Here is a 72,089-nt window from a genome sequence, read left to right on the forward strand (position 1 = left end):
AAACACATAAAGTTGTCAGGCACCCAATGCGGTTTCTATCAAGATCGAGAACTGGAGGGCTGCCAATTGTTTCTTGTGATCAGCCAAGCTGAAGGTTGGGTCCATTTGCAGATAATATGCACAGAAAATGACTGCACAAAGAGACCATTCCCAAATAATTAAAGCAAGAGAAGAGCGATTATAGAGGCACAATCACACTCATCATTGTTATCTAGGGATTAATGGAAGGAAATAAATATAAAAGACAAAAAAATATTGTACATAGACCAGAGTCTGTAAATATGTATATGTATAGACCAACATAGTATGCAACACTCTATATTATAAGATATTATACAGTACACATCATTTTCATCAGCCCAAGTAGAGCTTACAATTTAAAGCCCCTATTACATGCACACACACTATGCATATTTTTTCAGATTGTGGGAGGAAGCTGGAGCACTTGGAGGAAACAATACAAATACTGGGAACATGCAAAGCAAAACCAACAGTATATATATAAGCATTAACCTCGCCAGTAGTATAACTCACCAAATGGAGTGGGTAACACAAGTTCTCCTGCCTCAGGCCCTCAGCTCAAATGAAAATGAAAAATCTTTATTTGTATAAACTAATCATGCCTGACGCGTTTCGTGTCCTCGACACGAAACGCGTCAGGCATGATTAGTTTATACAAATAAAGATTTTTCATTTTAATTTGATACTAGTCTGAACCATGTGTGACCTTTGGGTGCCTTGCTCCAACATTTTGCTTTCTACATACGGTTTGTCCGCTCCCTTGAGCTTTGAACATGCAAAGAAGCTGGGGATCCTACCCTTTTTAGCGTCCATCCAGGACAATATTTGGTTTATCTAACCTGTCTGCTCAGTTCGACCTTGTGCAACAAATAGGGATGCACCGAATCCACTATTTGGCCGAACCCCCGAATTCTTTGCGAAAGATTTGGCTTAATACCGAACCGAATCCGAACCCTAATTTGCATAGGCACATTTTGGGTGGGAAAGGGAAACCATTTTTTACTTCCTTGTTTTCTGAAAAAAAAGTCACGCATTTTCCCCCATGCCCCTAATTTGCATATGCAAATTCAGATTCGGTCGACCAGGCAGAAGGATTCGGTGCATCCATAGCAACAAACTTATGCAACAAGGTACATGTATGTCTGGATCTGCATGCATCCAGACCCAGTGTTAGTCTAGAAGTTGTCCTCTGGATGTAGCCTAGGGCCCCACATCTCAATCTGCCTCTGCCTGGTCACAAGAATGGAGAGAGCCTTAACCATTAGGCAAGGAGAATAAGGGATTGTGTGTTTATTTCATGATGATAGGGGTAAAAGGTTTTTGGAGGTGGCTAGAAACAGACAATTGCTTAGCCTAAATGGTCAAAGCATCTCTTACCTCTTTCTGATTTCCCCTACATGTTTCTATCAGATCAGCTGGCTGAGAAAATGGCCTCCTGCCAATCTCATACTTATAACTATTGTCATTCAAACTGCCAAACGATATGTCTCTAATAAGAGGAGTGACTCCGAATCCAGCAACTCCAGAGGGAGGTTTATAGATCAACAATGTGGGCAGTAACCCATAGTAATAATCAGTGAATAGCTTTTTTTCAGCCAAGTTGTAGGTAGAACAATGAAAAGTTTTCATTGGGATGAAAACACAAATTTGATTGGTTGCCATGGGTTACTGCCAAGATGCAATTGTTAAATGAGTCCCAGTATGCCCAATATAGGGTTTTGTGAACTTTGCTATTTACAAGACCACAGCTATTTTAAATGGCTGGTTTTAAATGCAATAACATATAATTACTTTCAGCTTTTCTACTCCTGTTACACATCAACATTTTTAGAAAGAACTACTGACTTATTGTAAAACTAATCCAGTCCCTCACTTCACTATGTTAAGCTTTAAAAAAATGTGTGTGCCAGAAATACAGTGACGTATGGGGCGGCACAATGTAAACTTAATATATAACTGCATTTAAGGTCTTCAAAGCAAGACACCAAATAGCACTTTCTTCTCATCTCAATTAAAGCAGCATATTGTTGAGATGCTCCTCTGCTCCTGGCCACGGCAATGATCTACCAAGTCATACCCTATTATGATTAAACTATGCCCACAATTCACTCCCCCATTACATATCTTGGGGCTTCGTCTGCCACAAGGCCCCTGAATACAGTGTGGGCCTGGTCAAGCACAACATATTTGCTATCACTCCTGAATTTAGATAATGAAACATGTTGTCTTCCACATCTCCATATGCTTCTTTAACTAAGGAGGAAAGAAAGTGTGTCCCCAGGGCTGGTCTGGGCTGGGATTCACAATAGGCCCTGGCTTTCCAAGTACACAGAGGCCCAAGCAGCCCCCCCACCAGCCCAATAAATAGTGACTATGGCAACTTTCAGCAGCCCCTCTGGCATTTGCCAGAACCCACAGATTGCCTGTCCGGGCCTGCTCCAGTGTCTTGCTTTGAAGGCAGCATGGTGGTTCAGTGGGTAGCACTTCTGCCATGCAGCACTTGGATCCCGAGTTTAATTTTGTCCAGGGCACAATCTGCAGAAAGTTTGTATATTGTCCCTATGTCTATGAGGGTTTCCTCCAGGTTCTCTGGTTTCCTCCCACTCTCCAAAAACATACAGACAACTTTGTTGGCTCCTGATGAAATTGGTCATAGTGTCTATGAATGTAATATGGACTTAAGATTGTAAGCTCCACTGGGGTGGGGACCGATGTGAATGATGAACAATCTCAGTAGAGTATAGGGCAAATGTTTTGGCACTTTATAAATAACCAATAACAATAAAGGGCTTTGTATGCTATAAAGGCTGAGATGGGGCTTACACACTGCAGAGGGCCCTTGCCCACTAATGCAGCGACCCAAAGGAATACAGTTACAATTCCTTTTCATTTTTTCTTTCATGTGGCCCTGGACTGCGGCCATGTGAACATTGACTGCCTCTTGTTTTTTCCCCACCTGCTTAAAATGTTGGTCCTTCCCCTACCTGCTTTAAACCAAAAGAACCAAAGGTGGGACCCATCTAGCAACTGTAAAATGTAAATTAAAGTATACCTTTATTACATGCACACATTTCTCTAAATCCCATATAAATGTGAATTGCCTCCACTGGCAGTTTCTCCCTAGACTTCAGTAGATCAGTGCAGGCTTATAGTGACCATTGTGGGTGGCTTTTCTCTAACTTTCCATGGAAAATGTCAACGCTGAGGCCAGCCTTGTGGTAGCTATGAATGAAATGTATATATATATGCACAGCAGCAAAGATCTGGTTGTGCAGTAGCTATGGTTTCTCTAGTTTTTGCAGTGAATACATCTTTTCAGCTTGTGTTTAGAGGTGTTACCTGTTAATCATATAACTGCTAGGCACACCCTATTAATTAATAACAGGCTTCCCTTGTTAATATCAGGGTCTCTGCCATAGAGATCCTTTCTGCAGTCCAATAGCCCTTTATACGCAGGTCACAGGCTTTCTTTTGTTACTGTAGGTGAGGCAACATGTAAATAAACTAATCACTTAAAACATAGTAACATAATAATGCATTTGATAAAGGTGCATAAATAACAGTTGACACATCATATTCTCCCATGTAATTTGTATTTAGTTCTTTGTTTACACTTGGGATAGAGATGTGCTTATTTCTGACGTGTATAAATTCCTTTACTTAAATGTCTTCTGCTACAGACTTCTTCTGTTGAAGCAAATGAGTGATCTATAATGTCCTTGTATTCTTTGTATTTACATGTTTATGTCATTGATGTGATGTATGGAAGGAAAAGAACCATAAAGAATGTCAGAATATATGTAGGGGGCCTAGGGTTTTCCTGATAACGGATTTTTTTCCATGGTTTGGATCTTCATACCTTAAATTAGATAATCATGTAAACATTAAAATAAATGAATAGGCTGGATTTGCTTCCAAGAAGGATTATTATGTCTGGATCGAGTACAAAGTACTGTTTTATTATTACAGAGAAAAAGGAAATACTTTTTTAATTGGAGTATTTGAATAAAATGGAGTATATAGAATAATGGATCCCATACTTGTTCTATGGCTTCTTTATTAGGGCAGAGACACACGCTGCTATTTCGGGAGATTAGTTGCCCAGTGACAAATCGCTTCTTCTTCGGGCGACTGATCTCCTAGAACTGTCTTCCCGCCGACTAGAATGTAAATTGCCAGCGGGATGGTACTCGGAATGCTTCATTTTCGGAATCGATCCAAGTGCCATCCCACCAGCGATTTACATTCTAGCAAGTGGGAAGGCAGTTTGGGGAGATTAGTCATCTGAAGAAGAGGAGATTTGTCGCTGGGAGACTAGTCTCTGCCCTTAAAGCTAAAAACAGCTTAATGAGACTTATTATCAAATGCAATCAAACATGCGGTGGTGGTAAAATGGACACAATTGTTATAAAAATAAAGTGATGTGCACAATGGAGTAACTTAAAAGTGCCATCCCCCACAAAAAATGTATCGCTATATTTGTGCATTGCAGATTCAAATGCATTTTCTGAAATACCCAGGGGAATATATGCTATAAACAGCTGGAACAGTTTAAGTGGGGTGGCATCAGGTCTAAAGACAGAAACACCCCTTGGGTCCCTTTACTGTACTGAGGTTTTGGGAAAAATGATGCAGGTATTTAGACCTTTGGTGGGGCCAAAGTTAATAAGGTTACAGATGTTGGTTCTAAAATGTACTCAACTACTGTTCCTAGAGTATCCAAGACAGTGAATAAGTATTCACCCTTCAATGTCCCCCCCATCAAACTGGTCACTGGATAAAGCATCCCATAGTTTGAGAAGTACTGCAAGACATTCAGTAAACATCTGAAAAAAAGTAACAGCCAATGTCTCTAATGCTACCGATGAGCCCTTAGCTGGTGTCCTTTGGATAAAGAAGCATTTAAGGGGATCTAAACCCTGGTTTCCCTTTTTAAATAGCAGGGCCACCAACATGTCCCTTCAGATCTTGTGTTCCTTGGCACTGATCACCAGCAGGAACAATCCAGAACCAGATTGGCTTCCAGTGCTCCTGATTGCTGACCTGACATGATTATTTTGAGATTCCCTAAAAACACCCACTTAACTAATGTTCTTGTACAGTAATGTCATGTTTCTGGCTTTTGTGCTGTGTACTTTGAAAACACTAAAAGTCAATGTGTCTGCTGCTGTGATGCTTTCAATTAATTCCCATTTGTATAAAGTATTTGCATTTTTTTGCTCAGTTGTTCCTGTGCCAGGAAAAGTAGACGCATGCTTCCATTTATTGTCTGTAATAAATGTTTATCATCTGATGCAAGAACAAGGAGTGCTTGGATTGACCAAATAATGTTGAGCTCTGTTTAAAAGCATGTGTTATGTAGTCATCAGACAATATGATCCGAAATTCCAACTCCCTTAAAAGAAGAAAACATAAAAGAAAATGGACTCATGACATCTTCTGATCAGATGATTTTCCATCTTAGGGAACTTCTCAGCTGAAGCTCATGGCAACATGCACAATAAGGGTTTTAAATGTCACAGTCAGTGGAAATGAATCTGAAGGTTTTTCAGAAAGGGAATTCTGTGTACAAGATGGAATTCCAACAAATAAGCATTGGTATTATTATTATTATTAACATGTATTTATATAGCGCCAACATATTGCGTAGCACTTTGGTAGTCACTCCATTCCATCTCAATCCTGTCAAGGTCATGTAGAAGTCAATGGCAGATGTCCCTGAAGTTGTTTCTTGACATTGTAATCTTTATTGTATAATAAGAAAAATTTCTGGGTTTCATCCAATAATCCAAAAGAGTTGAGTTTTTTTTAAATCAAGTTTTATGAGCATCAATCGTACAATATCAACTGACACTCGGTGTTGTCATGATGTTTTGTTACTCCGATTTTTTCGAGAAAAATTATTATTAATTAAATGAGTTAAAATCATGGAAGGAAGTTTGGTCAGATTTGTTTGTCAAAAAAAAAAGAGATTAATTTGAGTTTTAGTTAATGTGCCCCATAGTCTCCCTATATATATATATATATATATATATATATATAGGGAGACTATGGGGCACATTAACTAAAACTCAAATTAATCTCATTTTTTAATCTCATTCAGGTCTTTGTAAGGGAAAAACTGTCCATCAGCTGTGTGTATGTATGACGATGCATGCAAAAGCTGAACACCAATAAAACTAGCTGCACATGCTCGAAGTTTCAAAATGCATCAGTTAATAGTGCTGTTCCAGCAGAATTATGCACTGAAATCTGTTTTTCAAAACAGCAAACTGATTTTTTTATATTTGATTTTGAAATGGGGGTAGACATATTGTCAGTTTTCCAGGAGCCCCCAGTCATGTGACGTGTGCTCTGATCCACTTTAGTCACACAAGATAACAGCTCCCTGGTAGATCTAAGAACAACACTCAATAGTAAAAATACAGGTCCCACTGCGAAACATTCAGTTACACTGAGTAGGAGAAACAACATCCTGTCAGAAAGCAGTTCCATAGTGCAGCACTGGCTCTTTCTGAAAGCACATGACCAGGCAAAATGAGACGGCTGCCTACACGCCAATATTACAACTAAAAAAAAACACTTATTGGTTCACGGATTACATTTTATATGGTAGAGTGAATTAACAGTAAACAGTGTAAACAGTGTAATTTAGAAATAGAACTAGTGATGGGTTTCAAGAATTTTGCAGTAAATTCGCTAATTTTCCCGTGAAATGGCACAGATTCGCCAATCACTAGTGGGATCTCCAGAACTATAAGAGCTAACTTAAAAAGGGATGGTTCACTCTGAGGAGCACATTTTACTGTTCCTGTGGGAGGCTAATTGCTACCCCTGAAAGAATGCCCACTGATGCCAGGTTCTCACCTTATGGCAGGAATGTTCCTTTCTGAGTCTCAATTCCCACCTGAATCAAGGTACACAGTTAATTGTCACTTATTAGTCTGAAGAGTTATCAAGTAGGCTTCAGAAACCCTCAACAACTTTTTTTAAATTCAACGTTAATATGGTATCAGCCTTGAAAGATTTACGTCAATGCATTTAGCTCATGGGTATGCATGGAATGCGATGGGAAATCCACTTTGGCAATGCTTTTCAAATGATAACTGCGTTTAAATATGAGATATTTCATCACTTGTAGTCACAAAGGTCAACAGTTGTGATAGTTGCAGTCTGTGTTTTGGTTATGACACAATGAGCAAGATTCAATTCAATGAGAAAAAAAATCAGCTAATTAAATTCCAGATTTTCCTATAGAACTGATAGAGTGATACAATTGATTCTAGCCCAATTTTTACAACTGTAGAAATCGGGGAGGTTCACTACATTTCAGCAAATAAAGAGTTTAGATGTTTAGAGGTTAGATGGAGAGGAGAATATAGGAAAAAAATTGTTTCAGGCCACAATGGTGTTCTGAATGCACCCTGGATCAATAATGTCCAAGTGGTGGTGGTTATCAAGTGCAGGGCATAGTGCAGAGTGCAAAAACAGCCACAATCCACAATGTTTTTCTACACTTTGCACCCTGCACTCTTTCCCTTTAAGAAAATTGCTGGGGAGCTCTGAATTCCAAAACGAACTGCAGAGACCTGCATTTCTCAGATCCATACATTGCTGCCAAGTGGAAGCACATATGCGACCCACCTCCTACCCATAGCCGGAATTAGGCATCTTTTGCACTGCTGAGTGATCTTTGCACCATGCACCAGATTTTTTTTCCAGATCAAGGTACAGAAATCAGAGTAGGGGTCCAGGGCCTGTCGAGTAGCCATATATAATATTAAAAATACTTCTAATAAAAAGCTTAATATATATATATATATTTATACACAACTACCTGTACTAAAATACTCAGAAAGCCCATAACTTACCTGATTAGAAAAAAAAATGTAATGTGGACGTGTAATGTGGAGCTTTTGTTCTGAAAACTCTGCTCAGTATCATGCACCAAAGAACATCCCACCTGATGCCTAAGTATGGAACAAGAGGAGCATATACTGTATCATCTCAGCCTCCGTATCGACTGTGCCTGTACCTGCTCGCAGCAGGAAATCTTGTAGAAATAGAAGCAGTGTATTTGTTGTAGCAAATCTATTCTGCAATGTGTATGCCTTTGGGCACTATGGTATCTTCTCAACAAGTACAAAGTGGAGATACACACAACAGATGCCAACGGCAGAATCCCAAGCTGTGCTGTTATGGCAACTTTATTAACATAATGGGAGGACTGCAGAAAAGCAATTCATTTTAGAAGAGAAAGCAAAACAAAAATCTATGGGGAGCCTGAGATCCTGCTGTCCTTCCCCGTGTAGCTGTCCCCAACCTGTCTTTTCTACATTTCTCTCTCATGCAGATTATCTGTAATATTTTTGAAAGAATAATGTAGGTTTTGGAGGGTTAAGCAAAAAATAAGCAAAATAAGGCTGTAGACCCATTGCTAGGATAAACCAACATGTTTACATTTTGTACAAATTGAAATTATTACTGTAAAACAGGTTCTGCTTCAATAATCTTTCCTTAGCTTCTAGTTGGCAGAATTAGAAATTGGAAATTAGGGCTGACTGGTCTATATACATGTATGGCATTCAGTATCCAGGATGCTTGGAATCTGTGTCTTTCTGGATCAGGGATCTTTCTGTGAACAACATGCCTGGCCGTTCGTGTACAGCTATTGTTGTATACCTGCCAACAAATTGTAAGACCAATCATTAAACACATATTTCAACATTTTATTAATATAAAATCGGCATCTTATCGGCCCTTGTGTAGGGCCAACCGACCGGCTTCCCCGATCGATATCTGGCCAAAAGTTTGCCAGATGTCGATTGGGCAGGGTAAAAAATTCCATCAGATCGCGGGTGCATCTGTTCGTTGATGTGGTCCGCAATCCAACTGTCCATATAGCCCCTATTCTGATCCGATCATTCGGCCCTAGGGCCCATGATTGTATCAGTCCGATATCGCCCACATTGAGTGCATATTGGATAGAGATCCGCTTGTTGAGACATCACCAAACAAGTGGATCTCCCTGTGTAGGGCCATCTTAAGAGGTCCATTTACTAACAATCTAATTTTTTCACGAATCTCTTGAAATTTGTATTTTCTAAATTTTTTTTTAAAAGCTCTAAAAATTCAAGATGTATTAATTGTAAAAACCACTAACACAAAACTTGGCCAGGTAAAAGTTGTCCAGATCCTATTAAAGTTAACATGAGCTGTGCTGATCCTTTTTGACCACTTTAAATGAATTACAATTTTTAGAGGTTTTCAGATTTTTTTTTCTTTCAGAATTTTAAAACTAAAAAACTAAAATTGTTAGAGATTTTCAAGGTATTCATATTTAGGTATTCATATTTTTAAGTGCATTGTTCAGTGTCATTTTCCATTCATACTTTTTTTATTCTGATTTTTTTAATAAACATCATGACATTCGTAATTTTAGCCTTTGTGAGTTTAGTCGTGATTTCAAAAACCTCTAAATCCACTAAAAGGCAACCTTTGATAAATAGGCCTCCATTATTTTGGAGATATAATCATTTTTAGGAAAGAAATGGTGGACAGATAGGCCTAATGTTGCCACCTGGCCAGTAAAATTCTAATTACTGGCAATGACTGGGCTTTACAAATTTACCATCAGTGTAGTCTGCCCTACCCCAAACCTTTCTCTCCACTCTCCTTAAAAGATGCAAATATAGTATTCAGAGCAAGCTCACCGAATTTCTTTGTTGGCTTCTTCCACAGGTATTCTGTGTGTAATACCCAATAGTTCAATGCATTCAGTAGTTGTGGAACAAATCCAGGGCAGCAACTTGTCTGCAAAGTTCTTTATTGGGATAATGAGTTACACAACATGTTTCGGGCCCACGCCCTTTATCAAGTGTGTAACACTTGATAAAGGGCGTGGGCCCGAAACATGTTGTGTAACTCATTATCCCAATAAAGAACTTTGCAGACAAGTTGCTGCCCTGGATTTGTTCCACAACTACTGAATGCATCTCCACTCTCCTTGAAGAGGACCTGTCACCCAGACACAAAAATCTGTATAATAAAAGTAATTTTCAATTTAACATGAAATCCAATTTCTATTTTTTATTAAAGCATTCATAGCTGTTGTAAGCTCATTTTGAAATCTCAACTGTCAATCAAATATTGTCTGCCCCTCCTCTATGCCTTAGGCATAGAGGTGGGGCAGACAATTACTTTCACTTTCCATTCAGCACTTCCTGGATGTCACTGCTCTCCCCACATTCCCCCATTCTCGTAACCATTTAATTGTGTAGCCACATGGGACATAATTGTTCAGTGAGTTTGCAATTGATCCTTAGCATGCAGGTCAGATTTAAAACTACAAAATCACTAAACTCTGGTTGGGCTTTTTTGGGACAAAACTTGAATTTTTAATTTATTTATTTTTTTTACTCAAATTTTCGTGATTTATTAAAGCCCAATGCAGTAAAAAGCCAGAATCAGAATTCTGCCATCTCAGACCTGCCTAGTTTTCATATTTTGAAGTTTCTGTAGTCTGCGCTGATATTATCCTGAAAATCTGAACTTTTTGCACAAAAATCCAAAAAAACTGGCTTTTTGGGGAAAACTCAAAAAAAACTAGCAATTTGGGAAAAAAATTGTATGATTCGGGTTTTTGCTCGAATTTATTCATTTTTTTCCCAAACTGATTGCATCTAAATTTTTTAATAATAAATAAAAATGACATCACAACTTTAAGCTTCTTAGTAGATATGTATTCTCTCCACATCAAATTGGGATTTATTTCCAGAATACAAAGCATACAGTACATCATACATAGGAAATTATCATTTCAAATCAAACCTTCATCAACAACAACTACATTGTAAACATCTTGATTGATTAAACTGTCATGGGGCAAAGGAAGTGATTAGTGCATGTGTAACCTCAGGGAAAACTTGAGCATTTCATCATATAAAGCATTAGGTATATGTCACTAACACATGATCAGCCAATGTCAGCTGGCCATCACACATACAGACCGAGAGAAGAAGTGCATCGATTGTTTCAAAAGACGCTTAAAGCCGCATACGTTATGGGGAGAAATTAACTTGAAACAAATTCTTGTGCCACAAAATAAATTATATAAGAATTAAGAATAAGCACATTATATGATCAGATACTGATGTGATTTTCATGATCGGAGTAGAACTGCTTATACCAATAAGATTTTGGAGAAGGGACTATGGCTGTTTTGATTTGTCTGTATTTTTTTTTTGTTTCTATTGGGAATTTAAAAAAATAAATGTTATAGGTTCCTTTGACAGCCAATTTACCTAAGCAGTACATTTTTGTAGACCAAGGTCAGTTCTTTGGAGATGGCCTATTTTGCCTCATCAGAAAAGGACCACATGGTCTGATACTGTCTTTGCCCAACTAGATTGTCTAGCCAGCCCAATGTGGGCCATCAATTTGGCCCAATACATAGGCTAATGGATGGACAGTGGCTAAGCCAGCAGGCAATATCAGGCCATGTATAGCAGCTTTAGACTGCCTGGATGGCAGGAAAGAGATATTGTGGGTTAATTACAAATAAGTTACGACATAAGCCTCTGTAAAAGCTAAGGGAAATCCTATAGAAGTAATGCAATACTGTATTATTGCATTACTATTTAGATTAAAGCTAATGAACTACATTGCATATTCTCAATTTTCAGCCAGTAGAAAAGTGCCCAGACCCAGCCAAGCAGCCTGTCATTTGTTTTAATGGAAACCATCTGTCACTGTTGATGACAGACTGATGTTAGACAAAGAACAGCTACGTTTTAGGTCTGAAATTCACCACAAGATGTTTCCTTTAAATCCAAGGACAGGCTGCAGGCCACCTGTGGCATGTTTTTTTCCCTGGAAATATATATATATATATATATATATATATATATATATATATATATATATATATATATATATATATATATATACAGGTGTATATATATATATATATATATATATATATATATATATATATATATTAACATGGGAATCCATACATCGCAAACCCACTGCTGAAGCCCCACCCCTGTTGTTAATCAGCACATAAAGGAATTGCTCCCATCTGTGCTTTGCACTTTTTTTTTAGTGCAAAATAAATTGAAGTACATTTTTGTGGCTCTTTTTCTTGTGGGTTCTTCACAGAAACATTTTTTGCTGAGACATTTTGCACACAGTTTTGCAAAAAAAATCATTTTTGCCATAAATCCATACCTGATGAAATATTCAACTCATCACTAAATTACAATTATTTGCTTACACTTGATTCTATAGGAGATGGCCTTCCAATAATTTGGTGCTTTAAGGATAATGGGTTTGTAGATAAGGGATCCTGTAATATAGGTGAAATGATTGAAAGAAAACAAATTAAAATAATTAGCTTGGCATTAAGGAAATTCAAACCACAACTAGACATAGTCTAGTTTAAAACTAGATCTGACCTGAACTTTTGCTGACATTTTAATTTAATGTAATTTATTATGGACTCTCTTAAACTAGAAATCATTGTTACATTTTGAGCTGGATGTAGTCGTGAAATTTCAACTAAAATGATAAATGTTATTATATAGGGTTAATAAGCTAATAAAAAAGAACTTCTTTGACACGTTAGATCGTGATGAATAAAAGCTTCTTGATTTGTTGGCATGTAATAGTAATATGTCAGCTTTGATTTTGATTAAGTCACTACTACTGACGCATTTCGTGCCCCATCACCCTCTTTCAGAGGGGCATGAAACGCTTCAGTCAAAGCTTACATGTTACTATTATATGCCAACAAATAAAGAAGCTTTTATTCATCACAATCTAACGTGTCAAAGAAGTCCGTATTTGTGATATTGTGAGGAGGCTCCTTTGCCAGGGAGCAGGATGTCGGACGCGTGATCATCGGGAGCCAATCGGAAAGCTCCACACTGATGAGAATTCTTTTTTTCTAATAAAAAAAGAAGTTATGCATATTTATAAAAATTGTTTTGGTTTAGTATGGGAGTAGGAGTGAAGATTTGGTCAAATTCGGCATTGCTGCAAATTTGTGGCACCAGTAATTTGGTGCTTTAAGGATAATGGGGTTATGGATAAGGGATCCTATAATATAGGTGAAATGATTGAAAGAAAACAAATTAAAATAATTTACTTGGCATTAAGGAAATTCAAAGCACAACTAGACATAGTCTAGTTTAAAATTAGACTGACCTGAACTTTTGCTGACAATTAAGGGGCAGATTTATCAAGGGTCGAAGTGAATTAGAGGGAATTTTTGAAGTAAAAAAATTTGAAATTCTAAGTAATTCTTTGGATACTTCGACTATCAAATAGGATACTACGACTTCGAATTTACTTCGAATTCGATTCGAAGTAAAATAGTTTGAATATTTGACCATTCAATAATCAAAGTACTGTCTCTTTAAAAAAAACTTTGACTTCAATACTTTGCCAAATTAAACCTGCCGAAGTGCAATTTTAGCCTATGGGGACCTTCTTCAGCATTTTTCTAAGTTTTTTGAAGTCAAAGTAAAATCGTTCGATCACACAATAAAATTATTTGATTAGTTAGATTCGAAGGATTTGATCGTTCGATCAGAGGATTTGACTTCCACCACAGAATACACAAATTCGATGAAAAAAGTTTGAATTCGATATTCGAATTTGATGTATTTTAATTCGATGGTCGAATTTCGAAGTATTTTTAACTTCGATATTCGACCCTTGATAAATTTGCCCCTAAATGTAATTTATTATGGACTCTCTTAAACTAGAAATCATTGTTACGGTATATACCCGTGTATAAGCCGAGTTTTTCAGCATCCAAAATGTGCTGAAAAAGTCTACCTCGGCTTATACTCGGGTCAGCGGTACCCGACCCGAGTAGCTGAGATTGCAGTCACTTTTAATCATTCCTATACCAACAGTACACTTGGGGAGAGACTGCAATATCCCACAATGCCCTCTGTTGGTTATATGAAAGAATAACAGTGCGCCCTCTGTTGGTTGTATGAAAGAATAACAGTGATTGCAATATCACACAGCACCCTCTGTTGGTTGTATGAAAGAATAACAGTGACTGCAATATCACAGCGCCCTCTGTTGGTTATATGAAAGATTAACAGTGACTGCAATATCACACAGCGCCATCTGTTGGTTGTATGAAAGAATAACAGTGACTGCAATATCACAGCGCCCTCTGTTGGTTATATGAAAGATTAACAGTGACTGCAATATCACACAGCGCCATCTGTTGGTTGTATGAAAGAATAACAGTGACTGCAATATCACAGCGCCCTCTTTTGGTTATATGAAAGATTAACCGTGACTGCAATATCACACAGCACCCTCTGTTGGTTATATGAAAGAATAACAGTGACTGCAATATCACACAGCGCCCTCTGTTGGTTATACGAAAGATTAACAGTGATGGCAATATCACACAGCACCCTCTGCACATGGTAGTGGGACAGTGGGACAATGCACACAGTAATCCGTTTGGCAATTCTCTGTCCGGTTGATCGCTGGGGGGGTCGCTTTGGCAGAATGTGCGCTACTGGGAGACAGGGCTGTAGTTGTGTCTAGGCTTATACTAGAGTCAATAAGTTTTCCCAGTTTTCGTAGGTAAAATTAGGTACCTCGGCTTATACTCGGGTCGGCTTATACTCGAGTATATACGGTACATTTTGAGCTGGACGTAGTCATGAAATTTCAACTAAAACGATAAATGTTATTATATAGGGTTAATAAGCTAATAAAAAAAGAAGGACTACTTTGACCCGTTAGATCATGATGAATAAAAGCTCCACACTGGTGAGAGATTTGTTTTTTAATAAAAAAATAAGTTATTCATATTTGTCAAAATTTTTAGGTTAAGTATGGGAGTAGGAGTGAAGATTTGGTCAGATTTGGAATTGCCGCAGTTTTGTGGCATAATAAATCCCAGAAAAAAATGAAGAAGACACGGTTTGGTAAATGCCACCTTGTGTGTCTAATAATGAGTGACAATGAGTTAATTATGTTGAAGTTGTGAAAGAGCTATTGATATAATGGCATTTTAATAACATTTTACTATATCAATAACAACAGCAACATCCCATGGATTTGGAGATTATCTTTGAAGCTTTATAGAAACATGACATTGATGGGAACCTTCAAAATGCATGGCCTAAGTGTTACTACTTCAACACCCTTCAACACCATCAGTAGGATCCAAAAGGATTTTAACAATGCTACAACAGGCGTTGTAGCTAACATATACATACATCCACCTTTGGTAGGGTACTGAGCACAAAAAGGGATCCATAATAAAGCAGATCTATTTGTTTGCCTTTTGAATGTTTGCAACATTCTCCAACACTGTTCCCAGGAGGTCAGTTGATCAAGAGTGAAGAATGGATGAGATATGGAAAACTCTACGATGAGGATGAAAAGAGTCATCTTTATGTAGATAGGTGATTGTGTGGAACAGATGATCCAACTGGTTAATATCTGCTCACAGATCCTGTGTTTCCACTCAGAAATGATAGAAAGGAAAAGAAAGGGAAAGCAAATACTTGTGTAAGATTTCCTGTCACTGCTTCACACACAGTCTCCTAGATAAGAACAGTAACTATCACATTCAGCTTCCTTTCTGCAATACTTCCACGTCTATTTCTTCACTGGTCACCCAACCTGCTGACAAGGCTGGATACAATTTCTTCCTAAACTGTTAACTCTGCTGAGATATTCCAGACTTTCATTACTCATGTTTTTTATGATAATTTTTTTGAAATCACAACTGTAAGTGGGTTATTTATCAACATTCAAATTAAAATTTTTGGTGAGAATCGAAACTCATATGGACAAAATGTATTAAAGGGGACCCGTCACCCAAGAAAATTATTCAAAATCCTATTTTATCAGATTAGTCAAGGAAAATGAACTTTAATTACGCTGTATAAATTATTTGAATCTTGTTTCCTTCAGTCTGGGATTTCAAAATTATAGCAAGCAGGCAGCAGCCATTTTGTGGACACTGTTATTAAGACAAGCCTTGTATCATCTCAGAATTTTGTTTGTGCACCAGAATGGGGGACCTGATGTCCATCCCCATGCCCTGGCCACACAGTTATATGGTAAAGGGAACTGGGGGAATGTGTGAGAAGCAGTGACATCTAGGAAGTGCTGAATTGAAAGTGAAAGTAATTGTCTGTCCCGCCTCTATGCCATGGGCATAGAGGAGGGGCAGACAATATTTGATTGACAGCTGAGATTTTTAAATGAGCTTACAACAGCTATGAATGCTTAAATAAAAAATAGAAATTGGATTTCATGTTTAATTTGAAAAGGACTTTTATTATACAGATTTTTGTGTCTGGGTGACAGGTCCGCTTCAAGTGTAAGAATTTTGAAAACTCGATTGTAAAACATTGGCACCTAAAAGGGGAACTGTCTATTGCAACTTTAAAGCATTTTTCATTTTTAGTTTTGAATTTTTAACTCATTGAAAATGATAAATAGAGAAACATTTGAGGGATTCAAATTTTTTTCACAATTTTATTATAACAATTTTTTTATATTCTGATTCAATAAGCAAACAGTTGAGTTTGATAAAAAAAATTCAGTTTATTTGAAGTAGAAAAAAAACTAATATTACACAAATTCAAATTTTGATAAACAAGCTTTCCAAACCTTTACGTTTTCAGTGAGTGACAAAAATGATGATTGTTTTTTGTGGCACACACTTGGAAACTGATAGTTTTACAAATGTATCAACTTAAAATTTGGGATAGGGCAATAAATAAGGAGGCAACCAGTAAGCTCAGACAGGAGGACATAGCATATCTGCACTCAACCCATTATCAATATATTTAAGACAGAGACATTTTGTGCATACTGCTACTGAAAAATGCCTTACCCATTAAACAAAACAGGGATTGTTTGTCCATATATTGCAATATATTTAAACTGGCCAACTACATCAAAGTTGAGCATAGGACTAGCCAGATATGGGATGACTTTGAAGTAGTTGGCCAGCTTAAATATATTGCAATATATGGACAAATAATCCCTATGAACAGCAGGGGGAGCCCCCGCCTTACTTCCCAGCCATGCAGAACTCAAGCAGCTTTGTTTATGACGATCCCTAAGCAGCTCAGACCACACTGAGCATGTGCACAGTCTTAGTCTTGCAAAGATGTTTAACAGAGTTACAAGATGGTGACCCCCTGTAGCCAACTTTGAAAGCATAAATTATTTGTTTGATTAGGCTTGTGGTGCAGTAAGTTCATGTTTATATTTAGTATACAAAATACAGTATTTCTAGTCTTATTCTATTTTAGACTTTACATGCCATTTAAGGTACTACTAATTTTTACAAATACAGTGGCAGTGAGAAATTTACTTTACCTAAAAAATCTCAAAATGGCAACATTTTGCCAAAATGCGTTAGAGTCAATGGGCAGGTGAATTACATTGCAGTTCAGGAGTTTTTAGCTTTGCAATAGCAAATACATTGCCCTAACGTGTTAGAGAAGTTCCTTTCCATGATGCTGCAACTGTTCTTTATACAAAATAAGGCTCTGACGTTGCCATTTTCCTCCAAACCTGGTTCTGACACAGCTCTTTAGCTACACAGTGGTTTGGTAGATGTGGAAGGCAAGGGGCGCAGCATAATAATGATATCTGCTTTTTTCTGGGTGTTTTTTCCAGGTGCACGGCCTGCATTTTCTTTCAGTGAAACAAAGCACATGATGAAGTTTGGGAGGCCCATTTCACCTTAACTGCTTTTACTTGCCAAAGTTTTGCATGGTTTTTCACTTAATAAATTTAAAATTTTTAGAGATATAGAGAAATAAATCAGAAATCTTTAGAGAAAAAATATGATTCATGAAAAAAAACAAAGAAATCCGAATGTTAGTACAAGTAAGGGACCTGTTATCCAGAATGCTCTGAACTTGGGGTTTTACAGATAATCTTTCCATAATTTAGATCTTCATACCTTGTAAACATAAAATAAATCCAATAGGCTGGTTTTGCTGTTTTTGGGATTAAGTACAAGGTACTTTTTTATTATTACAGAGAAAAAGGAAATCATTTTTAAAATTTTGGGAAAAAAAGAGTCTAACGGAGACGGCCTTTCTTTAATTCAGAATTTTCTGGATAATGGATCCCATACCTTTATATAGGCCACTGAGTATGGATTTGTGAAAAATGTCTGCTGCTACTGGCAAATCGATGAATTTTGCTGCAAAACTTCCCCAAGACTAAAAGGTTCCCTCATACGTAGGTTGGCAATCTGCTGGCATTCGTGTGTGCAATACAGAGTTAGTATATTTCATAGTTACATAGTTAATTAAAAACACAAAAGTTCATCATGTTGAACCCCTCCAAATGACCCTATACAGACCTATCAATCCACCGAGGAATATATCTTCCTTTACTGCCATCACAACATCACCCAGAAGGGATTCCACAGCCTCACTGCTCTCACCCTGAACAACTATTTTGCAGTTATAAAAGAAGTTCTGTTCATCAGGTTCTTCAATGGGTGGCGTTAAAATTTTTACCCAACAGGTGCCTTTCAATGTATATATTCATATTTTTTCCTTCTTGTTCATTTGTCTCTGAAAGGAACATATGGAGCTTTATAAAGCATTTCCCTTATGTGTTACCTTATCCTGCGACAGATCCTATGACTAAATATTGGTAATTGGAGTTAATTAACAATTTACCTTGATCTAACACATTCAAGTAGTGATCTTCCAGGCGTGAATTCGCTGCAAATTTCCACGTTCTCCCGCCGTCTAATAAATTCCCGAAACTGCTGAGAAAATTCGCCGGCAAAAAAATTGACGTGCATCAAAATTATTCGGCTGCTCATTGATTTTAATGCATTTGGACAAAAGAGGCACGCTCATAAAAATTGACGCAATAATTTTGACGCCCGTTGACTTCAATGCAAATTTTTTTCCCATTTTGCGAACTTCAAGGGAAATTCGAGAATTTTTCAGTAAAGCGAAACAGGACAAATTCGCCCATCACTATATTAAAGTTAAAAAAAAAAAAAGTCCTTATCATCTTATTACCTATTGCCATCATTAGCCAAACATTACAATGCATAACCTCACGCTGACTGCTCTGTGAATGGGGAAAGTGTTTTTTGTTTTACTGTGATGTAACAGAGAAATAACAAGCAACTCCACAGTCATTACCACAGGGATATACCACACCCTGTTGTTTTAAATTGCAAAAAAGAGTTAATGTAAAGCAACTGATTTACTGTGTGAAATGACTATAATTATCATCTTTAAATAAATGTTAATTAGCACAAGCCATAAATTATTTTACACTGTCTGTCATCTGCAGAGCTTTCAGCACAGGGAGGAAAAGGATGTCCATGCCAAATGTTGTCTCCCAAAAGAACAAATACATGTATTTAGACCAAATATTGGGTGGCCAGTTCCTTCTGCATTGGAGATGTGGGAAACATGTTTTAGGCGAGGTCAGATTCATTTAAGGAATGTACCAAATTCTCTACTGATCAATCTGGATTAGCCAGCGCACTAAGCACACTAGTCTCAGTTTCTATGGCACTGTATAGATAATGACTTGAACAACATACTTTATCTCATGTTTACTATTGTATTCCTGACAATCTTCTTCCATACTGGAGTTAAAGGGGCTGTTCACCTTTAAATTAAAAAAAATAGAATTTCAAGCTAATTTCTGTGTACTTCGACTAGGGAATAGTCCAAATTCGATTCGAATTTGAAAATAAATTTGAATATCTAAATGTACTGTCTTTTTAAAAATTCAACTTCGACCATTCGCCATCTAAAACCTGCCAAAACAGGTGGACTTTGAAAAATCAAAGGTTTTTTTTGGATTCGTACGATTCAAATTCAAACAAATATGGACTATTCACCCAAAGAAATATTTTTTTAAATTTTTTAATAAATTTCGGTTGGTCTTTTTTTATTCGAATTTAGAGGTGACGGGAGTTTAAAAAAACTCCCATCACCTCGAAATTTGACCCTGCCCCTTAGTGTGATGTATTTTGAGACAATTTGCAATTGTTTTTTTTTTTTTATTCAACAGCTCTCCAGTTTGCAATTTCAGCAATCGGGTTACTATGGTCCAAATTCCCCTAGCAACCATGCATAGATTTAGATAAGAAACTGGAATATGAATAGGAGAGGCCTGAACAGAAAGATGAGTAATAAAAAGTAGCAATAACAATACATTTGTAGCCTTACAGAGCACTTGGTTTTGAGATGGGGTCAGTGACCCCTTTTTGAAAACTGGAAAGAGTCTTAGAATTAGCCATTCTATAACATAGTAAAAGTAAATTTAAAGGTGAACCACCCTTTTAAAAATGTTGCAAGTTAAGTATTTGTGCTAATAACTGTTCCAAAGCAGGCTTGAACCTTGAAAAAGAGAAATGATACTTTATTTCAAGTCTGCTTTCAGGGTCTCTCTTGACGTGTACACCCTACTCTTTAGGGCTTTTGTAAATGAGGCCCTTTGAATTTGAATTGAGTCATACAGATTAGAAAAGTGACTTTTATACAGAAAATGCTGCACAGAAAATGATTTGTACACTGAATTACATATATAGACCACTTTATCTTTTAACATTGTATTTTAAGTTACTGTACATTAATGGATTGCATATGTATTGCCATAGTAACGGCAAGTTTTGAATACAATAACTCTCTTGACATGTTGGAAATGAAAGACTTCAAAATCCGTTGTTCTGTGAAGTTGACCCTCTTTGTTTTGGTAAGAGATTAAAAGGCGAGTTTCCATTGGTTAAAGTCAATTGAATGGAAACTATCATTGTTTTGCAGCATTGTCTTTCAGCATCCATTTCCATTTACTTGTCAAAGTCAGGGGCGGTAACTGACACGTTTGTGGATAGAAAGAGAATATTATGGGATCACTCATTCCACAGACTGGGACATATGAAGGGAAAGTTATTGCAGGGGTTTGTTTTTGGCAAAATAATTGCATTATAGTCTATAAGGGTAAGAGTTAGTGATGGGCGAATTTTTGCTTATTAATGTAGCAGTAGAAATGTGAACATATTAGTGGAATAGTACCCACTTAAAGCAAAAGGAAAGATCTTTTTCTTGGGGGGTGCCAAAAGTTAGGCACCCCCAATTGATCACATATACTTACTTGAAACCCCCGGGCGGTGCACCTATTAGGAGAAAACTTCTTCCAACAAGAACCACGGAGCAATCTTCTGGCTTCTTCTTTTTCTCATGGCCGTCCATGCGCAGTGGAGCAAAAAGCCAAGCTTTAGCAAAAAAATCGTCTATTTCGTTCTACTGCGCAGGCGTCTGCCCCTGGAAATATGAAGAAAGAAGAAGCTGAAAGACAATCGCTCTGTGGTGCTCACTGGAAGAATCCTGGGACGGTGCAGTTTTCTCATAATAGGTGCACCTACCCGGGGTTTCAGGTAAGTACATGCGATCACTCGGGGGTGCCTAACTTTCCTAGTAAAACGACCTTTCCTTCTCCTTTAAAGGGAACACCTTTGTAGCAGATTCACAGTCAAAATAAGTCATAATATATTTCTCTGGAGAACCTTTGCTTCTCAAACAAGTTATCCTTTATTTAATTGCACTACATGTTTCGGATCAAGGTGATCCTTCTTCAGGTGCTTGTGTAATCTTATGAAGATTGGGGAGTTTGGCAACTCCTAACTCTGTTTGATGAACCTAAGACACTGAGAACCGAAGGAAGCATTAACCAACAACTGAATTCAAAAATATATGGTCTGGACATCCTGTTATATAAAAATATATAGGTTTCTATTAACCCAGGACAGCTGCATTTATTTATTAAAGAGGTTCTAGCGTACAAAGTCACTCAGATATTGGTGAAATGGCTAAAATATTTTAAATACGCATTATTTGCAGTTGTTTAGTTCTTATACTATGGGAGGAGGCTTCTGCTTTCACTATCAACTATTTGTCCTTGTTTGACTTGTACCCTTCCACCCTCTGTAGTGCAAAGCGCTTCTCTTTTAATATCATACCCATTTCCTTGTTCCAATGATACGAGGGTTTACAGTATAAAAAGATTTGCACTTTAACGTTCATTATCCAGACAATAAGCAGATGTGCACAAGTACCCGTCTTACTTGTCAACTCAGGTTAATATTTCAAGCTCTTCTTTTATCCGAAGATGCAAAGAGGCAAAAATAATCCCATTATGGTAGAAAAGATATGACATGAATTGCCTGTATAATGCACTATATCTCTGCTATTGTATTCAGCCACTTGCAAAACCATTAATTGAGCCTGAAAAGATATACTTGTCTATGAGTTACACATCCCACGCACGCAAATATTTATGTATCTTTGTTCTCCTGAACTATAGTTGACATTGAACAGACTTCTCAAACAGGCTATTAACCTTACACTAACACTTATTCCTCTGCAGCTTTTAGATCAAGGTTGTAAAACAACAATTTCATTCCTTAAAAAAAAAATGCCATAATAAACTAGTATTCTTCTAAACACTTGACTGGTAGCATCATAGCTCACTGGAACAGGGTCATGGAGCTGATACACAGTTACAAATATTTGACATCTACTCTGTATTGTATGCCATGATATATTTTAGCCAAATTAGTTGTCTTAGCAAAGATAATTATTTACACAGTCCTCACAAGACCTCTGTGGTTTTGGCTTAACTGACTTTGGTTCGACCTGTTCAGTGTCATTAAGAGCTCAGCGGAGAAGTGCTAAGAATTTGTATAAACACCATCTTATGTTCACATTGCAGAAATTCCTCTTCGCCTGTAATATAAGGCAGGGAGTGGAGAGGCTCTTCTAAATTATTTTAAAAATGTATTTATCAATGTATACTCCCAGTGTAGTAGGGTTATGTTTATTATCACTCAAGGTTTTTATACACATACTTTGTGTCTCTTGTGTGGTAGTGCAAAGCTTGTTTCATTCAGTACTGTGTTCTTATCAGGAATATACTTTGAATAAGAAAATATTATAGTGGGTGCAGAATTCTACAGACATGAATAAAAAAAAATGGAATAAGTATAGAAAAATCAAGGAGGTGCAGTTCACAGATGCAAATAACCACCATTTTATTCATGGTTTTATTCCACGGGTAAGGCTATAGTTTAATGGAGATACCAATCTCTATAAGCTTTACCAATAAAATAGCCATGTGACTTTTTAAGGCCTTTTTTTAAAGGTTGAATTTTAGTGATATTAGAAACCATGATTTAACTCTATTTCTCTAAATTCACGAATGCCATGAAAGTTATTAAAGGATCCAGATTAAAAAAGTAGAAACGGAATAAAACGCAGAATGAGCTGAAAAGAAACACGAACCTCCCAAATACCCCCAGAAATTCAAGTTTTTCGGACAATTGTTAGCGACAAAAAAAATATCTGAATACCTCTAAAAGTCTAAATGGTTTAAAAGACAAAGTTGAATAGTATGAGCGCAGCTCCCATTGACTTTTATAGGACTGTGACTACTTGGTGCAGTTTTATATTAGTGTTTTCACAGTTTTTACACTTGACTTTTTACTATTTGTGAAAAAAAAGGAAATCCAAATTTTAGTAAATCAGAGTCTTAATCTACAGGTGTGGGCCCTCACATATATTAGAGGGGATTGCTGAATTATATTCAGTGTCAGACAGGGCCGCCGGGACACCAGGAGAAAATGTAGCCTATGTCAGTCCTGGCGACCCATAGCTTCTCCCCCACCCTTGACCTGGTAGTGGCAAAGCAGGAGGAAGTAAGTGGCGCAGATGCATGTGGGTGTGGCCTAGGTTGGACACCATGTGCCTGGAAGAGGGATCTGGTGGGCCCCGGATGACCAAGTCTGACCCTGTTTATATCTTTCATGTTCAGACATTAAGGGGCCGATTCACCAGGAGTCGAATATCGAGGGTTAATTTACCCATGATATTCGACTGGGAATTAAAATCCTTCGACTTCGAATATCGAAGTCGAAGGATTTTAGCGCAAATAGCGCAAATAGTTCGATAGTTTAGCGCAAATAGTTCGATCGTTCGATCGAAGGAATAATCCTTCGATCGTTGGATTAAATCCTTCGAATCGAACGATTCCAAAGGATTTTAATCCAACGATCGAAGGATTATCCTTCGACCATAAAAATTTAGGAAAGCCTATGGGGACCTTGCATTGACTTTGGTAGCTTTTAGATGGCGAACTAGGGGGTCAAAGTTTTTTCTTAAAGAGACAGTACTTCGACTATCGAATGGTCGAACAGTCGAACAATTTTTAGTTCGAATCCTTCGATTCAAAGTCGTAGTCGTAGTCAAAGGTCGAAGTAGCCCATTCGATGGTCGAAGTACAGTACAGAATCCTTCACTCGAAGTTAGTGAATCGGCCCCCAAGAATAGGTGCCAGTGGTTCTTGAACTTAAGCAGTAAAGACTTTATTAATTTTGACCAAAAACCAACTCGAAAATTTGAATTCAAATTTACTATTTGATCCTTAGTACATCTGCCCTTTAATGTTACACTATGGGGGGGGCATGTGAAAGACCTCTTGCCAGTCACATGCACAACCTTAACCATGGTGCATGACTGTATGAGATGCAGAACTATTGGAATTGACTATGTGGGAGAAATCAGGGTAGTGTTGGACTGGCCCACAGGGATACCAGGAAAACTCTCGGTGGGATGGGGGTGTGGGTAGGCCCTCCTGCTTCTAAACATTTGGCCTACTTCATGGCCATTCCCTATTTTGAAGGCTAAGTTAAAAAAAGAGGCTAAATAGATGGAATAATAGATTATAATATGTAAAGAAAAGAGAATAGGAGGAGAATAGAGGTTGAGTGAGGAGAGGAAGAAAAATAGTACTGTGGGCCCTTGGTCTAAGGTTTTCTGGTTTTGAATCAGGGTATTTAAAATTGAGGTTTCACAATATGTTGTGAGCAGCATAGAAGGTCATTTATTATGTGCAAAAACTTAGTTCAATCTGCCGTGTTTTTTTTTGCACCCTAGACAATGTTAGGGAACGTAGACCAACGCTGCACTCTGTATCTCGTACTAGATTTTAAATCCTGTGTAAGGTGCAGAGTTCAGCCAGGACTGGGAGAGAAGTGCTTTTTGAATGAGCACAAATATGGAATGTACTTGCCCAGCTGAAAGAGCTGAATCGAAAAACAGTGTGTAAAATGTTTAGAATAGCATTAAACAGCGTATTAGTAGCTGAGACACTGTCAAAAAGCAGGTTTGTGACATATACAGGCTGCCAATAGACCTGTCTGTTGTTGTGTTAGAAGAATGAACTTTGTATTTTTTATGTAGTTGTTTTGTGTAAATTGAAAAGTGTCATCTGTTGTGAAAATCCAACTGTGAATAAAACACAGGCACTTACCCGTTTCTTCATAAAATTGTATTGCCTCTTCTGCCACCTGAATGAATCCCCACCGACATTTATCTTTTTTTAAATATACTGATCTTTATTTAAATCTAAAATTAAATAACAAAAGTATAAATATCTTTTTGGTATTTGCTTAACCTTTTGATAAATAAAGGCATTTCAGGTCAGGTTAAGAAAAGGGAGTATTCTGTACTTTTTTTTTTTTGACCTGGAACAGATTCAAAACAATCGTGTTTGTGTTTCTAAGAAGATGCATTCCTACAATATTCTCCTTGTTTTGTGAAGTGCAAAAATGTAGGAGTGGGGTGGGTTTGGTCAATGGCATTAGAAGTAAATAGAACTATCCAGCACATTTATTTATTAAAGGTTGAGTTTCCAGAAAAATTTAAGTTTTTCAAGGGTAGTTTCACTAAATAAACTAAAATTCTTCAGGATAAAACAAACTAAAATTTTTCGAGATCTGTTATGTCCAGAAGCTACTAAATAGTGATGGGCGAATCTGTCCTGTTTCGTTTTGCCAAAAAATTCATGAAACAATGAAAAAAAATCACAAAACGCATTGAAGTCAATGGGCTTCTGAATAATTTTGATGTGTGACAATTTTTATGTGCACGCCAATGTTGACACGCAACAAATTTTTTTGTTGCAGTGAATTTTCCACCGGCAAATTTTTGCTACAGCTTCGCGAAAACATTTGCAGACGGCGGAACATGGAAATTCTTTGCGAATCCATGCCTGGCGAATTTATTCACCCATCACTACTGCTAAAATCCTGAGTCCCGAAAAATACTCCAGTTAAAACCAGTTGATGTCATGTAGAAGTTAATGGCAGTGGTCCCTTTAACCATTTGAATTTGTTATTTGTTTAGTAAATAACCCCCTTAGGGGGTTATTTATCAAAGTCTGAATTTATCTCAATATTTTCTGCTACAAACTCCAATCAAATCCACTAGGGTTTTTTACACTTATTTATTATTACATTATTAAATTTTCCTGAATTATTACATCCGATTTTCACTTTTTTTTCCAGATTTTTCACCCGAAAACTCAGATTTTTTCCCGAAATCTCCAAAAACTTCGGGGTATTGCACGAAACCCAGTGCACATCAAAAAATCATTGGGGCTTCATGCATTTCGACAGGTCTGAGATGCCGGATTTTCTGATTGGACTTTTCCATCCTCTGAGTTTAATAAATTCCGAAAAATTCGTGATTTTTTTAAAGTCCAATTTTATTAAAAAAAATCACAAATTTTTCGTGATTTTTGCATTCTGAGTTTAGTAAATAGTCCCCTTAGAGTTTGATAAATAGGTGCCAAAGGGCTTTTCCTGAAGTCACAATGAATTGCCTAATGTCACAGGGAGTTGACAAGATTTCCTTCATCTCTGGTCTTAGATCTTTGTCTAATATTTAATGTTTCTTTGCTTTTTACGATGGTTATATGGAGAGTGAACCTTTACAGCGAATATGACTAATTTACATCCTTGATAAAAAAAATCCAAATAATTTATGTTTGCTTTTTCCTGGAATAATTTCACTATAGAAACGGGTTGTGTTGATTGTAACACAATGCTCATTAATTATCAGGGTCTGATCCGCCATAGAAAAGAATAGAGTTTAACATCTCAAAACAAAGGGACAAATGACACATTGATTAATGTGTCAATATGTTAAATACTCTTAGGCGTATGTTTACTAAAGTCACAGTGCGATAGACGGCGATAATGACTTCTGTCAGAAAACATGTCAGAGCCGCTTTACTAAAATGGCATTTTTGTCACAACAGATTGGCATTCTATTGCATCCTTATTGATACTTATGAATGTATTATTAGTGAATTAATTAATAATAATATAATGTGAAAACAGTTCATTATTAATTCATTGGCCATCATAGCATTTAATAACAGATGTATAAACTGCTAATTTATGTATACTGTGTGGCCATTAGACTTGGCATCAAAAAAATCCGCAAGATTTTTAGAAGATGATGCAGTTGACTTAAATCGGCACCTAAAAACTCACAGCTTGCAAAAAAATAACACTGAAGTTTGCTGCTAAGCTTAATTACTGCCAGACAAATTTGTCACATAACAATTTAGTAAACGCGGGTGTAGCATTAATTAAAAAAATTAGCAAATTTGATGGGACACAAGTTAAAGGCATTTTTATAAGCTTTAGTAAACAGATGTCAAGTCAGACTTATGGGAATCCTTTAAGTTTTAGCAAATATATTTGTAACGTATGGGAGTCCCAAACCCAGAACCAACTCCAAGGTTCCGGTCCGGCCCGCTCTCCTGCCTGTAGCAGCCGACTTTGGTGGAGCCCTCCGCTACTTAGATGCCACCAGGTCTTAATGAGGGAGAACAAGGCAGCAGACTAGGCAGTAACAGGGACAGACAGGGTCAAACACAGAAGAAACACGTTGGGCAATGACTTGAGTAATTGTCAAATGCCCCTTTCAATTATCAAAATTTGTGCCAAAGTGCGATGACGGCATGACACTTGTCAAACAGGAAGTGTGCGTATAAGGAAACAATGCGCATTGGCACACCAGATTTCAGGACTGCAGGCAACCCCACGAGCAGCACGGCGGGCATTCTCACCGCCTCCTTAGACCACCAGGGACAGGTATATTCTTTACAATATTGCTGCAATATAGCACTCTTAATCACTGGAAGGGTGCTGACGTTTCATACTGAGCACCCAGCCAGCATTCAAAAAATATAAAAAAAATCTATATATATATATAAATTTCAACCACTGACTGTGCAGATGTAATTGCTTTTAACATTCTATTGGGTAAATGTTATTTAAAGCTGGAAAGTTCTGGTCAGCTGCAGCAACAGGTGGCATTTACTGTAGTTAGTTACTGCACCCTGGCAAGCATTGTGCCATTTATTACATATGGGGGTAAGAATTGGATGACTCTGTTGAGCTAATCTTATCTAATTTAAAAAATTGATTTTTAAAGTAATGCTTGGATGATTCAGTGCTTGGCGCTACTGCCTGACTGCACTGGAGTTGGATTAATCCAATCTAATCACTGACTCCAAACAGTTTGTATTTTCTATCGGTGTCTCTATCGGGTTTCGCGCTAAATTGTATGGGAAAAACAGGCTGGTGAACTTTCATAGACAATTTCGGCAATGTCATTATGAAAATATAAGGCAAAGTTGGTGGGAATATATGAACCGAAAATTCACACTAATAAATCTTCCCCTTAGCCACTAATCTGTTAACCCAGATTATCTCTACCTTCTCCATTCCTCAGTTTGGTTTTGGACTTCTCAGCAGGCGCAGTTGTTGGAACAAAAGGCCTCATATTGGTTTATATTGGAATATGCTCCGATTTGTTCTCTCTGCACATTTAAGGTAAGGGTACACGCTAAGATTCGGGGGGATTTAGTCACCTGATGACAAATCACCTATTCTTTGATTTCGATTCTAGCCAGCGGGAAGTTTTTTCTCGCAGATAAGTCACCCGAAGAAGAGGCAATTTGTCGCCGGGGGACTAAATCTTCCCGAATCTTACCATGTGCCCTTACTCTAGGGGGTTATTTACTAAAATGAATTGAACTCATTTAATCATCAATAATTCTTCTAGAAGAAACACATTCATGCGTCAATTCGAATCGCACGTTTGACACTCCAAAAACTTGACTTTATCAAATATCGCCATGAAAACTCAACTTTATTGGATTATCAATTGAAAACCACCGACTTTATTGGATTATCCACACACAATTTTCAATTAAAAAAACAATTTAAAAAAAATGTAAACAATTGCAATTTAAAAGAAACAATAAAAAAACCTCAAACGTTTGCTTATTTATTAAATAATCCCAATATAAATAACTTGTTTGAATACCATTGTGGAAAAAAACTAAAATTTCTGAGTTTACAAGCCCAAAAAAAAATTGAATTTCTGAATTTACAAAAAAAACCTTGCATTTCCTGAAATAAACCTTGAAAAACTCATTAATGAAGCATGTTTTTTAGATGACGAAATTTTACGTTTGAGTTTTGTGCTTAATAAACCAAACATTTGAGTTTTTGTAAATATAATTAAAATTTGTGAGTGTGTAAAAAAATTAGAATTTGAAATTTGATAATTCACCCTTTTAGTATAACTGTATTTCTGCTTTTGAACGGTCATCATCTACTGAGATCCCTGGTTGATTGCAGTAATTTTATGCATTAAAAATGTAGTATTTAGCAGCGCTGTATAATTGAAGACAATTAAAAGTCACGCCAATTGTGGAGGAACTGGGGAATGGGGAGTATAATTCCACTGAGGGGCTAATAAAACTCAGCTTGTGGCTTTTAACCAAATAATTGCTTGTCATTGCCCTTGATTTACCCACATGTTGATATCAATACAATCTAATCTTATCTTGTCAAATCCAGGAACCCAATGTTCCCATAATAAAAAAAACTTTTTTATTATATTTAATATGCCTTTTTAATGAGTGTGTACACTTAATCATAAAGATCACTTTGATCAATGTCATTGCATCAGCAAGCTCGTGCAGGTATGTAAAATTGTAGCATTTTTGCCAAGTAAAGTGTTGCTGCAAAATCCCCCCCCCCCGGAGAACGAAAACACGATCTGTTGCAATGAGGAAAAGCAACTATCATTATCTGCCCATTGCCTTCCAACAGATCCCCCCCTCCCCCGTGTATGTACACCATGTTTAAAGATATTGGCATCATGAGAACCTTTTATTCTATAAAGAACTATTGTGGCATAGTGGAAAGGAGCTGCCCTAACAAGATCGGGCAGTGAATATGTTATTGTATTGGATAGCTAAAAATGACTTAGCTGCAATCTACCATCACCTTCCCATTGACTCCAATGCATTTCAGCAATATTTTGTATATTTTCTGCAGTTTCATTATTTTATTTCTGCAAAGCTAAATGAGTTTTGATGATGACTAGTCCTTTTTTGAATGCAATGATTTTAGATTCCTACCGCACACCTCCAATTCACCAATCCTGCAGTAGTGGTGCGTCCTTCCGTTGACCCGGCCGGGCCACCCAAACAACGTGTATTTTTGAAGAAAACGGATCCGCACACACAGATTGTTGCAGTCGGGGAGTATCCCCTTTTATTTGCCACCAAACATTCAACGTTTCGGGGGGGCACACCCTCCCTTCATCAGGATACCAGGATACGGATCCGTTTTCTTCAAAAATACACGTAGTCCTTTTTTGAAACCATACATAACCCTCAGAAACATAATTTTCCCACTTAAGCCCTACGTTACTTCAATCCCTTGATCTCCCACATTCTAGTTTCTTAACAAACTTTGTGTTCTCCTTTCACCAATTTCCATGAGCCTTCTCCTTTGTGCTTTTTTTTAGTACTGTACTGGATTCTCATTTAGCAGGATCAAACCCACCTTCTACAGCCCTCTCTTCAGGCCTGAGCAATAATAGAGAAGTTGCACAGATAGATGGAGCAAACCTGAGGAACATCCTCTGCCCTTGCCTTTTGAATAGACAATTTTTATGCGTGTGGCTATTCTGATGCACGCCCGCATTTTTTGACGCAGTGGATTTTTCAATGGCAAATTTTCTCCACAGTTTTGTGAATGTATTCGTCAGCAGTAGTGGTCACTACTATGATGTAAATGCATATTTTACTTTGCCTTTAATTTTATATAACATTTCTATGTTTTACTGTAATCAGTGAGTTTGATTTATTTTATTTATTATTTCCTAATGGAGCCACCCACAGGTGTATTCCCGGATCCCATTAGGTGGAGGCATTGCCATAAAGGTAATTCCTAGTAACCTTTCACTTAGCAAAGGGGACTCAGGACCTGAAGTGGTAAGAAATATGTGATGTATAACCTTTGGCACAGGGGGGTGACCAAAAAGGGGTTACAGTAGCTTAGTATATAGAGTATATGAATAAAAAGCTCTTTCCCTTTTTGTGCTTACCGTAGCACAAATCCAGCATGTGGTAGTTTTTCTCATGATAAATAATGGAGTAATCCTTTCAAAATCTCTGCTGCCATTATGCACGAGGATTGACTTTATAAATGGAACTCAGCAGGATGCTTTTTTTTCCTAAGCAGTTTCAAAAGAGATTTTGTTTGTATAATGACTTATTAATATAAAATATTTACAACCCACTAATTGGCCTGATCCCTGATTCTGTTTTCCTTCTAAGCCCAATTAGATGGGTTTTTCTTTGAGTAATTAATAAAATGCTTTCTTTGAAGCCTTGTTTGCACACCACCATAACCTCAAGGTGATCTTTAACCTCAGCCTGAGGTAGGTTCTTTGTTAGTACCATGCTAACATCATCGTTATGGCATAAGATTGTCATTGCTTTTACTAATATATATTTGTACTGTAGATCTGGAGAACCTCAGCTGTGCTCTGGTTGGATGTTTTGAAAAACATTACAGATCTTCTTCAGATGTAAATCCACCTAACAAAGGAATATTTATAATGAATGACATTCTTTCCACCATACAGACAATTAAATCCCTACAGCCTTCATTAATAAATCAATTTGTGCAGCCTCAAAAAAGTGATTTTTTTCCAATGACAACTTTGCTACACAATGACCAGTACAGTAGTGTAGGGTTTGACAAGGTTAGAATTGGTGGCCATCATTCTTTTCTCCCCATTATGCTGTGATCAAATGCCTTGTTTCCCTCTCGGGAAAATAATTGAGACCCTTGGTGCAGCTTCTGCAGCAGAATCAGGATCCTTGCCTCCATTGTTATGGGGTTTTAACAGATGGGGTTTTGTCACAATTAGGTTTGTTTGATTCTAAAATCCAGGGGGACTGAAATATCTGTTGAAAAGGTGAGTGGGTATCTGGGTAGGCCCAGGGTCCTGGTATTGGTGGTCAGTTTTGGATGAGGACTAGGAAAGTAAGGGAGAAAACAGGCTTTTGTTTGCAAATGATACATTTTGTTGCACAAATGGTTGTTATAATAAGTTTGGTTGGTTATACTTGTTAACTATGTTTAAGCAATTTTGTAAATAAATCACTGTTGTCTTCTCTTTCTAAACAAATTCTAATTAGGAGTTATTGTGGGGTGGTATAAAAGGATCTTACCCTGTATAGCTACAAAAAGTTTATGGCAGTTATAATTACTGGGGCTTCTTTCAATAGTACATTCTTCAAGATGTCATCCCATAAACACTCATATCCATAGGGACCTGTATTAGCTTCCTCCTCCTTTCAGCCTCAAAGTGCATACACATACAAAAGACAAAAACAGGAATAATCATAAATTCTCTAGAGGAATGCTGGGTGTGAGTTACTCACAGAAATGTGGTACATGCACCAAGAATTAATCTATTTCTACCACGGCCAATAATCCTCTCCAATCAACTTTGCTAACATCTCTATCTCCATACAGTTACCATTTTATCTGAGCTACCTGTAGATATTATAAAATCAGTCTCAGGGAGGAGAATACCCCCTAAGGGAGACTTGCTGGCAGCAATCTTGGATATAATTCTATAAAATATATCATCATAAATTCATGTTTTATGTGCTAGAAACTCTTTCTATCTCTAAACTGTTATGAACATTGAGTGAAGTAACAAACATTGACTACATTACACGGTATAATTCCTGGAACCATTGGACCATACACTACAGTTCTATAAATAATAGGAGAAATTAAAATACATATGCAATTATTATGCATAGATAGTGCCATCCAGATGATCACAATTTAATGCATGCTGGGAGTTTTAGCAGAATCTTAAGTTTGTGTGGAAAGCTTTGATTTAGAATCTGTTTCATTACACAGTGTGATTATGTCTACATTTCTCTTCAAATACTGTAAATGAACAGGAAGGAAAGAAATGTCAGGAGTGGCTAGCCTTCAATATAATTAATCAACATAAAGGTCACCTTCATTAAAGGGAAGCTGTAACTAAAATTCAAGATGCCTGACATGTTCCCTTCTTTTACTGTACACTACTACATCACAGTGGCTCTGTGCCCTTCACTAAACTGGGAGAATTATACCACTAAATGGTGCAGTCATTGAACTGACATACCATAATATAGCATCAAATACTTAGCAACACTGTTATGTTGAACCAGGAAAATGGAAGGAGAACCACTGCACACTTTGAACTTTAATTGACTCAAAATAAGTACATACAACTAATCCAATTTTCAAATCTCCACTGGGACCTTCTTCCTAAAAGACACCTTCAAGAAGGCCATGCTGGAAAAAAACTTATTTTCCAGAGGAAAGATGAATAAGATTTACTTTCTGCCTCAATTCCTAGTCATCTCAAGCCATATAGCTCACATATATATGGTCAACTTACTTTATGTTTTTCACATGTGAATACTTTTTTTATTTGCAGCTGTCTTGCATAAAAAGGGCATGAACTTGAATGATGAAAACATAATTTTTCCTCTGGTAAGGCATCACCTTGAGTATGCAGTGCAGAATTATTGAGCTGGAGAGAGTGCAGAGATGTGCTACTAGACTGGTAAGAGGGATGGAGGAATAAAACTATTAGGAAATGTTGGGATTGTTTTCCCTGGAGAAAAGGCACTTGTGAGGGACATGATTACTCTTTACAAGGACATTAGAGGACATAACTAACAGATAGTAGGGGATATTTTTCCCATAGAAAATATCAAAGAACAAGAGGACACTCCCTTAGACTTGAGAAACTAAATCTTAATTTAAAATAACATAGATGGTTCTTCATAGTGAGGGCAGAGAAGTTGTAGAATGCCCTGTCGGGTGATGTTGTGTTGGCAGAATCTATTAATACCTTTATAATAATATCCAAGGCTATTGTGATCTTAAGATTTACATCTAGTTAGCATGATTATTGGTTCTGTGTATATATACGTAGCTATTTGTAAGTGTATAGATAGTTCCATATATATCTAAATCCAGTAGGGTTCATTTGGAGTGGTTGATCTTGATGTTTTTAGCCCAAATTAACTTCAGTTTTCAAAGCAAGGGTCGAGGCGTGTCCAAATGTAGGACTTACTTGGAGGAAACATCTGTTAGAATCCACTGGGAAACAAACCCTGGTCTGCATGATGAACTATGATTGCATTAAACTTCTCAGGCACTGGGGGTTTTCATAGGGGATGTGGGTCAACTATCCTGATGGATACTGGTTGCTCTCTTCCTTCTGGTCTCATTCTCCCAACTGGTAAAATGAGGCATTTACAGTTATTCAATATATAAGATCAACAGAAAAAAAGACCCAGTTCAAAACACTGGGTGAGTCTTAATGAAAAAAACAGCACCCATGTTGGTCCTTTTATTGCAACTGGTGGATACACCACATGCCCATCTCCTTAAGTACACATGATATAAACCTCCATAAAAACATATATTCACAAAGAGATTTCATGTACCCTTAAACATGTAAATCATTCAACACAAACCGGTGGTATTAGCATAGATATGTATAGAAGATGTTATTTATAGTCATAGAAGTTACTAATCAGGAACTGATGAAAGCTACCAGTTTATTTAGTTGGTCCATGGTATCATAATGTGTCTGTCACCTACTTCATGGAGACTCCATATAGCAGGAATATCCTTACAACATACCCGTTTGTGATATGTATGAACTTGTCCGTTAACTATGACACCATCTGTGCCAATGCTGAGTTAGTATTTGGAGTGCAGTTCTTATCAATTTACACTATACACATTTTCGGTATTCAGTTCCAGTTTCCTTCTGTCCCAACCCTTTGTATTTCCTGGTATTTAACCTCAGCCTGTTTACTGGACTATCCTCTTTCTTCATCCTGACCCTGCCATATTATTATATCTTGCTCTTATCTGTTATTTTGCCTTTATCTTCATTAATAAATCATCCTTCTGCATAACAATATGTTTCCGGCTTATCAACACGTCAAATACCCACTTTACCCGTGTTTGACAGCACTAAAGCTCCTACCTGCCAACTACACTCCTGTGACTGTACCTGACAGCATCTCTCTCAAAAACATAAAAAAAATCTCATCAAATAATGAGAATATACGGAGAAAATATCATCTAAACTATATGACCTTGTGGTACTGATCGTCATCTATTGTATGTGTGGGTGGTTTGTAAAGGATTCAGGAATTCCAAACACCTCTAAATGGTTCTGTTTTTAATGAAATTGCCACCTGTGCAGCCTACAGAAAGTTCTGTTTCATATTTTGTGGGAAGGAAAAAAGCCAAGCCCATTTTGTTATTCAAGAACAAAGGAATTAAGGAATTTACATCATATTAATATTTGTACAGCCCATCCCATTCTGCAGATTAATTTACCGTTACTAGCTCAAAGGAATTTCTGGGAACTTTGAGTTTTGGTTTTTTAACCTGAAGTGTTGCAATTGTATTAGGAAGACTCTGTAATGTTGAAGAAATGAGCTGTAGTGAATGATGTTAGAGGTATTGGTAAGTAGTAAAATAGAGCGATATAACCCATAGAATGGCTGTAAGACTAGTCATCAAGGGAACAGCAATACAAAGCAAACAGAATCAGAGATGCACTTCCCAACAGGCAGGCTCAGAAAGCAGTTTAGAGATTGCTGTGTCCAAATTAAATAGTGAAAGTGAGAGACACAAAAGACCTAAGTGGAGCAAATATCTTCCCAAAAAATGTGAAATATGATTGTTGTGTATAAATTAATTATTCAGACTAACACAATATGGTCTTTTCAAACCCTCCCTTCTTTCCCACACATCACCCATGGCCTAAAGTCTCCTCCATGCTCATTCCCCTATGTCCATGGTTTCCTGAATCATCCCTGATTCTTCTCTTATATATGTGACCTCTCTACATCCTCATGACTCATTCCCGGATCTCTATGCCTTCTCCCTCTCTGTTTGTGCCTCTCTGCTCTCTTCTCCCACACACTTGGCCTTTTTGGCTTTTCCCACTCCCGCCAGGTCAAAAATGACATATCTCCAATAGACATACCCAGTCTAGAACTCAGAACTTCACATTTGTTGACCAGTGTCCCTCCTGATTAAGCCACAGGAGGTTGTCTAGTCTCAGCATTGACATTAATTGTAAAGACATCTTTCCCCTCAGCCTTTTCATCTGCAAACATTGGCATCAGCAAGTTAATCCCCCAATTAAGGGGCTATTTAAGCCTATCTATTCCTCCTCCGGAATTGCTTTATCATTGAACTTCATTCTGTGGTCTAGCCCTAAAAGTAAATATGTTCCTTGCCTTGCCTTTATCTGCTGATTTCATGATTGGACCCCAGTCTGTTAATCACACTTGCTTTCCCTAACCTCTTGACTAGGGACCTGTTATTGTCTACTGCCTGCCCTGACTTTTTGCCTGCCTTGCTCCTGCCTGCTGCCTGCCTCAACCACTGTCGAATTATACTGACTTGCCTCAAGGCTTTCACCTTGTACCATATCTGCTGTTCTTCCTCACTTATTGCTTACATTGTGTATTGTTTCCAGTATTCATCAAGTCACATATCTTCAAGGTTAGAGAGCACATAGGCTTCTTCCTGCCAGTCATTCATCTATGGGTCATTCTAACATTTAGAACTTAATGAAACATTGCCTCATTTTGCGTGCATCTGTATTTTAATGAGACTGTGGGTTAAAGATTCACTCCCTTGCTTGTTACTGTATATTTTGTCCATAAAATGAATTCTAGGAAGTAATAAGAATGACAATAAATTATAAACCATGCTTATTATGATAAGTTCAGAAGAAAATACATTGAAATCAAGTTAACAAGCCAATTTCAACTATAAGATAGGGCCAGTGCCACTCAAGTTGACTTTCTAATAGCTTATACTAACAAAATATGCTATATACTTTTGATCAATTATTGCTGCTTTCAGTTTATAGGAGGAGTAGGAAGAGGGAGGGACATCACTTTTGTAAATCCACTAAAGTAAATATAATACACTGTAATAACCAGAAAGCAACTAAATGGTTGATGTAAGATATTCATTGGCTGTATCTTTGATGACATAGTTGATATATTTTATGACCTTTAGCCATCACTTTGCCTTGATTTGTATAGGGAATAGACTTGACTTGCCCTCTTTTTTTGCCCAGGTGCCTAAAATATTTTCTCTAATTTCTATTCTGCCATGTCATGGATTTCACACTTAAACATATTGATTTGTAGTTAGTTGGTGCTTACCAATAAGTATTTGATCTCTGCACTAAATGTAAGATGAGATTTTACTCTTTTAAACCTTGTACAATGTATTGTAAAATGTAAATATACTGTAAATAAAGGAGTAGTTTTGATACTTTAGGGTCTATTTACTAAGATTTTAGATGTTTATTCTGTAATTTGAGAAAATTGTGACAAAAAAAAAGATTTCCAAACTTGAGTTTTCAATATTTGTTAAAATCGTGATTTTTTTTAAATGGTTGAATTTTAAAAATGAGTGTGTAGGGGACTGATAAATGTATCCCCATTCACTGTGAATTCCTCTAAGGATTGGGCACAAAGGGGACCCTTAGTCAAAGGAATGGAGTAATTTTCCATTTCCTGGGTCAAAGTTTGACCACTTAATATCCCAAGTTTAGCCACTATGGCCCTGTGGCCCTGTGTTATACTATAAAAGCTGAGCAAACATGCTCATGGTCCGTTTTGTTAATCCCCTTACCTGAGGAGGCAGGAAGGGTAAAATGGAAACTAGGCAAGGGAGGTCTAATAAGGATAGGCTAGCTCACTTTCATAGGTCACTCTAGGAGTGACAGATAGTTATCCTTTTATCCAAACAGCTGAGGCTCCACCAAGGAGTGTGAGTGGGATTATGATCCTGGGTACCAATTGTCCAGAAGTAGGGACTTAGGGGGTTATTAAGTAAAGCACAACATTTTCTGGTTGGGCTTTTAAAGGGGGAAACTCAAATTTATGAGAAAAAACTCTGCTGCTAAATAAAGCTGCTAAAAGTCCGAATCCGAAAATACTCCATCTCAAACCTGTCGAGATCCTGTAGAAGTCAATGGTAGATGTCCCTTTTCCAATTTTAAGATATCGTGGACTGTGCTGGGTTTTGTACCATTATCCAAACAATTCAGAGTTTTCGATAACTAGATAAAAAATTTTTATCGATATGGGAGTAAAATCGTGTTTGTGTTTTATCCAGACTTTTCGAGAACAGAATTTTTCGAGTCATTTTATTAATAAAAAAAGTAATATCATGGATGAGAGTTTGGTTGAGTTTGTTTTATTGAAAATGTTGAGTTTTACCAAATAACTCCGTAAGTGTTATAGTGCGCTCCACTTAAAGGGTAAAGGCTAAAAGCAGAGTACTGTACCTTTGTAGACACTGTGTATGATATCGTCCCTGTTGGTACTTTACTGACCATTGACACTGTGAGTATATGCCACTGTTGTTCCATGTTCCTGTTCATCTCCATTTAAACTCCCTTGTGGATGCTGTTCTCTTCAATAAATAACTTTCCTGTTTAAGTTGCAAGATCCATTGGTTCTCAATTATTGTGCACTGCACCCACTTACAGATGTACAACACCCTGCGTCCACACCCTGAGTCTCAACCAGAGCACATTTTTGGATTAAGGCTCATAGAGCGATGGGTCCACTCAGTTTACCATAAGCTTACAAGTGGATCAATTACATTTTCATTCAATTTTCACGATTTCTCAGTGCATTAATGAGATCAAGCTTTGCCACAAATATGCTAGTGATTGAGAAAAGAATCACAATAGAGAAAAAAACGTAATCATATTTTTTAAAAATCAAACTTCGAAACACAAGTTCGAAAACTGAAAAATTTGCTAAATGTGTGCAATGTGCTAAATGGTTATTTCAGCATATATACTGGATTTTTGAACAATCTTAACAGCAATGCAAATATGGATTTCTAGCCCTTATTGATGCAAAATAGTCTGTGCCATATTGTATCACATTTAGCTATAATACATCACTGAAGCTTGCTTGGGCTGTATCTTTTTAAGTCTATAATACCCCTTTTAGAAAAACTGGTTTTCAGTTCCCGTCTTACAGTTTCCTATAACATTTTGCATTCACAAATACATCAGGGACCCTGAATCTAATCCCATAATTCTTCTTTTGATAAATGCTTTGGAGCCACAAGGTTGAGGAGCCCATCTATGAGGTTGAGCAGTTAACAAGACCACTACTTGAAAAAGGCTGAACCAAGCTTATTTAGTGGACGCAAGAACAAATTACATATAAAAGAAAGTCAATTAGCTGTAAAAATGTTTAGGTTTTGCACTCAAAACAACTGTGACTCTTTACAAAGACGGGATTTATATTGTTGGGAAGGGGCTAATAATTTGCTGGTTTCTCACTTATTTATGCATTTCAGTTAATCGCTTCCTGTATTGCTTGAGGGGGAAAAAGCTATTTAGCAGCTAATGGCCCATCAGTTTCTATCTCAGTAAATGCTGTGAAAGCGAAAGCTGAATAAGTTCTTTAAAAAAAAATAAAACACCCAACATGCATTATAGATTTGCTACATTTCGTGGAAAAAAAATCATTAAACAACTGTGTTCATAAAAACACTTCTTTCCGTTTACAAAGCCGCATAGATATAGAATGAGTGTAGCTGCTGGAAAGAATTTATTGAACCTTTCTGGGACTCCCTTGTTTCCTCTGATCATTGTGTGTATGGCTCCTATTTTGGATTGTGAATGTGCTTTGCTGCCCAAGTTCACTTGGCAATGTATCTGTCTGGACTGCGTGCACTAACACCGTTCTTGTACATTTTGTACTACATTTGTTCGCCAAGTAACACACGGCAAAACTGCAGCACAAAAAGTCAGGAAGAGGGACATACAATTTAATTCCGGCTAGAGTGAAGTCATTTTGCCCTCTCAATCTCAATAAAAAAAGGTTTAAAAGTATGTGTAGAAATAAAGAACAATAATATATTACTGCCTGGGAGATCAAGTGGTGTACAGTATGTCACCCAGTAACACAAGCATATGATACTAGAAAAGTGCATTCTATAAAGTCCTTTGAATAATTTCACCATCTTTCATGAATCATAAACAACTGCAACCATTGTAAAGTGCAAGCCAATGTGTGGGCAAAGTATGCTCCTGTAGCTGGGGTACAAAATGGATTGATTTCAGTGTAAATATTCTGTGGGATTTGTCTGGCATGGCTTCCAGGTGCTTGTTTTTAACAAAATTCCTACTATTTTATATTCCGCTGGAAAGTGCCAGTAAAGCCCTGGGGTCTCCATGTAGGTTATCTTGAAGGACCACTAGACTTATATTGCATTTTGCACCTTCTACTTATGATAGCCACTATAGTTTATCCAATGTGCATCCACATTGACTCATGCTGCCTACAATAAGGGGGTAGCTCTAATCCAGGGATCCCCAACCTTTTGAACCTGTAAGCAACATTCAGAAGAAAAAAGGAGCAACATTAGCACAAAAAATGTTCTTGGAGTGCCAAATAAGTGCTGTGATTGGCCATTTGGTAGCCCCTATGCGGATTGTCAACCTACAATGAGGCTCTGTTTGGCAATACACATGGTTTTTATACAACAAAAACGTGTCTCCAAGCCTGGAATCCAAAAATAATCACCTGCTTTGAGGCCACTGGGAGCAACATCCAAGGGGTGAGAGCGCAACATGTTGCTCACGAGCTACTGGATCACTAATCACATAGAACAAATTTGTATTTCATGAAAATTATCCCTGATTTTATGACTTGTGCTTGAAAAATGAGCACCAAGATGTAGCTGCTGAACGGTAAGTTGATTCACAGTTTGCCAACCTCAACCAGAATTCTTCTAGGCATTAAGTCACAAAATAGATACATTCAAAGTAGCAGTCAAATTTTTTAGGATGACATTGCTCTTTACATGTTCTATTGAAGGGAATGCTCTGCACTGAAACAGATTTCATTGCAGAATTCTGCTGGAGCAGCAATATTAATTAATGCATTTTGAAAAACATTTTTTTCCCATGACAGTATCCCTTTAACCAGAACAATCCACAGAGAATATCAATGATATAATACAGGGCATAATCAGTAAATTGTTAGTACCTACTCATGAACAGCACTGAGAGCAGAGCATTCCCTTCAATAGAACATGTAAAGAGGAATGTCATCCAGGTCACCTACACACATTAGCAAAAGTGTTAAAATGGATTACTACACTTTAATTACTATACTATAATTTCGTCTTTGGTTTCTCTCTCTCATACGACATATATACATATAACCTGACAATTGACAAAGTGTTTATATTTAATTTTGAAATCTGGAAAAAAAAATGTTTTCAAAATGCATTAATTAATATTGCTGCTCCAGCAGAATTCTGCACTGAAATCTGTTTCTCAAAAGAGCAAAGTGATTATATTTAATTTTGAAATCTGACATGGGGCTAAACATATTGTCAATTTCCCAGCTGCCCCCAGTCATGGGACTTGTGCTCTGATAAACTTCAGTCACTCTTTACTGCTGCGAATTGGAGTTATATCACCCCCCCAGTGGCCTAACAACAGAACAGTGGGAAGGTAACCAGATAGCAGCTTCCTAACACAAGGTAACAGCTCATTCGTAGATCTAAGAACAGTACTCATTAGTAAAATCCACATTCAGTTACATTGAGTAGGAGAAACAACAGCCTGCCAGAAAGCAGTTCCATCCTAAAGTGCTGGCTCTTTCTGAAAGCACATGACCAGGCAAAATGACCTGAGATGGCGCCTACACACCACTAAAAAAAAATACACTTGCTGGTTCAGGAATGAAATTTTATATCATAGAGTAAATTATTTGCAGCGTATACAGTGTAATTTAGAAATAAAAACTACATCATAAAAATCATGACAGAATCCCTTTAAGTTATAAGAACCTCTGGCACCCATTCTTGTGTAAATACTAAAGAATGCACTTGCCTCCACATCATTGCAAGGGCCCACACCTGAGCATGGTGAGTCTCATTTGGAGCAAATATAAGGTAAAGCTGAGTTTTGAGTAAAGGTGCCATTTACTATGGCCTTACAAGTGAACAATTTAAAGTTCCTCCTCTAAATGCTGGTACCCGGCTGGGGGAGTAGTACAGATATATGATCAGAATGTTTAGCCAGATGCATAATCCTCCAGATCACTTCTTATATCAGCTGTAGGAGATAAAATGCACTCAGCCTATAACAATGTCTCTTTTAGGACCATGGTACACTCTGTTATGACCACCGTTTTGGCCACTAATTGTGATGACAAGCAAAACAATGCTACTCATCCAGCACATTTTCCATTGAATGGGATGAATTAATGGTCACCAGACAGCTGCTACTACAGATACAGAACTGTGTAAAAGTTTACATTCAAATTAATGTTTTCAAAGATGTGAAATATTTGGGCAGATGATATTCCATGCTAATTTATCTGCATATTGAAAATTGTTGCTATGAATGTCTAAGCAACTGTTCTCATAGATGTTTTTAGCATTCATCCCAGTAGCTTCTTCAGTTCAACTCACTGGTAAATTAATTCTCTGGCAATTAAGCCCTTATAGTTAATCACCAATGGTCAGGACATGTTAACTGAATAAAGGTGTAATGTTGTGCAACTGTTGGGTAAAGAAATTGGAGTGTACAGTATGGACTCACTCTTTGTTTGATCATACCTTTACGGTATGTAGTTACAGATATTGCCTACTTTATTCCATTTATCAGACTAAAGATAGAGTCTTCAGATCAGTTAGAACAGTGATCCCCAACCAGTGGCTCATGAGCAGCAAGTTGCTCACCGATCCCTTGGGTGTTGCTCTCAGTGGTCACAATGAAGGTGCTTATTATTGAATTCCTGGCTTGGAGGTAAGTTTGGTTGCATAAAAACAAGGTATACTGCCAAACAAAGCCTCCTATGGGCAACCACTTTGGACAGGTGCTACCAAATAGCCAACCAGAGCCCTTACTTTGCACCCCCAGTTGCTCCCCAACTTTTTTTGAATGTGGCTCACAAGTAAAAAAGGTTGGGACCCCTTAATTAGAAGAATGAGATCTGATATTTTTCTGACTCACAAGTTATGGTATTTTTATTTATTTCTACATTTCTGGTGGACTGTATTCTGAAGTCCTGATCCCTCTTTTAAATTTGAATTTAAAAATTTGTAAAACATTTTTAAATTTTAATTATAAAAAAAAATCCAATATATTATTTTCTTCTTATAGGTTGTGAAATAATGTTTTTTCTTGAGAACGCCTTCAACCCAAAATTTGCTTAAAGGGGAACTATCGTGAAAATAAAAGTCTAATATGAGCTTCATCAAACAAAAATAAGACATTTTCTAAATATAATCAATAATTAACAAATCTGTACCATTTCTGAAATAATCAAGTTTATCTTCACTCTCAGCATCTGTTTCTCTGCATTCTGTCTTCTTGCAGGAGTTGGGTGTCAGATTTTGAGTGACAGACCCAATTATTCAATAATCTAGCACAAACAACAAAATAACCAACTTTGGCACAGATTCTGCATGTAGAGAGACGGGATTTCTGGTGATTTAAAAAGAGTGAGCTCTAATTTACTTTATAGGCAAAAAGAGCCCCCCAAAGGCTGCATTGGACTTGTCATTTAAAATCAGATACTGAAATGGGGAGAGTGAGAATTAACTTGATTATCTCAGAAATGGTTCCGAATTTTTAATTGATTATATTTAGTAAATTACTTATTTTAGTATGACGAAGCATATCAAGATGCCCTTTTCGTGATAGTTCTCCTTTAACATTTTCTACTGTAAACAACTTACAGCATTTTACTAGTTAATCATTTTGGTTTGAAGAAGCACGGGACTGTTAGCAATTCCCCTACATACATTGCAGCATTAATCAACAGTTTGGAATATTCATCCTGGAAAAAACAGGAAACAAAAAACGGGAAAAAACTAGGTTAAGAATGAGGTTATGGAATCATGCTTATAAGCGCCATTTAATATCTCAAACATCTATATAATATAAGAGTAATAAAACACAGCTTGTTTAATAGCTATAAGTGTTGCCCTTTAAACACTATGAGAAATATAACTTAGAGATGCAACCCATTTAAGGCTAATGCATAGAGAATGAAAATAGTCTGTAGCCAGTTACTTAACCAGTCTAAAGTAAGCGCATTTAGGATGGATAAGATCTCTCCCACCTCCATTAAATGAATTAAAGCAATTAAATTATGTAATATTAATGTGGCTAATGTATGCATGAAGAGGACAATTAACCTTGTATCTTTTCGACGTAGGGATCTATGCCTCCTGCTTTTCTTCTAAATGAACCTGCTTCATTAATTCTATTTATTGTATTCTAGGAAGCTCTGAATAGGGATGTACCCCCGTGGTGCTATGCAAACTAATTTATGCATTTGTATATACTGTCACATGCAAATGTAAAAAGGTTATAGGTCCCTTTGGGAGAATGTATGTTTTGGTGCTTGGTTAGGTATTGGCACAATTAGAATAAAGCAGGTTTTCAGTTGGGGCAATAGTACAGAGTATGTTCTTCATCCCATTTTGCAAAAAGCATACAGATAAGTTGCCTGACTCCTGTTAAAATGAATAAGATATACAAAGACGGAACCCATTTTTATCAGCCACACAGTGGGACATACAGCCATAATGGGTAGGCCCCTCCATGTGACTGTGTATAGAGCTTCTGCTTGTATATACCTATTGGATTCATTTAGTAGATACCCAAGGCATCCAGGGAGCAACAGCACCACAGTCAAACATATTATTTACTGGGCTGTATGGGATCAGGGCCTTAGATTGTATACTCCACTGCCGCTGGGACTGATATGATTAAGATATAATTTCTGTAAAGTGCTGTGGAATATGAAGGAAAAGATAATTTAATAATAACAATACAAATAATAATATAGCGTGGCTAAGATACAGTGTCCTACAGATCACTGTCTGATATCTGATGTAAGAGGTAATGCCTTCAGCATATAACAATCTCTCCTTAAAGAGATATACAGAAAATAAGCTTTTTACATCCATCATAACATTATCTTTGAATGCTATTTATAATTTTGCCATAAAAGTATTTGCCTGGTGCTTTTACATTACAGTTCCTTTCTTACCCTCATGTGTCTCTATGAGGGGGCTGCCATATTTGTGCAGTAGTAGAAACTCTGACAGGCTGAGATGGGACAGTCAGGTTTAGGAACTTCAAGTAATAATTACTATCACCAAAAAGCGATCAACGTGACCTGTATGTAACTCCTATATGTAACTTTTAGGGGGTTATCTACTAAGCTCCGAATACCTGAAATTCCCCGAAATCCGAAAAATTTGTGATTTTTTTTATAAACTTTTAAAAAAATCACAAATTTTTTGGAATTTATTAAACCCAGAGGGCTAAAAAGCCTGAATATAAAAACATGGCATCTCAAACCTGTCGAGGTTGCATAAAAGTCAATGGGAACAGTCCCATTGATTTTTGGTTGGGTCTGGGGTTTCAGGCAATTTCATGAAGTTTTCTGAACTTTCGGGTGTAAACTCTGAAAAATTCAGAGGTTTCAGGGAAAATTCACGAAAAAATTGTGAAAATCTGAGCTTTTCTCGCAAAGCAAATTTTTGGGAAAATAAGCGTTAAAAACCGGAGCGGGTTAGATTGGAGTTTGTAGCAGCCGATATTGAGATAAATTCGGACCTTGATAAATAACCCCCTTAATGTACAGATGCAGCCACTTTGGTTTGTCTGTTTGACACAGAATAACTAAACACAGATATCCCATTTATCTCATTTAACACAGAAAACTGTGTCACAACATCCCATCTAATTAAAGCATTCACCATTGTGAACAATGGTGCTTTGGTATGCTAATGAAAAGGTTAAATGCATTAAATGAGTTAAGATAACTTTAGATAACACAGTTTCTTCAATTAACTCTGAGTCATGACGCATTTAACTCACAAATCCAAGTGGCTTCATCTGTAGATTAATATTTTGAAAAGAACATTTTTAGGGTCAGTATCACTTTAAGGGTCATTACACACAAAGAATTGTGATCACCACTACAGGTAGTAGCCATCAGAACACAACCACTCACCCAGATTGCTTTCCATTCCACAAGAAGCAATTTGTGGTACCCAACACCTGCTACAAAAGCTGGAAAACGCTACTGTATATGTGACAGTGCCCAAGGGGAATTTCAGCACTGATTTAACTGTATATTTAAAATAATTTCTATGTATGAAAATTACAATACTGCTTCAAACATTTCTTCTGTAGCCTCTAGCAAAACAGTAGGCCATTTGGCCAGCTTATTATAAAAAAATAAAATGGTGCAATGGTATCCCATGTAATTACTCTTTAATGCAACACCAGACGGACGTAAGAGCAGATCTGTATTACTTGGCCATTAAAATAATATTCATTTTTCTGATTGCCATGACAATGTATAATTGGCCAGTATGATGGGTAAGGAGCACATTTACCTAGCGTCGAATATCGAGGGTTAATTATTCGACCGTCAAAGTAAAATCCCTTGACTTCGAATATCGAAGTCGAAGGATTTACCGCTATTCCTACGATCGAACGAACGAAGGAATAATCGTTCGATCGAACGATTAAATCCTTTGAATCGAACGATTCGAAGGATTTTAATCCATCGATCAAAGGATATTCCTTCGATCAGAAAATTGTTAGGAAGGCTATGGGGACCTTCCCCATAGGCTTACATTGGCCTCGGTAGGTTTTAGGTGGCGAACTAGGGGGTCGAAGAATTTTTTAAAGAGACAGTACTTTGACTATCGAACGGTCGAATAGTCGAACGATTTTTAGTTCGAATCTAAGTCGAAGGTCGTAGTCGAAGGTCGAAGTAGCCCATTCGATGCTCGAAGTAGCCATATTCGACCATTCGAAATTCAAACTATTTTGAAGTGTATAACTGATGAGCTTGTTGAACCAGATCATGACAAAAAATTATATTAATATTCCACACTAGTTTTTCTCCATATTAATTCACAGGATAATCTAAAATTACATTTGTTTACAAAGCAATTGCAATAGTGTCTCATATTTCTAAATGCATACACAAACATAAATCAATAAATAACTGTGGGAATATTCAATTTTACATACTGCAACTTCCTCTATGTCTTGCTTTGGAAATGATCATAAATGTTAAAGCTTTTCATAGTAAAACACTCAGCAGTGGTAATTGTAGGCTGTCACACAATAGTTTTATTTTTGTCAGAATATATAAAATGATTTATTTTATTTCAAGATATTTTTATGTAACCCAAAATATTTCATTTATATTTCATTTATATCTACCTCTACCTTTCCAAAAGGTGTGCTTTCTAAATGCATTCCTTTCTTTAAATTACAAAAAAAAGTAGGCAGAGTGCAAGATATAGTACAGTGGGTTGGCAAAATTGCTTTAAAAAATTGTTAATAATTAAAATAAAATAAAAAATATATCTATTAAAAAATGTAGCTTTTTATTTAAAGTTCACATTTTTGGGGCACGGTTATTTTATTTGTTTACTTTAAAATGAGCCGAGCCAAAGTGTCACTTCCTTTATAATCTAGTTCTGCCCACTTGATATGTTACATATTTGCAAAGGAATTTACTCACTTCCTCTTTAGTTGCATATTTGTGATTTAATAGTGATGGGAAACTGCCAGTTTGTGTATTTATATTGGAAAGGAAGCGCATGGGAACTGACAAGAATTCTATTGGGGTTTTCAACTGCTTGCTGAGAAGGAGATATTCACAGCTTCACAATGTCCCAGCAGAAGTTTTGTTTGTCAAAAAATGGCTGTTCTGTTTATTTTAAGGCTCCCTACTTAAGCATTTGCCATTTTCATCAAAAAGCAATGATGTGTTCATCACATGCTCCCATGCAAGCTGTACATAGAGTTTCCTCACTTAAGGGTACATTTACATAGGGTCGAATATCGAGGGTTAATTAACCCTCGATATTTGACTGCCGAAGGTAAAGCCTTCGACTTCGAATATTCGAATAAGGATTTACCACAATTAGTTCGATCAAACGAAAAATCATTTGATCGAATGATTAAATCCTTCAAATCGATCAATCGAAGGATTTTAATCCATCGATCGAATGATTTTTCTACGACCTAAAAAAGCTTAGAAAGCCTATGGGGACCTTCCCCATAGGCTAACATTGCACCTCGGTAGGTTTTACTTGGGTCGAAGTTTTTTTTAAAGAGACAGTACTTCGACTATCAAATGGTCGAATAGTCGAACGATTTTTAGTTCAAATCGTTCGATTCGAAGTTGAGGGTCGAAGTAGCCAATTCGATGGTCGAAGTAGCCAAAAAAATCATTCGAAATTCGAAGTTTTTTTTATTCTATTCCTTCACTCGGACTAAGTAAATGTGCCCCTTAGTCTCAGTGGCATATTCTCTTATTTATTTGATAATATCTCTAGTTTTTGGAAATAATTTCTTCAATCCTTTAAAATATTTTGCCCAATTTATTTAGAGCAGGGGAAACATTTTACTATACTGTTTACACTGTTTTAATTTTATTAAAGGACGTAATAAAGACATAATAATTTGCTTGACCTATACTAACTTTCCGTAGTGCAGTATACTGAGAATAAAAGGAGGATAAAAATAAGAGACAGGATGCATTAAAAGCTTCATTTCTTCAGTGTTTTTTTAATCATATCATTTGCAGAATATTCCATGAGAAATACATGTGGTGGCCTATTTATCAACCTATGGCTAAAGGGGTTATTTATCAAGGTCCGTATTCATCTCAATATCGGCTGCTAAAAACTCCGATCTAACCCGCTCGGGTTTTTAACGCTTATTTATTATTACATTTTCCCGAAAATTTGCTCGGCGGGAAAAGCTCAGATTTTCACAATTTTTTCAAGAATTTTCCCTGAAATCCCCGAATTTTTCATAGCTTTCACCCAAAAGCTCTGAAAACCATTTGAAATTGCCCGAAACCCCTGACGCAACCAAAAATCAATGGAATTCTTCCCATTGACTTTTATGCAACCTCGACAGGTTTGAGATGCCGTGTTTTTATATTAGGACTTTTTAGCCCTCTGGGTTTAATAAATTCTGAAAAATTTGTGATTTTTTTAAAAGTCCGATTTTATAAAAGAAAAAATCACAAATTTTTTGGATTTCAGGGAATTTTGGGTATTTGGAGCTTAGCCCCTAAGGGGCCGATTCACAAAGGGTCGAATATCGAGGGTTAATTAACCCTCGATATTCGACTGGGAATTAAAATCCTTCGACTTTGAATATCGAAGTCAAAGGATTTTAGCGCAAATAGTGCGATCGAACGATCGAAGGCTTATTCCTTCGATCAAACGATAAAATCCTTTGAATCGTTTGATTCGAAGGATTTAAATCCAAAGATCGAAGGAATATCCTTCGATCAATAAAACTTAGGAAAGCCTATGGGGACCTTCCCCATAGGCTAACATTGACTTCGGTAGCTTTTAGATGGCGAACTAGGGGGTCGAAGTTTTTTCTTAAAGAGACAGTACTTCTACTATCGAATAGTCGAATAGTTGAACGATTTTTAGTTTGAATCCTTCGATTCGAAGTCGTAGTCGAAGGTCGTAGTAGCCCATTCGATGGTCGAAGTAGCCCAAAAAACACTTCGAAATTCAAAGTTTTTTTACTTCGAATCCTTCACTCGAAGTTAGTGAATCGGCCCCTAAGTGTTTGTAGCAAGAAACGCATAAGACTGAGGGTACAATACATCTTTTTACTTTGTTTCAACTACCTGGTGGAAGATTGCCTTCATTTGAGTGCCTGCTCCATATTAACTTTGCCCCCTATGCTGAGGACTCAGGGCGGTAAACCTGGGCCACTTCCCTAATGTGGTGAGTAATAGTTCTACTTTTTGGAGACCCTCTTCAAGTCATACCTAATTATCAACAGTCTCATTTTGCAAACTACAAATGTCATGAAATTTTTCAAAAAATCAGAATAAAGAAGTACAAAGAGAAGAGAGTTTTTCTGATAATTCCTAGCTAAAAAAAATCTAAAAACCTCTAAAAGTCCAAATTGAATTAGAGTGGACCAAAAAGATCAGCACAGCTCCCATTGAATTCTATAGGAACTCAACAACTTTTACCTGATGAAGTTTCATTTTAGAGGTTTTCATGGTATTTACACTTGATAAATCTCAAATTTTTAGAGCTTTTTAAAAATAATCAAAGCCACACATTTTTAGAGATTCATGGAAAAATGTAAAATTCAGTTGTTAGTAAATAACCCCCTAATTCATATCAATTTAAATACGTAAAAAGAAAGTTCGAACAGATTAAAAAACATGACAATGATTTGATTTAATCACTTAAAACATATAAATTCAAATTGTTTTATGTCTTTCCAAAAATGTAATTTTCATTCTTCTGCTTCAGTCAGAAAAAAAATTAAACATGGACTGTGTATTTGTAGCTGAAGTGTCTTTAATTGTGTTTTGGGGGGGCTCCACATGGATGTGAAATCTGCCTTGTGTCAAGAACAGGAAATCTGCCTCATGAGAAAAGGTGAAGCTAAACATCTCTATATGAACTGCAGATGGTGAAACTATCCAGTTTCAGTTTCGCCAGATTTCCTCTATTCCTCTGAGCACACTGTATTATTTTCTCAATTATAATTATTCTCTGTCACATATTGGACATATATATAGATATATATACAAACTATCCCCTTTTTGTTTAAATAGTAAGGCATTTTTAGTAGCTCAAGGCACATGTCTCAATGTCCTAAATATAGTGATAATGGGTTGAGTGTAGAGGACTTCTTGTCTGTATGAATTTTGTGGTCACATCCTCATTGCCTAATAGTTGCTTAGTGGTGAGCACAAGTTTACCTTTTTTGCAAATGAGCTGGAGGAAAAAATTTGATTTTTTTTCTCGAACGTTAGCGTATGTAAGGAAAATACTTGACAGAATATATCCATGCGCGGTATTTCGCAGAGAAAAGGTCACACATCCTTCCATTCATTTTCAATGAGGCTAAAAAAACTTAATTGTTTTAATGAGAAAATAAAGTTGTTAGAGACAATTAACATTGACTTCTATTGAACCTTGAACTTTTTTCTTTAAAAAATACTGACTATTCGAGTCAATGCAAGTCATGTCTTTCCACTCTTCTTGCCTCACTTTACAATTGGAATTTGTCCAGTTTTTTTAATTTTAATTTTACTTTTATATTCCTCATCTCATCACATTCTTTTTCTTCCTTTCCCTTTCATTCCTCTTTTTTTGATTATTTTCTTAATTCCCACTGTTATATCCCAAGTTTACCTCTCTTCATCATCTACTTTCTTTCCTATTATCCTTTCCCTTTTACATCATCCTCTCTTTCTGATTCCTAGGGGCAGATTTACTAAAGGGTGAAGTGACTAATGCTGGCGAAGATTCGCCATTGTTACCGGTTTCGGGACTTCGATGATTTACAAACGGGCGCAGGCATCAGTTTGCTAGTGAAGGAGATAGATGATAGCGGTGATTCACACTCTATCGCCAGGTGAATTTTCAAATTCACTAAGATGCGGATTTTACTGAACGTTACCTCTTTCGCCAGACTTGCCTTCGCCAGCTCAGACCAGACGAAGTGCAATGGATTGCATAGATCTTCCTCATTCTTCCGTTACTTACATCATATTTTTTAGTGGAAAAAGACGCTGGCGTTCCTTTTTTCAGAGTGATAGCATGAAAAAGTCCTTAAATTTTTTTTACACCCCATACATTTTCTAACATATGGAACATAAACTATACAGTGGATTCATGTGTAGGGCACTGTAACAACTCGTTTTTCTTTATTAAGGTTCCCTGGACTTGTGTAATGTAATGTATTTGCTGCAACATATACGTCCATTCAACTTTAAATTTCCGGCTGTATGCAAATTAGCCTGAGCGAAGACCTCTAATGAAGTTGCGCTAGGCATAATTGAACGCTAGCGCATCTTCGCTTTGATTTGCTCGCATTGCCGAAGTAACGCTAATGAAAATTCGCCAACATTCAGCATCCTGGACGCAAATTTGCATTTTAGTAAATGAGCGTTGTCTGAGCAAATTTTCGCTTGGCGAAGTGTTGCATGGCTGCGAAACCGTCACTGGAGAATTTTTGCTGCTTAGTAAATTTACCCCCTAATTATTACTCTCTACTCATCTCTTGTTTTTTGCCTTCCTCATTTTATCCTTCATAAATTATACATTTACCCCTTCATTAATCCACTACTCTTCTGGCTTTTAGCAATTCCAATGATGATCAGAACAGCAACACATATTACCAAAGTAAAATTCAATATCAGCCTCCAGTAGAAGATTCAGGATTGAGCCTTGTGAAAGAGCTTGTAAATAGGCAAAGTGTTCAAAAATATTTTCGACAAACAACAAGCAAATTTGTTTGCATTTACACCATTGAACATGTATATGTTTGTTTATTTTATAACATTCTGCTTTGATCACAGTGACTGTTTAAATTTAAATTTAAAAATTCTAGACCCCTACCACATTTATACCATATCATAAATAATGTATAAATCTATATACACAGTACAGGTGTGGAAATGATCACTACAGGCTGCAGAACAGTAGGAAGCTGCTCACATATTACATCTGATTCCTCTTATCCTTGTTTTACCTACACTTGCTGAGAACTTTCTCAAGGGCCTAACTGAGTTTCTTTAAGGTTTCGCCTACCTAACAATTCAAACATATTTTCATTTTACATTATAAATGACGTTTGACGGTAACATTTATTTCTAGCTTGTGATTTGTAAAAAAGAAACATATTAAAAAGAACAGATTTAGTTATTTTTTGGCAGTTGAATTTCTAGGACATCCAGATATATAAACCGCTTTGTTGCCCAAATACTGTATGTAGCGCAGACATCTCTTCGAGACAGAAGTACCATAATAAAACTGTATTTATCTTTGCTTAATTCAGCATGTAATTCCCCCAATACGGAACACATTTGCCGGCATATGTTTTTGTCAAGGAAATTCAAATCCTTTTTCAGTACAAAAGGCCACCCGTTTGTTGCCAGTTGTAATCCCTGGGGACAGTTTCAACTTTTAAAATTAGTTTAAAAAAATAATAAAATACTAGGGTCAAATCAAGTTAAATATTTCGAATGAATAGATTTAAAGGACGAGAGACAAAAATATAAGTCAGTTTAAATATTAGTTAAATATAACATGTGCCCCGCCAGGCCTAATGCATTCAACATTAGTGATGGGCAAATTTGCGGCGTTTCACTTCGCCGAAAAATTCGCAAATTTAGCGCGAAATTTGCGAAACGGCGAAAAATTCGCGAAACCGCGCCAGCGTCTAGTTTTTTCGCGAATTTTCACGGGCGTTTAGTGAATTTATTCGCTGGCGGCGAATCGCACAAATTCGCGCCTGGCGAATAAATTCGCCCATCACTATTCAACATACTGTATATTAATACATATTCATGACCTACTGCCAAATGCCACTGGTATTGCTTCACAAAATATCATATTATCTATAATCACTAATAATAATTAATTACTTATAGTCATACTATAAAAAAAATATGGAATTTTCCCTTCTCCAAAAAATTCACGAAACCATGAAAAAAATTTTTCTCATGCATAAAAGTTAATGGCCATTTTTTTTTTGCACAACACGAATAAGAGTCAATGAAAATGTGCTTATCCATAATCATTACTCATAAATTAATTTAGGTCTTGTTCATGGTGTTACGTGCCCGTACATTGAAATCTGCTGGAATGACAAACTTGTAATAAATCAGAGCCATTTATTTATTCACCTAAACACTTAACCATTTCCCTTCTCTACCCATACAGTGTGAAAAAGTCCTTTCATACTGCAGATTCTTCCTTCTTTTGTGATAAAGGATCTATTTGTTTGGGCCCCAAAGACCAATGGCGTAAGTCATTATAGAAAATAGCATCTCTTAGCCTTTGAATAATATGTCATTCAGAGATTTTCCTCACAAGCTATAATGAAATAATAACAACGTTTTGGAATAATAAAATTACATATAAAAAGTACATTATTTTATCTACCACAGGCTGGTGCTGAAACTCTGGGTCTTTTTGGCCAATTGTTGCAGTAAGAAACTCTGCGGTCCCTTATATTATACTGTATATAGAAAAAACAAATCATTACTTAATTAATTACTTAATTACTTATTACTTAATTATTACAAAATATGCTGCTTATTAAGAAGCAGCATATTTTGTAGTTCAGTATAACATTATAAGTTATACACAGTAAAGGTATGGGAACTCATTATCCAGAAAGCTCCGAATTACGGAAAGGCTGTCTCCCATAGACTCCATTATAATAAAATAATCCACATTTTAAAACATTATTTCCTTTTTCTCTGTAATAATAAAACAGTAGCTTGTACTTGATTCAAACCAATATTAGAATTAATCCTAATTAGAAGCAATACCAGCATATTTAACATTTACATGATTTTCTAGTAGACTTAAGGTTTAAAGACCCAAATGACGAAAAGATACGTTATCCGGAAAACCCCAGGTCCCCAGCATTCTGGCATAACAGGTTTCATACCTGTATAATATTAAAGCTCCTCAGTATTCCCATTAGAAGTCATTTGGCTTTTATTTATTAACCTAGGGGCAAAAGTGCCATTTAGAAAGTAATTAGAATAATAAATCTAAAATCATGCAAAACTCAGTGAATGTTGGGAAAACATGTCCTACACCAATTTTGAGCATATTATAGGAAAACATGTGTAGTTTTGGGAGAAATTTAAACATGCATTAAGCTTGTTGTCCGCTACTCGGATGCCTCCAGGTCTTGTAGTGAGAGGACCAAGGATAAAGTTCTGGGCAGACAAGGGAACCAAATGTGAACTAGAGGAATGAGGAACAAGGAGAGTGGTTGAGGTACACGCCGAGTTGATACCAATTAGGCAGAGCAGTACAAAATCAGGAGACAGGAACGTAGTTGAGGTAACAGGCCATGTCAAAACCAATAGTACAAAGGCAGGATCCAAAAGAATGGTCAATAAACAGGCAGAGGTGAGGACAGGCAGCAAACTAGAGATGGTCAAGAACAGGCTAGGTCAGGAACAGACAAGACAGAGTAAAAAATTGCATTCAGGAACTATTGAAAATAGACTAGCATTGGGCAATCAATAATTGGCCACAGACCCTTTAAATATGCAAATTTCTCACCAGGTGCAATGGCGTCAGACACAGACACACATCATAACCTGGAAGCATGTATCAAAGAGAAACGCTGCACAGGTGTAAAGGAAGCGGCTGGCATCCGCACCACAGGTACCGTTACACCCCCTACTACATATCCAAAGCACAAAATATATCATAGACCCTCAAATTGACTTGCCTGAATGGCCTTTCCACTGATTGGCCTGATTAGCCTTTGGGCTATCCCCACAAAGGCATATGATGTAGTGAAGCAAGTTACTATGAGTAGCTGTTTTGACATTGTTAAGCTGTGGAACTCTTCTCAGGCCATTTAAGAATACACTGGAACATTTACCCTAGAATAATATTGTCACTATTTAGAACTCAGTCTTTGTATGGTAATTGTATCCTCTCTTTAGGAAGGTCAGGATGTTATCGTTTGTGGGTGGCCATTCATCCATCTATTCATACAAAGCAATGAAGTCTTTCATCAAAGGGCATGATACTTCATTTCCAATCTCAGACAAAAAATGTGGTTATTTCATTAGGAATTACTATAGCCAGAGTTCATACACACTGCTTACACATCTTTGTTTGCATAACAAGCCAAAAAAGTTGTGCAAATAAAAGAGTTGTAAAATCTCTGTGTCTCCCCAGATCATTTATTGTTCTACAGGAGGTGTAAATGGAAGATATACAGAAAAAGAAAAGCAAAACAACATGTAGAGCTTTGGCATGATACCTCCCAGGTTGAACTGACCTGTGGGATGACTAGTACATACAGTACGTAAGCCAGGTTAAAAGAGATCATGTTTCAAATTAACGTTTTTTATGTGTTTCAGTCAAAAAATTGTTCTGAGCAATTTTTCATATTATCATTTTTTTTTAAGCCTTCAAAGGGAAAAATAATCCTTTAACTTTGAAGCTCTGGAGTCAACAGCTGGTAGTGTTAGCAGCAGGGCAAAGTTGAATTTGCGGCACCATTCTTTATGTAATGCTATGTTAATACGGAACTGCCCAGGACTCCTTAAATCTATAGCCTACTAAACTACTAAATATTGCCATGAATGGCTCCCAGGGGTGAGCCCTAACAAGTAGTGGAGGCAGGATACTATGCATCTACAACTATAGAGTAGTGCGCAGAAATAGGCGCCAGTGGTTCGTATACCTTAATCAGAACTTGTTTGTTGAAAACAATCCACAAAGGAGATCACTGAGATAACATTGCAAAAATTGAACAATCAACATATACTCAGAAACAACACTGTAAGCAGAGCATTCACCACTATAGAATATGTAAAGAGGAACAAGTAAAAGTATTTAGAGTTCTATTCCCTTCTCATGAGACTCCTCTTGGAGTGGAACCCAGGTTGAACTATCTTACCCCAAGGCCTTTACACTGGTTTCCTCTCTGGACTGCAATGCCACCGGGAACCTAGTCCCTCTGATACTTCTTGGTGTAGCCCAAAACTGCTCAGATATATAGCCCTGAGCTAACTGTCTCTCCTAGATTGATTTATAACAGGAGATAGATGATCACTCACTAAATCCTGCACTTATCCAGGGTTTCACTCTTGAATCCCTTCCATTATCAGGGAGTTCCTAGCAAAAGTCCCTTGATTCCAAATTTAAATATTTTGAACACAAAATTGGGAATAATCTAAAGGTCATGAACTGGCCCTGGAAGAGGAGCCTTTCTCCCTTCTATAAACTAAGAGGCCCCTTAATGGCCAAACTTTAGGAGACTGTACAATAAAAGGGGAAACTATTTACCAGTCCCCTACATTTATATAAAGTAAAAGTATCCAACCTGCAAATGTCACCACAGTCAGGTATGTGTAAAATTCCATTCATTTAAGTTCATTGCATCAACATTCACTCCTTGCCCTTCCTAATTATTTTGCAAGGTGGTGCTGACTTTCTTTTATATCCTGTTCCGAATCGAACGTATATTGATCGGGGGAAACCTGGACCTACTGCAACCTCCCAACCAGGAAGAAACATCAAGATTCCCACAGGGGCCTACTTCAATAGGCACACCGCAGATGCTCCAACAGAATCGCAACAGAAGCACAAGTCACCCTAGTGACTTTAAATGGATACTGTCATGGAAAAACATGTTTTTTTCAAAACGCATCAGTTAATAGTGCTACTTCAGCAGACTTCTGCACTAAAATCCAATTCTCAAAAGAGCAAACAGATTTTTTTATATTGAATTTTGAAATCTGGTATCAGGCTAGACATATTGTCAATTTCCCAGCTCCCCCCAGTCATGTGACTTGTGCCTGCACTTTAGGATGGAACTACTTTCTGGCAGGCTGGTATTTCTTCTACTTAATTGAACTGAATCAGTCTCAGTGGGACTAGTACTTTTACTATTGTGTGTTGTTTTTATATCTACCAGGCAGCTGTTATCTTGTGGAGGGAGCTGCTATCTGGTTACCTTCCCATTGTTCTGTTGTTAGGCTGCTGGGGAGGAAAGGGAGGGGGTGATATCACTCCAACTTGCAGTACAGCAGTAAAGAGTGATTGAAGTTTATCAGAGCACAAGTCACATGACGGGGCAGATGGGACACTGACAAAATGTCTAGCCCCATGTCAGATTTCAAAATTGAATATGAAAAAATCTGTTTGCTCTTTTGAGAAATGGATTTCTGTGCAGAAGTCTGCTGGAGCAGCACTATTAACTGATGTGTTTTGAAAAAAAACATGTTTTCCCATGACAGTATCCCTTTAACAATGCTTATATTCGGGGGGGGGGGAATGTTGCACTGTGGGTACAAAAACATGGTTATTGCATTCAAAATACACTTTGCCAACAGTCCTCCCTACAGCTCCTGCTGTTTGCCACTTTTTGTGGGCCCCTGGATATTCACCCGTTTTTACCCCCGTCTATAGACAGCTCAGTCTGTTGCAATTTTAGGCTTGTGGCCAGTTATCTTTAATGCCCATTCTCTGTCATTTTAGAGCACCAACTTTGTTTCTAACATCCCTGTGCTTGGCATACTATTTTCTCCTTTCTCCCTTTACATCTGGATTAGTCACAGCTCATCGGACATGTGATATCATAGGACATGTGATATCATATATCTCAAAATAAAGTCAATGATTTCATGGTTGTTTTTTTGCATTCTCTTATTATTGGATTGAGAATCCTTACAGCCGGCGCCACATGTGATTTAAACCGTCAGACTGTATATTTTATAATTCATGAAAATTACTGAAATATTCTAAACCTCCTCCCAATAAGCATTTATATTTATTTATTACAAGCATATGCCATATAATTGTAAAAAAAACACTGTTGTTAAGTTTTTTTTTTTACCTTTTCAACAGTGTCTTTTCAAAGCAAGACAAATATTTCCATTATATATATAATTGCTTAAATGTGCATTTTAAAGGTGTTTGCCTTATCCATATCCACCGTACAAATAAGTCAAGACATGACAGGTATAATATTTGTATTCCACGAGCTACTTATTTCCAGGAAATTACATTCCTAGAACAAACAGGAGGAGCTGGGGATCTGTTATCTTAAAGGAATGATGTTAATTCGTCTGTATCTTAAATATAATCTGTTTATTGTGAAACTATGCCTTTCGTTCTAAAGGCAGAAGCACTGTTCTATGCACAGCGAATAGCAATGTTAAAGTAGGCATGCTATTTATGGGACAAGCTCAGTTTTAAGTAGGTCAGTATAATTCTGTGTCTCCCAGGCTGTTGTTGAACTTAAACTGACACATTCGCTGTCAAGGGATGATGGAAATTTGAGTCGAGCAAAAGCAAGAAAGCAGCAGCTATCCCAGTATAAATAATCCACGGGAAAGTGAAATACACATACAGCATGTTTTATATATTTATTGGCAATGGTGGAGACTAGTTCATAAACTATTTTTTAAAAGTGTATAGTGTCCTGTTCATTCTAATATTACAATATTAAAGTTATATAAATACATGTGTACAGTGACAAATCCAAATGCCACTTTTAAATGCCATTTCTAAAAATGCCCAGTACTATTCTGTTACTATATAAAGTATGATAATAAGAACGAACAGGTATGGGGCCTGTTATCCAAAATGCTAGGGACATGGAGTTAAAGGATCTAATTTGGATCTTCATACCTTAAGTCTACTAGATAATCACATAGACATTAAGGGGCCCATTCACTAAGTTCGAGTGAAGGCATAGAGGAAAAATAGTTCGAATTTCGAATGTTTTTTTTGGCTACTTCGACCTTTGACTTAGAATCTAACGATTCAAACTAAAAATCGTACGAGTATTCAACTATTCTATAGTCGAAGTACTGTCTCTTTAAAAATTTCTTCGACCCCCTAGTTCGCCACCTAAAACCTACCGAGGCCAATGTTAGCCTACGGGGAAGGTCCCCATAGGCTTGTTAACAATTTTAAGATTGAAGGATAATCCTTCGATCAATGGATTAAAATTCTTCAAATCGTTCGATTCGATCGAACGAATTGCACAAAATCCTTCGACTTCGATATTCGAAGTCGAAGGATTTTAATTCGGATGTCTAATATTGAAGGTTAACCCTTGATACATCTGCCCCTATATTAACAAAATAGGCTGGTTTTGCTTCCAATAAGGATTAATTCTATCTTAGTTGGGATCAAGTACAAGGTACTATTTTATTATTACAGAGAAAAAGGAAATCATTTTTAAAAGTCTATGGGAGACACCCTTTCCATAATTTGGAGCTTTTTGGATAACAGGTTTCTGCACGAAGTATTCCATAACTGCAGTGATAAAATGATAAATGCAGGGTCATGATAGACAAATATCATGGCAAGAAAGTGAATGTATGAGCTACTGCTATAATAGATGGGGCCAAACATGTAGGACTATATCAACTGCCTCTTACTTGGCAAAGAGTGAGTCAGAATGACCTCCCCCCTTCTATTCTTTATAAATGAGTGAAAACATTAAGATATTAAAGTGTGTTACATGCTGGCATTTTAGAGTCTGTGTATCATCACATAAATGTAGAGCCAAGATAATGTTTCATATCCACATGTAGAAAAGAGAGCAGAACTGGAAGTTATATCTTGACAAATGGACATGCCATATATTTCCTGGCCAGGGAAACAGCTGTTCCAAGGGGAAAAAAGGGGGCCTGTGTTTTTGTTCTTCTGTTTCAATGAAATGTAATTTTTTTTTAAGTGCCTAAAATAAGAATGTAGATTGGCTGCATTGGATGACTCCTCACCTCAGATTACTATTATTATTTTGCTGGTTTTCAGAACCATTTAAAGGGGATCCATCACCAAAACAAATTATTCAAAATCCTATTTTATCACATTAGTCAAGCAAAATGAACTTTAATTACACTATATAAATTATTTAAATCTTGTTTCCTTTGGTCTAGGAATTCATAATTATAGCAAGCAGGCAGGAGCCATATTGTGAGCACTATTATTAAGACAAGCCTTGTATCATCTCAGAATCTTGTTTGTGCACCAGAATAGGGGACCTGATGTCCATCCCCATGCCCTGGCTACACAATAAAATGGTGAAGAGAACGAGGGGAATGTGGGGAGAGCAGTGACATCTAGGAAGTGCTGAATGGAAAGTGAAAGTAATTGTCTACCCCGCCTCTATGCCTAAGGCATAGAGGAAGGGCAGACAATATTTGATTGACAGCTTAGATTTTGAAATGAGCTTACAACAGCTATGAATGCTTTAATAAGAAATAGAAATTGGATTTCATGTTTAATTTGGAAAGGACTTTTATTATACAGATTTTTGTGTCTGAGTGACAGGTCCACTTTAAGTATCTTTATTACAATAATTAGGGGATGATGTTCCAACTGTCCAGGTGACTGGGCGATCAGTGCTGATGTATTCATACCTTACTCCTTTTGCTTTAAGTGCCATGGATTTTAGAATACATGGCACTGACCGTAGAGGACCATAAAGTCAGCACTGTAGATACAATGTTTCTGGTTGTCTCTTTGAGTAAGCTGCACCAATGCTCATACATCAACATGTCTCAGGGCTTAACCCTCTGCATTGCTCCTCAAGGGTTTAATTTTCTATGCAACTGCCATTTTATTTTACTTTCAGGGCTTTTCTGTTGAACAGGAATAGAATGGCTCTTGACTTCAATGCACTTCATCATCCCAGAACTATAAGGTGTTATAAAGAAACTTTCAGTGAACAGTTTACAAAAATGACTCTATTTGAACTTATGCAGTAAGTGGAGAAGAAGGTCCCTTCTATACACAAATTCCAGCATTTTTCATCAAAAAACATCTTTGATCCAATTGGCCTGAAATCTGGACAACACCTTAAAGGATTATTGAAGCCTTAGAGAACTGTTGAGATGTCTGGAGGATCTAGGAGAAGTTGTTTCTTGACTCCTACCAAAAAAATTGTGTGAATTTATTTGCCGGCGGCAAAATGCGGAAATTCACTGTGAATTGGCGCTTGGTGAATAAATTTGTCCTTCTCTATTAAAGCACTATTAAAGGAGACTATTAAAGAAGAGTAGCACTGGGGAAGTGGCTCAACCGTTGGGTTAATTAGTACTATCAGGAAGGGAATCTTCTGTTAATACGGAACTAATCCTACCGTTATTGATTTCAACAAGGACTTTTACCTGAAGCACTGTTAGGGGTTAATTTATCAAAATCTGAATTTATCTCATTATTTTCTGAAATTTACTCCAAACAAATCTGCACAGGTTATTTATCAATATATTTTCTCAAAGTATTCCAGTACGGGAAAAAACTTGAAAAAATCATAGGAAAATTCAAATTGTACACATTTTTCGGATTTTCTGCCTGAAAAATCAGATCTTTTCTGATTTTTGCCAGAAAGCCACGAAATCTTTGGATCATTACACGAAACCCAGCTCAGATCAGGATATATTCGGGACTTCTTCTATTGACTTATATACATCCTCGGCAGGTCTGAGATGACGGATTTTTTGGATTTAGACTTTTTCGATCCTCAGGGTATAATTAAGCCCAAAAAAAACTATTTTTACAATAAAATTTGGATTTTATAGTAAGAAGAACTCAATTGTTTTGGAGTTTTGGCATTCGGACTTTAATAAATCACCCCCTTAGTCTATGCAAGCCAAGTTAGACAGACAGACTCAGGCTGTGCCTGTTTGCAGGCTTTGTACTCAATGCATGATAGATACAAACTGGTGTATCCCTTGAAACCCGTTTGGTAGAGGTACACAAGTTCCAGGTTCTCTCCCATTACTTTCATGAGGTGGTTCCTATCGTTGTCTGATTACCAGCAATTAAGCCCCCAGAATACAAATAGAATATAATTCCAGGAAAGGGTTACAAATATATTTCATGACTAAACAACAGATTAACAGAAGTTCAGAAAATGTTTTTGCTTATTTTATAAATACACCCGCTCAGTTACCTTTTGTCACATACCCGCGATGCTTATCTACAAAGCCATGGATTTTTACAGTACAGGCAACAAGATTCTGCTTGCAGCATTTCACTATGTAAACTGTGGATTTAATAAACACATGTTATAAAAAAATCTCATGTGGCGCCTAGTAAGCTAATGTATACTTGGGCAATTACATATAAGAGCGCATAAGGGAGCATGGTATTTCAGATAAAATGAGATATTTCATTTTGAAAAAATGGTGTTTTGTTCTTTCTTTTAAGGGTAGGGAGGAGAGGGTACTTAAAAGGAAAATAAACTTTGAATGATTGTTTTGATATTTTATTCAGGATGGCATTTGTAGTGAACCTTTCATAAGCTAGGCTTTTTTTTTTGTTTTTCCTTATTTTGTAACACTGACAGCTACAACCAAACTTAAATAAATATATATATATATATATATATATATATATATATATAATATACAGGTATAGGACCTCTTACCCAGAATGCTTGGTACCTGAGTTATCATTCTGTAATTTTGAATTTTGATCTTCATACCTTAAAGGAGAACTAAACCCCCTTGCTAATAAAATCCCCTACACCCTACCCTCCATAGTTCCCCCTCCCTGCTCCTCCTCTCACAGGTGTTAACACAAGTAAATGCCCCTAAGGAGGTAATTACTCCTCCTTGCAGAGTCAGCTGTGCTAACAGGGGCCAGCACTTCAGTAATCTTCAGTAAGTAATTGCCGTGTCGGCGAATGCAAAGTTGGAGCAGTTTCCGGTTTGTTACAACTGCGCATGAGCCAAAAACGGCGAAAATTACCGAAACACTGGAAGAAGACAATAGATTACCGAAGAGCCGGAAGATGGCACCCGTGAGCTCTGATGCGCTGACTCTCCAACAAGGGGTAATTACCTGCTTAGGGGCATATACTGGTGTTAACACCTATTTGCGGGGGAGCAGGGAGGGGAGACTATGGTGGATTCTGGAAGACTACTCCAACTGTACATGCACCAATATGGTGCTCCCTGACAGATGGAGACCAAAGATTGGGAAGATGGCGCCCATAAGCTCCACTGCGCTTACTCGGCAGCAATACGTAAGCAATGTATTCGGGACACTTTCAGGGGTAATGAACTATGGGGGGGGAGCAGGGAGGGGGACTATCTAGGGTAGTAGGTAGGGGCTTTTCTTATTGGGGGGTTTAGTTCTCCTTTAAGCAGGCAAGTTGTCATGTACATGAAAGGTCTCTTTTCCCTCCTAACTGCTATCAGTTTTTCACACGTTCGCCTTGCTGTGCAGTGGGATGCAATAAATGTTATCGGCTCGAAGCTTTTAACTGTTTTAATTTTTCATAAGGCAGCCATGATATTAATTGCACTATAACGGAATAGAGATGCATTAAAAACGGGACTTTGGCTTTCTGTTTCTAATGCAAAAGGGGGTTATGAAGACAAGAGAGCAGTTCTAAAAATGAAGCTTTCTGCAGTGCGTTAGTTGGATTTATTTTTAAGTCAAGATTGTTGGTTAAGGCAAATGTTTGTTACCATTTGCCAATATTATACATGTTAATTTATGTTTAGTCTTATGGTTTATAAATAAACAACTGCAGCCTTCTCTTTCCAACCAGTATGTCTGGGAGTTTTATTATTGGGGTGGGGGGGTAAGGTGGTATGCCATTGGATAAAATAAGGAGGAATAGGGGTGCAGTCTTGACTCGGCATCTGTCAAGTATAAAATTACACATGGGATTCCTTTTTGCAACTGGGTCAGATGTGCCAAACCAGCATATAAGACACTAAATGACTGCTTACCGTTCTGGCTCATATATCATAAAAATGATCACTATACCACCATAATAAATAACCCCCTCTATTGTATTAGAATGTTCAATTAATAATAATAATAGCTTTATGATCAACATTATTTTCATTATACTTTGGCAGCTTTGTCAGGCGGCATATTTCAACCCTGGCTTTGTATAATTATGTGCATCAATTGTATGAATGGGCAAACAGAATGTGCAGCAGAATCTGTGAATGTGAGTAGGTACATTTGTCTGCTTCAAAATAAGCAAACTGCTGCACACATGACTGCTTTATAAAATCCTTTTCCCCAGCAGATCTAAAAGCTACTGGATGGTACAGAAGAATAGAGGGTCTATAGGGTCACTACTAGTGATGGGTAGTGATGGGCGAATTTGGGATGTTTTGCTTCTCTGAAAAATTCGCGAAATTCACGAAACAGCGAAAAATTTGCTAAACGACGCCAGCATCTCGTTTTTGACGCCGGCATCCATTTTTTGGACGCCAGCGCACATTCACCGAATCGCAGGAATTCGCCTAGTGATGGGCGAATTTGTCCCGTTTCATCCAAAAATGTGCGAATTTCCCACGAAATTTGCGAAGTGCAAATTTTGATGGCAGTGTCGATTTTGACGCTTGCATCAATTTCTAAGCCGGTGTTAAAGTCAATGGGTGTCCAAATAATATTGACGCACGCCGCTTTTGTCGATAGTGACTTTTCCGACGCGTACCAGTGAATTTTCACCTAGCAAATTTTCAAGACAGTTTCATAAATTTTTTCGCCAGCGTCAAAATGCGTAAATTCACCGCAAATTCACACCTGGCAAATTTATTCGCCCATCATTAATCACTATTGATTCATTTCTACATATTTTTCCAAAACATACAAACTTCAGCAGTGTTTGGAACACAGGCGGCCAGGGATTTTCCTTGGATTGTTAAAATCCAGATCACAATGTTCAGAATTGGGGCTATATTGAGCACCCCGTAATAACATACAGTTGCCAAGGGCTGCGCTAAGGGTCACAGAGTATGTTTAAGTGCAAGAATTGTATGCAATCATTTTCCCTTTGGTGTGTTGTTTTCTGTAATTGGATTATTTGTGAATAATATAACTTAATATTGAGCATCCATTTGCCTTTAGGGTTTTACCAGTTTTTGGGTCCTGCAAACCTTTATAAATAAATAAATAATTGCGTACATGAAAAAATAGTGGTTCAGGGCTTGGGAAAGTTCTCTGCATGTTTTTAAATTGATCAAGATATGATGTTAAGTAACAGAGATTGATCCAAAACATTCTAAATTTTATATCTACAAGGTAAAACCTTATTTCTCGAAATCCTGTCTTCATGATAACTCCTCTCATTCCTGTGTCTCCATAATAATACTCACACTTCATGTTTCTCCTTACCTTACTCACCATATCATCTTCCTTCATTTCACCTTATGAGCTGTTGCCTAACACAAGCTCACATTCCATTACCTCAAAGTTGCCTTCCACCTCTGTTTCACCTCCCTGCATTCCTTCCAGTTTATGTGGGATAGTTTATCCAAGTATTTGACCTATCACTGAAAGAATGAGTGTTCTAAGCCACCTGCTTGAATGATTTCAATGAATGTGTGTATTTTTTTTCATGTTCCTGTTGAGCTGGGCAATTAGTGGCAGAACAGTTACAGGTTGTGAGTCCGATTACAAGGTGACAGCTGCATAAAAAAACATGTATTAAAAGGACAAGATGTTCTATTTGCAGTGTAGATTATATATATATATATATATATATATATATATATATATATATATATATATATATATATCGGCTTTAGTCATTCTGCAAATGGAACTTTATTTTTCTTATTATTTGTTTATTTATATGAGTAGAATCTGAACTATTTACTGCTCAGATAAGTACAGGTATGGGCCCCGTTATTCAGAATGCTTGGGATCTGGGGTTTTCCAGATAACAGATCTTTCTGAAATTTGGTTTTTCATACTTTAAGGCTAATAGAAAATCATGTAAACATTAAATAAACCCAATAGGCTGGTTTTGCTTACAATAAAGATTAATTATATCTTAGTTGGGAAATGGTTTTCAAGTAGGAAATGATTTTAAAAATTTGGATTTTTTGGATAAAATGGAGTCTATGGGAGACGGCCTTCCTTTAATTCAGATCTTTCTGGATAACGGGTTTTCAGATAACAGATCCCATACCTGTACCTGTATTTGAAATACCTCACCTACAACATTATAGTTAACTCCAGAGATCAAACTGCAATGAAAAATTGATTTAAAAAAATATTTTCTAAGCTTTAAACAGGCCATGGCATGTAAGGGAATACTGTAGCTGCCATCTTGCCCATTCCTCCTAAAATTAGTAACCGTAGCTTGTGTATGGAGCTGAAATGGTGACCTCCCTAAATTTACAAATTCTTGTTGGCCAAGGACTGCATCAAGGTGTGGCCATGGTCCTTGCCTGATGGTCTGTTAAGACCCTTTGGTTTTTTTTTGGTTCATTTAGAACAGTGTTCCCCAACCAATGGCTCATAAGCAACATATTGCTGGGATGTTGCTCCAGTGGCCCCAAAGCAGGTGATTGTTTTTGAATTCTTGGCTTGGAGGCAAGTTTTGGTTGCATAAAAAACTAATTATGGCCACATAGAGCCTCCTGTAGGTTGCCATTCCACATAGAGTTGGTCATCAACAAAATGCACATCAAAGAGGCAGCTTCATTGGTATTTTAAGTAATTGCTCTAGCATGCTATCGAACAGCAGGCGACTGCCATGACTCTCTTCTTAAAGTTTTAAAGTGACCTTCCCAAATAAAGATATTTATATGGAAGGCTGGAAATATCTGTTGGCCGATATATTGATATGGAAGACTAGAAATACCTGTTGGCCGAGGACTGCATGAAGTTATGGACATGGTCCTTGATTGATGGGTCTCTTTGGGCCCTTTGGGTCTCTTTTGGTTCATCTAGATCCAAATAATAAAATCAGCCAGTAGGTCATCTTATTTGGCAACTTCAAAAAATGCTCACCAAAGAGGCAATTTCACTGGTGTTTACAGAAATTGCTCTAGCATGCTAGCCAAGAACAGGGCTCTGCCCTAACTCTCTCCTTAACGCCTGATTTAAACCATAGGCAGATTTTGTCTTCTATTGTAACTTTAATGTATTATGGTTCGCAGCATGTGACAGAACTAAGCTGGTGAAAAGCTACTGGGAAATTTAGTTCTGCAACAGGAGGATATATATGGCAGATTTATTTAATACACTATAGTGACCTGGTTTCTAATACTCTTGGGGGCATTATAACAACTCTAGGACAGTGAAACTGTAGAACTAAAAAAGCTTAAAATAATATCTGAAAAGAATAAAAGCAGTTAAGTGTCTATTGTTAGCATGGGAAGTGTTATAAGAGCATCACACTCCCCTCGCATCCTTTCCCAGCCCATGAGAGTCACCAAGGGAAGTGTCAGGACTTACCAGTATAATCCAGACGTAGAAGAGGTTGGAGCAGAAGATAATGAACCCACAAGCGCCTCACACAACCGCTACCCACCTGGAGTGGAACAGAGAGCAGTGAGACGTTCAGCGAAGTACAAGGGATTAGGCAGAAGGCGTAGTCAGGAGATCCGAGGTCAAAAGGCAGGCAGCAATATTCGTAATCGGTAAACAGGCAAGAAGGTCGAGACAGGCGGCAGTAATCAAAGTCCGGGTTCAGGCAAGGGTCAATAATCAGGAATCCAAAGTTCAGAGTCGCTAGGGTTTCAGTCAAATAACCTAATAACCAGGCAATGCATGTTAATCTGGTTTGGGTTTAAATACAAGAGTTTTGGCGCCAAACTGGCGTCATTGCTCTGACGTCGCGGAACTGACGCCAGCACGTCCGTCACAGGCGTTTCCGCCTACGTCCTTGCGCCCGCGACCGTCGCCGGCGCCTCCGCGTCCGCGACCGTCGCCGGCGTCCCGCGTCAGACGCCGACGCGCATTAGCGCGTCAGACGCCGACGCGCATTAGCGCGTCCGCGCCTGCGCCGGACAGGACGCAAGCATGCGTTCTCACATTGCCCCCCATCAAGGAGCGGCCTCAGGACGCGACCACCAGAAGGCTTACCAGGATGAGTTCTATGGAATTTCTCCAGCAACTCAGGAGCGTGGATATTCGACGTTGGTTCCCAGGAATTTTCTTCCGGACCGTAACCCTTCCATCTCACCAGGTACTGGAGCCGCTTGCCTCTTAGTCTGGAATCCAGGATCTCCTCAACCTCAAATTCTTCCTGTCCGTTGACCACCACAGGTAGCGGAGGAGGAGTCGAACGCCCAGGGAATCGGAATGTTGAGGCTGGTTTTAGAAGAGCAGCATGAAACACTGGATGGATGTGCCAGGAAGCTGGAAGTTTGAGTTGAAAGGCCACAGAATTGACTTGGCGAATAATAGGGAAGGGACCCAGGAAACGCTGACCCAACTTCCTACTGGGACAAGAAAGCTTAAGGTTAACAGTTGATAACCAAACACGGTCACCCACCTTGAACTCTGGGTCCCCTCTCCGTCTCCGATCGGCATACATCTTGAAATTTTGTTGGGCCTGCTTCATGTTTTCCTGGATCTTTTGAAGATTATCGGATAAGAAGGTTAATCGATCCTTGACAGCAGGAACTAAAATGTCGGAAACAATGGCAGAGGGAAAAGTTACTGGATGAAAACCATAGTTTGCGAAGAAGGGGGACTGATTGATTGAAGAATGATGGGAATTATTGTAGGCGAACTCGGCTAAGGGAAGAAGATTCACCCAGTCATCTTGGAGGTATGAAGAATAGCATCTCAGATATTGCTCGAGAGTCTGATTAGTTCGTTCGGTCTGACCATTGGACTGGGGATGAAAGGCAGAGGAAAGGGACACCGAAATCTTGAGTGCTCCACACAACGATCTCCAAAACTGAGAAGTGAATTGTGGTCCTCGATCCGACACCACCTCATCTGGAAGACCATGGAGCCTTACCACTTCCTTAATGAAGGTATCAGCAGTCTCAGAAGCAGAAGGAAGTCTGGGTAACGACTTGAAATGAGCCATCTTCGTTAAGCGGTCCACAAAAACAACAATCGTGGAACAATCACAAGACAACGGCAAATCAGAAATGAAATCCAAAGAAACTGAACCCCATGGACGAGAAGGCACCGGCAGAGGTTGAAGAAGACCAATAGGCCGAGAATGAGAGTCCTTGGACCTAGAGCAGACTTCACAAGACGAAACAAATTGAAAACAGTCCTTAGCCAACCCAGGCCACCAAAATAGTCTCTTAGCCAGGATAATAGTTTTCTTGATACCTGGATGACCTGCCAATTTTGAATCATGAACATTCTTGAGGACCTCTAAGCGCATAGGTTCAGGAACAAAAATTTTACCTTGATGAAGAAGAAGACCCTCCTTGGAAACTAACGATGGTTCGGAGAGATTTGAGGAAGCGTCTTTAATTCCATTAACCAGGGTAGACTGTAGCAGGAGAAAATTATTAGAGTTTAAAATTGTTTCTGGAACCAAGGACGGTTCGTCTTCAGAAGAAAACATACGGGACAAGGCATCTGCTTTAACATTCTTAGACCCAGGTCGATATGTAAGATGAAAATTGAATCTCATGAAGAATAAAGCCCACCTTGCTTGTCTGGGTCTCAACCTCTTGGCCGAACGTAAGTACTCTAGATTCCTATGATCTGTAAAGATGAGGATTGGATGTTTAGATCCTTCAAGGAGATATCTCCACTCTTCAAGTGCTAACTTAATGGCAAGTAGTTCACGATCAGCAACATCATAGTTACATTCGCTCTTGGCCAGTTTACGGGAAAAAAAAGCAACAGGATGCAGATCCTCCGGAAACCCCGCTCTTTGTGATAACACAGCACCCACCGCAAGCTCTGAAGCATCAACTTCCAGGATGAAAGGAAGGGAAACGTCAGGATGATGAAGAATTGGGCCTGAAGTGAAGAGTGCCTTCAATTTCTCAAAGGCCGCCTGAGCTTGTGGTGACCAACAAAACTTTTGATTGTTACGGGTCAACTCAGTGATTGGAAGAATAACCTGAGAAAAATTCTTTATAAATTTCCTGTAAAAATTGGCAAAACCAATAAAACGTTGGACAGCTTTCTTGGAAGAAGGAATTGGCCAATCAAGAATTGCGGAGATTTTTCTGGAGTCCATCTGAATTCCCTGCGGAGAAAGGAGAAAACCTAAAAAGTCCACAGATGTTTGTTCAAAGACACATTTCTCAATCTTGGCATAAAGCTGATGAATACGTAGACGAGCCAGCACCTTCTTTAAATGTAATCTGTGTTCCTCCAAGGAATTAGAAAAAACAAGGATATCATCCAAATATATGATAACGAATATGTCTAGGAAGTCTCTGAAAACATCATTGACGAAATGTTGAAACGTTGCAGGAGCGTTGCAAAGACCAAAGGGCATGACTAGGTATTCAAAATGCCCATAACGTGTACGAAAAGCCGTCTTCCACTCATCACCTTCTCTTATTCTGACGAGATTGTATGCGCCACGGAGATCCAGTTTAGAAAAGATCTTAGCCTCCGCCAAACGTTGAAAAAGTTCAGGAATAAGAGGAAGTGGATAACGATTCTTCACAGTAATCTTGTTCAGATCCCGGTAATCAATACATAAGGAATGATCTTTTTTTTCAACAAAGAAGATCCCAGCCCCTGCTGGAGAAGAAGATTGACGAATAAAGCCTTTGGCTAAATTTTCATCTAAGTAAGAACGTAGTTCTGATAGTTCAGACTCGGACAACGGATAGACTCGTCCAAAAGGAATTTGGGCCCCTGGAAGAAGGTTAATAGGACAATCATAAATACGATGAGGAGGTAACTTATCTGCCCCTTTCTTATTGAAAACGTCCGTGAATTCCCAGTAAGCTTGAGGAAGAAGATTGTGAATTTCGGAAGCAGGAGACAACGAACAGACTCTATTGAAAGAGAAAATGCATTGGGAAGAACAAAAATTTGAGAGAAAGTTCACTTCACCAGTAGTCCAGTTGATGGACGGGTTGTGTTTCTGCAACCAGGGTAGACCCAGAATAACGGGAAATAGAGGCGAAGAAACTACATCAAAGTTCATGACTTCAGCATGCCCTTTATTTAATACAACAAAAAGTGAGACGGTCTCTTGCACCACAGGGCCCGAGGTAATCAGGGAACCATCTGCCACACGGAGGGCTATGGGATTCTTTTTGGACTGGAGTGGGATCTGGAACTGCAGCGCCACTTTATTGTCCAAGAAACACCCGCTGGCCCCAGAATCAAGGATTGCTTGAAGCTCTACCCGCTTGTCTCCCCACTGCAACGACAAAGAGACAGTCAGAAGAGGCACGGGAACATGGCAACTGGAAAAGTCCCTTTTGAAAAT

This window comes from Xenopus laevis, chromosome 6L (assembly GCF_017654675.1).
Source record: "Xenopus laevis strain J_2021 chromosome 6L, Xenopus_laevis_v10.1, whole genome shotgun sequence".
Taxonomy (NCBI): Eukaryota; Metazoa; Chordata; class Amphibia; order Anura; family Pipidae; genus Xenopus; species Xenopus laevis.